The sequence below is a fragment of the Pongo abelii genome, chromosome 18, assembly GCF_028885655.2.
Source record: "Pongo abelii isolate AG06213 chromosome 18, NHGRI_mPonAbe1-v2.0_pri, whole genome shotgun sequence".
Classification (NCBI taxonomy): Eukaryota; Metazoa; Chordata; class Mammalia; order Primates; family Hominidae; genus Pongo; species Pongo abelii.
Window position 1 is genome coordinate 75,383,619 of NC_072003.2, and position 72,089 is coordinate 75,455,707.

Genomic DNA, 72,089 nt, shown 5'->3' on the forward strand with positions numbered 1-72,089 from the left:
TCCACCACTTCCCTCCATGGCTTTGTATGTGTGTGTGTGTGTGTGTGTGTGTGTAAAGTAAGATTAAAAAACCTGTGTAGCCATCTAGGAGCAAGGTTTTTTTTTGTTGTTGTTGTTTGTTTGTTTCTTTTTTGAGATGGGGTCTTGCTCTGTCATTCAGGCTGGAGTTCAGTGGCATAATCATAGCTCACTGCAGCTTTGAACTCCTGTGCTCCAGTGACCTTCCTGTCTCAGGCTCCAAAGTAGCTGGGACTACAGGTGTGCACTGTTGTGCCCTGCTACTATTTATTTTTCAGGTTTTGTGGAGATGGAGTTTCACTATGTTACCCAGGCTGGTCTCAAACTCCTGACCTCAAGTGATCCTCCTGCCTCAGCCTCCCAAAGTGCTGAGATTACAGGTGTGAGCACCTGCACCTGGCAAAATCTTTTTAATTATGTTCCTAAACTTTTCCTGGACTCTCATTCATGTCTAATTCAAAAGCATGTTTAAATTATGTACCTTTCCAAAGCATTCAAATTAATTTTCTTAGAAGAAACAATTATTGTCTTTCCCTCATATTTTTTATTTTTATTATAATTGAATTAAACTTCATAGACATATTAAGCATAACTAGCTTAAAACATAAGAAACAGCCTCACGCATTCTTAGTAAGCATGCACCTGATTGGAGAAGCAGGGACAAGCGCTCTAACGAATGGTCTACAAGACATGAACATTCATGTTACAAACATTGACCAGCATGATTAGCAAAAAGAATAAACTACACTGATGAACAGAACATATTTGGCCAGGAGCAGTGGCTCATGCTCACTTACAAAGTGAGTAATCCCCTAATCCCCTCACTTTGGGAGGCTGAGGTGGGTGGATAGCTTGAGGCCAGGAGTTTGAGACCAGCCTAGCCATTATAGCAAAACCCATCTACTAAAAATACAAAAAATTAGCTGGACATGGTGGCTTATGCCTGTAATCCCAACTACTCAGAGGGCTGAGGCAGGAGAATCACTTGAACGCTGGTGGTGGAGGTTGCAGTGAGGCGAGATCACAACTAGAAAAGCCAAGTAAATATACCCATAGATAGCATGTGGCTGTACGCAACATATCTTCCTTTCCTTAACTGAGATGCAAGAAGTGTCTATATATTTTTTAAAAAAATTTAGAATAAATTCCCTTTACTCTCAGCTTAAAGTATTGGGAGAATGAGTATGTCAAACAGAAATGGAAGAAATTTTAAAAACCATGAAGCATTTTTCAGTTTAAGAGAGAAAAATAACATCTAATCAAGAATTACAAATCCTGGAAGTATTTAGACTTTTAGACAGAGATTTGGGGGTTTCTATAGTCTGAAGACCAAATTGGCAGTTATGAAATGTTGCAGAGCTCTGTGATAGTGAAATTGACATAGAATTTATCAATTTACTGCTGCTAAGATAGAACAGCCCACCTCTTCACCTTGGAATGGTAATGAAAAATTCTCATCTCATTCTTTCATACCTGTATTCTTCACTCACAGTGGTTTGTAATGAGGTATAACTTGGCTGAAAATCTTTATCATCTTCTGATTTTGAGGGCCTGGGATCTGATCCAAGTCTTTGCCATATTGCCATTTTCTTTTCCATTTGCTTTCTAGCCTCTCTGTTTAATTCTTAGAATACTTTTTATCATAATCTGTCAAACTCCATCTTTAAAATGTGGAAGTCCAGGATAGACATTACAAATCTGGGCTTGTTTTCCTTCTATCGATTTTTAGTCACGTCTGTCTGTTTTTTATTTTTATTTATTTTTTATTTTTTAAATTATACTTTAAGTTTTAGGGTACATGTGCACAATGTGCAGGTTTGTTACATATGTATACATGTGCCATGTTGGTGTGCTGCACCCATTAACTCGTCATTTAACATTAGGTATATCTCCTAATGCTATCCCTCCCCCCTCCCCCTACCCCACAACAGGCCCCAGTGTGTGATGTTCCCCTTCCTGTGTCCATGTGTTCTCATTGTTCAATTCCCACCTATGAGTGAGAACACGTGGTGTTTGGTTTTTTGTCCTTGCGATAGTTTGCTGAGAATGATGGTTTCCAGCTTCATCCATGTCCCTACAAAGGACATAAACTCATCATTTTTTATGGCTGCATAGTATTCCATGGTGTATATGTGCCACATTTTCTTAATCCAGTCTATCATTGTTGGATATTTGGGTTGGTTCCAAGTCTTTGCTATTGTGAATAGTGCCGCCATAAACATATGTGTGCATGTGTCTTTATAGCAGCATGATTTATAATCCTTTGGGTATATACCCAGTAATGGGATGGCTGGGTCAAATGCTATTTCTAGTTCTAGATCCCTGAGGAATCGCCACACTGACTTCCACAATGGTTGAACTAGTTTACAGACCCACCAACAGTGTAAAAGTGTTCCTATTTCTCCACATCCTCTCCAGCACCTGTTGTTTCCTGACTTTTTAATGATTGCCATTCTAACTGGTGTGAGATGGTATCTCATTGTGGTTTTGATTTGCATTTCTCTGATGGCCAGTGATGATGAGCATTTATTCATGTGTCTGTTGGCTGCATAAATGTCTTCTTTTGAGAAGTGTCTGCTCACATCCTTCGCCCACTTGTTGATGGGGTTGTTTTTTTCTTGTAAATGTGTTTGACTTCATTGTAGATTCTGGATATTAGCCCTTTGTCAGATGGGTAGATTGCAAAAATTTTCTGCCATTCTGTAGGTTTCCTGTTCACTCTGATGGTAGTTTCTTTTGCTGTGCAGAAGCTCTTTAGTTTAATTAGATCCCATTTGTCAATTTTTGTTTTTGTTGCCATTGCTTTTGGTGTTTTAGACATGAAGTCCTTGCCCATGCCTATGTCCTGAATGGTAATGCCTAGGTTTTCTTCTAGGGTTTTTACGGTTTTAGGTCTAACGTTTAAGTCTTTAATCCATCTTGAATTGATTTTTGTATAAGGTGTAGGGAAGGGATCCAGTTTCAGCTTTCTCCATATGGCTAGCCAGTTTTCCCAGCACCATTTATTAAATAGGGAATCCTTTCCCCATTGCTTGTTTTTGTCAGGTTTGTCAAAGATCAGATGGTTGTAGATATGTGGCATTATTTCTGAGGGCTCTGTTCTGTTCCATTGGTCTATATCTCTGTTTTGGTATACTGTAGCCTTGTAGTATAGTTGGAAGTCAGGTAGCATGATGGCTCCAGCTTTGTTCTTTTGGCTTAGGATTGACTTGGCGATGCGGGCTCTTTTTTGGTTCCATATGAACTTTAAAGTAGTTTTTTCCAATTCTGTGAAGAAAGTCATTGGTGGCTTGATGGAGATGGCATTGAATCTATAAATTACCTTGGGCAGTATGGCCACGTTCATGATATTGATTCTTCCTACCCATGAGCATGGAATGTTCTTCCATTTGTTTGTATCCTCTTTTATTTCATTGAGCAGTGGTTTGTAGTTCTCCTTGAAGGGGTCCTTCACGTCCCTTGTAAGTTGGATTCCTAGGTATTTTATTCTCTTTGAAGCAATTGTGAATGAGAGTTCACTCATGATTTGGTTCTCTGTTTGTCTGTCATTGGTGTATAAGAATGCTTGTGATTTTTGCACATTGATTTTGTATCCTGAGACTTTGCTGAAGTTGCCTATCAGCTTAAGGAGACTTTGGGCTGAGACGATGGGGTTTTCTAGATATACAATCATGTCATCTGCGAACAGGGACAATTTGACTTCCTCTTTTCCTAATTGAACACCCTTTATTTCGTTCTCCTGCCTGATTGCCCTGGCCAGAACTTCCAACACTATGTTGAATAGGAGTGGTGAGAGAGGGCATCCCTGTCTTGTGCCAGTTTTCAAAGGGAATGCTTCCAGTTTTTGCCCATTCAGTATGATATTGGCTGTGGGTTTGTCATAAATAGCTCTTATTATTTTCAGATACGTCCCATCAGTACCTAACTTATTGAGAGTTTTTAGCATGAAGGGTTGTTGAATTTTGTCAAAGGCGTTTTCTGCATCTATTGAGATAATCATGTGCTTTTTGTCATTGATTCTGTTTATATGCTGGATTACGTTTATTGATTTGCATATGTTGAACCAGACTTGCATCCCAGGGATGAAGCCTACTTGATCATGGTGGATAAGCTTTTTGATGTGCTGCTGGATTCAGTTTGCCAGTATTTTATTGAGGATTTTTGCACCGATATTCATCAGGGATATTGGTCTAAAATTCTCTTTTTTTTGTTGTGTCTCTGCCAGGCTTTGGTATCAGGATGATGCTGGCCTCATAAAATGAGTTAGGGAGGATTCCCTCTTTTTCTATTGATTGGAATAGTTTCAGAAGGAATGATACCAGCTCCTCCTTGTACCTCTGGTAGAATTCGGCTGTGAATCCGTCTGGTCCTGCACTTTTTTTGGTTGGTAAGCTATTAATTATTGCCTCAATTTCAGAGCCTGTTATTGATCTATTCAGAGATTCAACTTCTTCCTGGTTTAGTCTTGGGAGCGTGTATGTGTCGAGGAATTTATCCATTTCTAGATTTTCTAGTTTATTTGCATAGAGGTGTTTGTAGTATTCTCTGATGATAGTTTGTATTTCTGTGGGATCGGTGGTGATATCCCCTTTATCATTTTTTATTGCGTCGATTTGATTCTTCTCTCTTTTCTTCTTTATTAGTCTTGCTAGCAGTCTAACAATTTTGTTGATCTTTTCAAAAAACCAGCTCCTGGATTCATTGATTTTTTGAGGGGTTTTTTGTGTCTCTATTTCCTTCAGTTCTGCTCTGATCTTAGTTATTTCTTGCCTTCTGCTAGCTTTTGAATGTGTTTGCCCTTGCTTCTCTAGTTCTTTTAATTGTGATGTTAGGGTATCAATTTTAGATCTTTCCTGCTTTCTCTTGTGGGCATTTAGTGCTATAAATTTCCCTCTACACACTGCTTTGAATGTGTCCCAGAGATTCTGGTATGTTGTGTCTTTGTTCTCGTTGGTTTCAAAGAACATCTTTATTTCTGCCTTCATTTCGTTGTGTACCCAGTAGTCATTCAGGAGCAGGTTGTTAAGTTTCCATGTAGTTGAGCAGTTTTGAGTGAGTTTCTTAATCCTGAGTTCTAGTTTGATTGCACTGTGGTCTGAGAGACAGTTTGTTATAATTTCTGTTCTTTTACATTTGCTGAGGAGTGCTTTACTTCCAACTATGTGGTCAATTTTGGAATAGGTGTGGTGCTGAGAAGAATGTATGTTCTGTTGATTTGGGGTGGAGAGTTCTGTAGATGTCTATTAGGTCCGCTTGATGCAGAGCTGAGATGAATTCCTGGATATCCTTGTTAACTTTCTGTCTCGTTGATCTGTCTAATGTTGACATTGGGGTGTTAAAGTCTCCCATTATTATTGTGTGGGGATCTAAGTCTCTTTGTAGGTCCCTAAGGACTTGCTTTATGAATCTGGGTGCTCCTGTATTGGGTACATATATATTTAGGGTAGTTAGCTCTTCTTGTTGAATCGATCCCTTTACCATTATATAATGGCCTTCTTTGTCTCTTTTGATCTTTGTTGGTTTAAAGTCTGTTTTATCAGAGACTAGAATTGCAACCCCTGCCTTTTTTTGTTTTCCGTTTGCTTGGCAGATCTTCCTGCATCCCTTTATTTTGAGCCTATGTGTGTCTCTGCACGTGAGATGGGTTTCCTGAATACAGCACACTGATGGGTCTTGACTCTATCCAATTTGCCAGTGTGTGTCTTTTAATTGGAGCATTTAGCCCATTTACGTTTAAGGTTAATATTGTTATGTGTGAATTTGATCCTGTCATTATGATGTTAGCTGTTTATTTTGCTCGTTAGTTGATGCAGTTTCTTCCTAGCCTTGATGGTCTTTACAATTTGGCATGTTTTTGCAGTGGCTGGTAGCAGTTGTTCCTTTCCATGTTTAGTGCTTCCTTCAGGAGCTCTCTTAGGACAGGACTGGTGGTGACAGAATCTCTCAGCATTTGCTTGTCTGTATTTTATTTCTCCTTCACTTATGAAGCTTAGTTTGGCTGGATATGAAATTCTGAGTTGAAAATTCTTTTCTTTAAGAATGTTGAATATTGGCCCCCACTCTCTTCTGGCTTGTAGAGTTTCTGCAGAGAGGTCAGCTGTTAGTCTGATGGGCTTCCCTTTGTGGGTAACCCGACCTTTCTCTCTGGCTGCCCTTAACATTTTTTCTATGTATGGAATCAATGACTTTAGCTTACAGTCTATGAAATTATCTCACTTACGTTATTCAGTTCTAGTTTCTTTTTCTCCAAGTCCTCTTTTTTTTTCCCTTGGAAGAGTTGAATTGCATATTCACTTGCATATGTGAGAAAATTGAGAATTCTAACTTTTATGTCATTCTTTCAGGTTATTCTTGAGGTGAGTTATGTGGCCTTCAACCTGCTCATACAAAGTTATAGCACAGAAACAATGTCTATGAATTCTTGGAAGAAAGCAAGCAATCAGTGCCTCCAGTTACCCTGTCATCCTTAAACACACGTTTGGTATTTCAGCTGAAAAGCAAACTTTGTAAGACATAATTTTAGCATCTCAGCCGTTGATGGGAGAATATGTTTTGTAAGCCCGCCTACTAAAACAGGATCTTCTTTCTAGATTCTCATTCAATAAATTGCTGAACAAGTGAAATGCATACTCTTCCGCTTTTCCAGACTTGCTTCCTCAAGCAGTCATATTGTGCCATTAGCAAATTGTTTCTGGTTTCTGCATCTGTCATTTAGGTAGCTCATGAGCCTGCTGTTTGGTCAGACTTGATAAGGAAATCTTGTCTGTGCTGTGTGTGGCATTGGTCAGGATGGCTTGTGTGGGGGCAGATTCTACTTTTAGGATGGTTCACTCAAACTGGGGCCTTTGCTGCCCTCTGAGTTGGCTTCTTTCATGGGTTTGGTAATGGCTGCCCCACTTGCTTTACAGCATGGTGTTTGGAATCCAAGAGTGAGTGTCCAAAGGAAACAGAAAGTAGAACCTACCAGTTCCCTAAGACAGGGGCTGGATACTGGCATAGCCTGTTTTCCTTCTTCTGCTATTGGTAAAGCACAGAGTCCAAATTCAAGGGCAAGGTATATGGAACTTACTTCTTAATGATGGAGGTGACAAAGGAATTTGAGGCCATGTTTTAAAAATATCATATAGATTATTTTAAAATACATTTGAATTTAAATTATAATTTCCTCTGAATCTATAGTTTAAACAGGAAGTTCTTATGTTAAGAGGGAGTTTTCTAGTTTTATTTATTTTTGACTGAGTTCTAGCCTAATTACTCATGGTACAGGATTATATACTATGTATCATCAGTTCTCAGAGTGTTTAGGCATTGTTTTATATCTCAAGATACGATTTTTAAAATGAATCTTTTGGGAAATGGGAAAAGATAGATATATTTCAAAGTTTAGAGGTATCATATTCAGTATGTAAAAGTTACGTCAATTTATCTTATTTTTTCTTCTTACTGTTGTTCAATTCTTTGATGTCATTACCAATTTTTGTTTGCTTTTTAAAACAGACACTAGGATCAATTAAAATATCGCATGTTAATGATAGATTTTTTTTTCCTTTTAGTTATATAATTTTGCAAGTTACCTTTTTCTTTACATGTTATTTACATACAAATTTAGAATTATTCCATCTTTCTTGTGAACTAAACTTTTTACCAACATGAAGTGTTCTTCTCTACCTCAAGTTATATTAAAGCATTTTCCAGCTTCCTATTATTTAATGTATTTATAATGTAAATTTTTCTGTTGTTTTACTTTCTGTGTTCTTATATTTAAGCTGTGTCTCTTTCAAATAGATGTGGTTGGAATTTGTTCTGTCATTCAGTCTGGCAGTCCACATACTTAATGCTATTATTATTATTTGAATTTTTAAGTTTAAATTACTATTTAATTTTCTATCCCTTCCCTTTTCTTCTTCTTCCCATACTGTAAGTTAAAATGTATATTTTATTATGCTTTTCCTTTCTATAATTTTATGTTACACATTCCTTGAAAATAATTTTAGTGATTTCCCTGAAGATGCAGGTCATGCCACATATATAACTGACTTATTAAAGTTAACACAGATAAAGCTTTTCTTACTTTCCAGAGAAAACAATATTCTTAGAATATACTAACTTGTTATGTTATTGTTTTCAGGTATTGTAATTCTTCACGTTATATATTTTAAACTTCATAATGCTTTATTGTTAATATTTTAAACAGTCTACATTCATTTAGATTCACCCAATATTTTGTGTTTTCACTTAGAATAGAATTCCTTCTTGGCATTTATTTTCTTACACCATTTTGTAGATTTAATTTTATGTCTTCTTGCCATCATAATTTCTGTTGAGAAGTCTATTGCCAGACTTATTCCTGGTTCCTTGAAGTTACTGTGTTTTATTCCCTCTGGATACTTTAAAGTTTTTCCTTTTTAGGGACATGGATGAAGCTGGAAACTATCATTTTCAGCAAACTAACACAAGAACAGAAAACCAAACACCACATGTTCTCACTCATAAGTGGGAGCTGAACAATGAGAACACATGGACACAGGGAGGGGAACATCACACAGCGGGGCCTGTCGGGGTCTGGGGGCTGGGGCAGGGGGATAGCATTAGGAGAAATACCTAATGTAGATGACAGGTTGATGGGTGCAGCAAACCATCATGGCACGTGTATACCTCTGTGTACTATGTAACAAAACTGCATGTTCTGCACATGCACCCCAGAACTTAAAGTGTAATTAAAAAAAAGAAAAAAGTTTTCTGTTTTTACTTGGTTTTCAAAAGTTAAAATATGGCCTGCCTATAATTCCTTTTGAATCCATCTTTTCTTTCCTTTAGCTTCTTGAATTTGTGGTTTGATGTCCTTTGTCACTTTTGGAAAATTCTCAGCCAGTATCTTTTTTTCTGCTTCTTCTTTCTATTCTCACCTTCAGTTCTCCAATAACGTATCAGCTTCTTTCATCCCATGAGCCTTAGTTTTTTCTCTTTTTTCTTCTATTAATTAGTTTGGCCATTTCCTTCTTTCCTGTATTACAGGTAATTAATTTTCTCTTTGGCCATGTATGATCTGATGTTAAACACATTCGTTATTTTTATTTTCAATTATTGATTTTTTTCCATTGAATACATTCCATTTGCATCTTTTTATGGCTTACTGTTCTATGATAACGTTCTCAATCTGACATCTGTATCCTTACGAAGAATTATTTTAAAGTTCGTGATAATTGTGTTACCTGATTTTTGGATCTGTTATGTTCTCTCTTGTTTCCTCGATTTTGTCATTTAATAACATCTGCTTCTAGTGACTTTTATTTTTATTCAGTGCTGGATATTGTGAATAAGAAATTGTCAAAATTATTTGAGCCCTAGAGAAATGTACCCTTTTTCCCAGAGCGCTTTTAAGTTTGCTTTCGATGGAAAGTAGGGCCATTAGCAATCACTGGTCTTGTGAAGACTGGTGTATCCCCAGGTTACCTGTCTTCTATGGTATGGTCCTTTTGGTTTCTGAGTCATAGACTTTGTGATTTTCCAAAGCCCTTTCTACTTGACAGCAAGTTGACTTTATTTTTTGAACTCTTAAACTTGTACATCTGTCAAAAAGACTTGTCAATCTTTTCAGCCTCTCAGCCATTTCTAAAATCAGCGTCAGTTTCTATGATAAACATGGCCTTAAATGCTGAGTTCATCTCACTGAGTTTCTTATGCTGGACTTTTACTCTCTGATTTTTGTTGTTCCATAAACTCTTTGACACTTTCACACATACATTTTAAACTTGTTTTTGTTTTTTTCTTTTTCTTGTTGTTCTTAGTTAGAAAGTTGTTCTCAGAATAAGGTTGGGCATTACCAAAACCAGAATTCCTATTTTTTCTTAATTTATAAAAGAAATTCTAGAAAATTATTTCTTAAACAAATGTATACAAGTATAATTCCATTTTAAGTTCTTATTCTTTTTTTTTTCTTTGAGATGGAATTTCACTCTTTTTGCCCAGGCTGGATGCAATGGTGCGATCTCAGCTCACCGCAACCTCCGCCTCCCAGATTCAAGTGATTCTCCTGCCTCAGCCTCCCAGATAGCTGGGATTACAGGCATGTGCCACGATGCCTGGCTAATTTTGTATTTTTAGTAGAGATGGGGTTTCACCATGTTGGTCAGGCTGGTCTGGAACTCCTGACCTCAGGTGATCCACCTGCCTCAGCCTCCCAAAGTGCTGGGATTACAGGTGTGAGCCACTGCTCCTGGCCTTAAGTTCTTATTCATAAATCTATGAATATTTCATCTATGAATATCTCATGAAAATTTTCATCAACTTGTCTACCTGTAACTGTTCATCAAACTTCTGACTTATGTCTACTTAATTTTATGTGCTTAAAGATTAATGATCTTTTTAAAAATATTATTAAATGTTGAACCTGAAGAAAACTTTGAATTTCAGTAAGGTTTTTCCATTTTATAGATGTGGTAATTGCAATTCAGAGCAATGGCAGCAGCAAGAATATCAGCTATGATAAATGTGCAACTCAGGATTATACCTGTCTGTATACTGCATGGTATTATTTGATTGTTTAGTTCAAGAACCATACTTATTCTGTATACGTGTATTATCTGGTATAAGTGCATGTCTCAAGGACGCTTTAGTTCTAAGATCAATAGGACTATATGAGGGTTTTATCACCAGTGTCTGACAAATGTCCCCAGTAGATTGTTTGATGATTTATCTGCACACAAATTATAGATCCTTGCCATGCAGAAGGAAATGGTTCCCCTTGTTAAAGCAAAACCTATCTGGTTAACCATTGCATGCACTCAGACCAATACTGAATGATAACATCAAAGAAATTTTATTATTTGCCTGTCACAAGAATCAGAATAAATGGTGAGTTAGAAGGTATTACTAGATAGTCTAATTTTTTACATTTAATAGTTTAACACATCTCACTCAGATTTGCCTAAAGGACTATAAAATAAGAATTTCTGAAAAATCATGTCACCTTAGTCATGGAATATAAAAATAAAGATAAGTGAAATCTCTATTATAGATAATGCAACATGTAGGCATCATATCAAGAGAAATTATTTTTGAAATGAAGTCCTAGTTCTAGTCTCCAGACATGCTATTGTCATCTTCCAACATGATAAAAATCTAATATATTTTCCTCTTTTCTACAGCTTACTATCACATACTATCTGTTAAATTTTATAAAATTCTGTGCCATATTTTAAACATACATCAAGTTTATCAACTTTATTCGTATAAATATGCATTACTAAGAATGTTTACTATTTTTATTTCAAAATAACCTTATTCCGAGATAGGAAACACAGTTTTGTTTATCTTTAACCAAACTAATTTACACTTTAATTCTACTCTATTGAATGTGGTATAGTAATTCTAATTCAATTTAATGTTTCAGTATCAAGTATTCTACATAATTTTTTGGTTTGTTGTATCTTGATTATTAAACATGAGTAGGTACAAAGGAAAATATTAAAATGAAGAGATTGAGAAACATATGCCCTGTAAGAATTTCTATTTTTAAAGGACAGGTTTTCAAATAAACATAGGCTGTTGGCTTATATGCATTTAACTAATTTCAGTACCCTTTGAATAAACAAAAATTGATACTAGTTTCTGAAAATATAAGAAACATATCTCATGTAGCTTGATTTTAATATTGTGTCTCGCTTTTTTCTCTGTTACTATTATGTGTTGCCTGCAATTCACAAGCTGTTATATAATGCCATATAAATTTAATATGCCCTGAAGGGAATTTGCTCTAGGGACATATTAAGAAGGCTAAATATGATTTTGAAAGTTATAAACTATGCTTTCCAATTTAGTGTTATTCAATCAGACCTAATTTATATTTCAGCATAAGCTGGAAATAAAATAGGGTTTGCCTGGTTAATGTCCAAGGGAGAGAAGAATTTCTAGCAAATTCTCTAATATATGCCTAATTGATACTTCTATTGATAAAAACCTGACAGTGTTTATTACCATCCCTGAGCAAAAAAATCCTTCTATTAGCCGTTAGTGTTTTGCAAAAATTATATATTGTATCTTGGGTCAGTAATCTTACCTCAACCAACTTTTTCTTTCCTTTGCATTATTTCCCAATATAGACTTATGATTATGTTAATAATAAAAGTTTTACTCTAAGTCTGATGTAATTTCTTTCTTTTTTTTTTTTTTTTTTTGAGATGGAGTCTTGCTCTGTCACCCAGGCTGGAGTGCAATGGCGTGATCTCAGCTCACTGCAACCTCTGCCTCCTGGGTTCAAGCAATTCTCCTGCCTCAGTCTAATTTCTAATTATTATTCCACATCTAGCCATTAGCTAGGAATTAGTCTTTAAGCACTTCTACTACATCCCTAAATAGTCCAAGGGTAAAAGTACCTGTCATGACCATTAGTATATTTAGAGAAACTATGTAGTGTAGCTTAGACTGGGAAGACAAAAATGCCTAGATTTACAAGTTACTACCTGTATGAATTTTTAAATAGAATTGCTCATTTAATTTACAAAACATACATTTTGCCCATTTTAAGTACACAATAATTTTTAATAAATTTACAGTTCTGCAAATAGCATCACGATTTCATTATTTCTGTCTCTCGAAAAAGATTCCTCATGCCTATCTGAAGTCAGTCTCCAGTTTCATTCCCAGCCCCAGGCAAACAGCAACCTGCTTTTTTTTTCTTTACAGATTTTCTTTTCTGGACATTTTATATGAGTGGAAGTATATAATGTGTGATCTTCTGATCTTCTGTGTCTAGCTTTTTTCACTTAGCATAATATTTTTGAAGTTTATGTTTTGCATGCAGGAGTAGTTAATTAATTGTTATTGCTGAATAGTACTCTACTGCATGAATGTACCACATTTTATTTATCCATTCATTAGTAAACGGGCATGTGGTTTTTTTTTCCAGTTTTTGACTATGATGAACAATGCTGCTAGAAACATTCAATTACAAATCTTTGTATAGACATATGCTTTCATTTGTCTTGAATAGATACCTAGAAGTGATATTGATAGATTATATGATTAATTTATATTTAAATTTTTAAGAAATCACCAAACTGTTTTCCGAAGCAGTAGTATCATTTTAATTACCCCACAAGAAATGTGTATTTCCATTTTCTCCACAATCTTTTAGAAAACTTGTTATTGTCTGCTTTCTTTGTTATAGCCATTCTTGTCAGTATGATGTGGTATTACATTGTGGTATCAACTTACATTTCCCTAATGACTAATGATGTTGACTGTCTTTTATGTGCTTATTAAACATTCACATATCTTTTTTGGTAAATATCTAATCTATACTTTTGCCCATTTTAATTAGATTATTTTCTTCTTAGTTTTAAGAATTCTTTATAGTTTATCGGTATGAGTCCTTTATGAGATGATTTGCAAATAATTTCTCCTAGTCTGAAGCTGGTCTTTTTTTTTTTTTTCTTAATGGTGTCTTTTAAAACACAAACGTTTTTAATTTTGGCAAAGTCCAACTTACTCATTTAAAAAAATTATAGACAGTGCTTTTGTCTTTGTGTCTAAGAAAGTTTTATACAACTGAAATGATAGATATTTTCTCCTATCTTTTCTTCTATGTTTTATTTAAAAACTTTGTAGTCTTAGCTCTTTCCTTTTAGGCTGTGATCCATTTTGGGTTAATTTGTGTGTATGATGTTGGAGTGAACAGCCCTGCCTCCTTCATATTAGGGGGAAAATTCAATCTTAGCACTTTGGGAGGCCGAGGCAGGTGGATTACCTGAGGTCAGGAGTTTGAGACCAACCTGGCCAACATGGTGAAGCATTGTCTCTACTAAAAATACAAAAATTAGTTGGGCGTGGTGGCGGGCACCTGTAATCCCAGCTACTGGAAAGGCTGAGACAGGAGAATCGCTTGAACCCGGGGAGTGGAGGTTGCAGTGAGCCGAGATCACGCCACTGTACTCCAGCCTGGGCAACAGAGTGAGAGACTCTGTCTCGGGAAAAAAAAAAAAAAAAAAAAAAAGTACGGTGTCAGCTGCAGGTTTTTCATAGATTCCCTTTACCAGGTTGTTGAGGAAATTATCTTCTATTCAGAATTTGTCAAGAGTTTTCATTATAAATAGCTGTTGGATTTTGTCAAATTTTTTTTCTGCATCTATTGAAGTGATCAGGTTTTTTTTTGTTCTTTACTTGATTAATATGGTGCATTACAGTAATTGGTTTTCAGATATAAAACCAACCCTTCATTTCTAGAATAAATCCAACTTTATCATCATGTGCAATTCTTTTTTATATGTTGTTGATTCCGTTTGCTATTATTTTGTTGAGGTATTTTACATGTATATTTATTAGGAATATTTGTATGTAGTTTCCATTTTTGTGATGTCTTTGTGTGCTTTGGTATCAGGGTAATACTGCCTTCATAAAATGGGTTGGGAAGTGTTCTTTTCTTCAGTTTTAGAATATTTTATAAAGAATTGCTATTCTTTTTTTAAATGCTTGATTGAATTAAACAGTGAAGCCATCTGTTCCTAAATTTTTCTTTGTTGGAAGATATTTTAATTATTAATTTGATTTCTGTAGTTATTATAGATATATTCACATTTTCTATTTCTTCCTGAGTCAATTTTAATAATTTATTCATTTTACTTTAAGTTTCTTGAAGTTTGTTCATTTCATCTAAGTTGCCTAATTTGTTTCCATAAAGCTGTTCATAATATTTCTTATAAATCCTTTCAATTTCTGTAGGATAATTGGTGAAGCTCCCACTTTGATTTCTAACTTTGGCAATTTCTGTGCTTCTTCTGTTTTTCTTACTTTTAGTCTTTCTTGATAAAGATTTGTCAATACTGCTAATCTTTTCAAAAGCTCAACTTTTTAAAATTTATTTTTAAATTAACAAGTAAAAATTGCAATATTTATGGTGTACAATGTAATGCCTTAATATATATACACATTGTGAAATGGCTAAATCAAGTCATTTAATATACGTATTACCTTACTCACATACTTATCGTTTTTTTGTGTATGGTGAGAACACTTAAAACCTATTGTCTTAGAAATTTTCAAGTATACAATATTTTGTTAGTAACTATAGTCATGATGATGTACAATAGATTTCTTCAACTTGTTTCTCCTAACTGAAATTTTGTATTATTTAGCCAAAATATCCCATGTCCCCCCAACTGCTAGCCTGTAGCAACCAACATTTTACTCTCCATTTTTATGAGTTTGACTTGTTCAGATTCCACCTATGAGTGAAGTCATGTGGCATTTGTCTTTCTGTGCCTGGCTTATTTCACTTAGCATAATGTCCTCCAGGTTCATCTACGTTATTGCAATAGACAAAATTCCCTTCCTTCTATGGATGAATAGTATTCCTTTATACATGCATGCATACACACACACACCCACAACCCCCCGCCCCCACACACACATCTCATTTTAAAATTCCATTCATCTGTTGGTGGATACTTTAAGTTGATTCCATATCTTGACTATTGTGAATAATCCTGTAAAGAACATGGGAGTGAAGACATCTCTTTGACATAGTGATTTCAGTTACATTTAATATATACCCAGAAGTAAGACAGCTGGATCATATGGTTCTGTTTTCAACTTTTTTTGGGAAATCTCTGTACTGTTTTTCTTTTAATTGCTGTACTAATATATATTCCCACCAATAGTGTACAAATGTTGCCTTTTGTCCACATCTTTGCCAACACTTGTTATTTTTCATCTCTTTGGTAACAGCCATTCTAACAGATTTGATCCCTCACTGGAATTTTGGTTTGCATTTCCCTGATGATTGGTGATGTTCAGAATTTTTTATATACCTGTCAGCCATTTTTATGTAGTCTTTTGAGAAATGTGTAGTCATATCCCTTGCCCTTAAAAAATCAGGTTGTCTTGTTTTCTATTGAGTTATTTGAGTTCCTTATCTATTTTGAAAGTTAATTCTTTTTGCTAACTTTGGGCTTAGTTTGTTCCTCTTTTTCTAGTTCCTTATGGTGTAAAGTTAGGTTGTTTACTTGAGTTTTTTTTTTTTTCCTTAGCGTAGGCATTTATCACAATAAACGTCCATCTTAGAACTGCTGTTGCTATATCCCATAATTTCTAGTATGTTGTGTTCCCATTTTTGTCTGTCTCAGAATATTTTAAAACTTCCCCTTAAATTTCTTCCTCTGACCCATCAGTTGTTTAAAAGCATCTTGTTTGATTTCCATATATTTGTAAATTTTTCAAAATTCCTCCTGTTATTGTTTTCTAGTTCCATACTATTGTGCAGGAAATACATTTGATATGATTTCAATCTTATTAAATTTGTTGAGACTTGTTTTGCGGCCTAAAATATTACTTATCCTGGAGAAAGTTCTACGTGCCCTTGAGGAGAACGTGTATTCTGCTGTTGGATGGAATGTTCTAGATATGTCTGTCAGGACCATTTGGCCTAAAGTGTAGCTTAAGTTGAGGTTTTCTTATTGATTTTCTGTCTGGATGATCTGTCCATTGCTGAAAATGGGGTATGGAGGTCTTCTACCATTACTGTATTACAGTCTATCTCTCCCTTCAGATCTATTACTATTTGCCTTACATATTTGGGCATTCTGATATTGGGTGCATATATATTTATAATTGTTATATCCCCTTGATGTATTGATACCTTTAACATTTTATAATCAATATAATGTCTTTGTCTCTTTCACAGTTTTTGACTTAAAGCCCATTTTATCTGACGTAAGTATAATTACATTTGTTCTCTTTAGGTTTTAGTTTGCATAAAATATCTTTCTCTATCCTTTCACTTCCAGTCTGTGTGTCCAGCAGTTAAGGTGAGTCTCTTGTAGGCAGAAAATATTTGGATCTTGTTTTTTTTAATCTATTCAGCCACTCTGCCCTTTGATTAGAGAATTTAATTCATTTACATTCAAGGTAATTATTGATCAGTAAGGACTCACTATTGCCAATTTGGTAATTGTTTCCTGTTTGTTTTATAGATTTTTTGTTCCTTTCTCTTTTGCTATCTTTCCTTACAATTAGGTGATTTTCTTTAACGGTATTCTTTGATTCCTTACTTTTCTCATTTGTGTATCTGCTATAGGTTTTTGCCTTGTGGTTACCATGAGGATTACATAAAACACTGTGTAGTTATAACTGGTTATTTTAGGGTGATAACTTAATGATCAGATAAAAAAATCTCAATACTTTTACTCTACCACTCTCCAAACAATTTATATATTTGATATCACAATTTATATCTTTTTATATTGCATACCCCTGAACAAATTATTGCAGTTATTATTTCAATAGTTTTTATTTTAACCTTCAAACTAAAGATGTAAGTGATTTATATACCACCATTACAGTATTAGAATATTCTGAATTTGACTTTGTAATTATTTTTACCAGTGAGTTTTATACTTTTATGTTTTAATGTTACTAATTAGCATCCTTTTCTTTCAGCTTGAAAAACCTTTTTTGGAATTTCTTGTAAGACAGGTCTTTTGGGAATGAATTCTCTCAGCCTTTATTTGGCTGGGAAAATCTTTATTTCTCCTTCATTTCTGAAGGAAAGCTTTGCTGGGCACAGTATTCTTAGTTGGCAGTTTTTTTTTCTTCAGCACTTTAAATATATCACCCACTCTTCCCTGGTCTGTTTTCAGTAGACTTCTGCTGAGATATCCACTGCTAGTCATATTGACACTCCTTTATATGTAACTTGCTTCTTTTCTCATGTTTCAGGATCCTCTTATTGTCTTTGATTTTATATAGTTTGATTATAACATGTCTTGGTGCAGTCTTGTTTGGATTGGATCTAATTGGAGATCTTTGACCTTCCTGCCCATGGATATTTATATCTTTTCTCCAGGTTTGGAAAGTTTTCTAATATTATTTCTTTAAGCAAGCTTTCTACTTCTTTTTTTCTCTTTGCTTTCTTGAAATATTGTGACCCCAAATTTGTTCTTTTGATGCTGTTGCATAAGATCTCATAAGCTTCTTAATTCCTTTTCTTTTTTCTCCTCTGATTGTGTACCTTCAAATAACCTGTTTTTCAAGTTCACAGATTCTTCCTGCTTCATTAATTTTGCTATTGATGTGCTCTATTTCATTTTTATTTTGTTCATTGTATTTTTCATCTCCAAATTTTCTGTTTAGCTGTTTAAAATTATTTCAATCTCTCTGTTAAATTTCTTGTTTTGGCCATTTCTTATTTTCTACATTTTGCTGAATTGTTTCTCTATTTTCTTGACATTCCCTGAACTTCCTTAAAGAAGCCATTTAAATTCTTTGTCAGGCAGTTCATACATCTCCATTTCTTTAAGGTTGATCACTGGCACTTTATTTTGTCAGTTTGGTAATGTCATATTTCCCTCATCATACTTCATCCTTGTGGCTATGTGTCAATGTCAGCACATATGAAGAGGTAGATACTTATTCTGGTTTTTGAAGACTTACTTTTTCTGGGAAAGCACTTCAATAATCAGCCTATTTCAAGATTCTGGCAGGGCATCTGCCATGGTCCATGGGCAGACTTGCTGCTGGAGCCCTTGGGCTGGCTGTCTTGGTGCCTGAATTCACTCGGATGGTTGATTGGGTCTGCTAGGGTGACCCTATAGCTTGTATTCCTGGGGACAGGCCTAAAGCCCATGTTCTCAGGGCCAGTCTTGTGCTGGGGTGAATCTGAAGCCTGGTGCCACTGGAGCTGGCATGAAGCCTGGGACTACTGAGACTAGCCTGAAGCTCAGAACCACTGTGGTCAGCCTGCTACTGAGGGCTGTTCATAGTCTAGGGCAACTGAAGTCAGCCTCGTAGTGGTGTAGACCACCATGAGTCCACTGCACAGGCCTGAAGTCTGGCACTGGGGCTGATCTGGAGCCTCAGTTCATGGGTACCAGCCTGTATTCTGGGGCTATGGGGGTCTATCTGGTGCCAGCTTTTACTGTGGTGGGCCCGGTGTTGGAGTCTAAGACAAAATCCTGGCTCACTTCCCTCTCTTTCTCTCATGCAGAGGTTATCTCTCTCTATACTGTACTGCCTTGGGTTGGGAAAAAGGCAGCATAGGTAATGGAAACCGTCATTTCTTCCCTCTTCAATGCATCTTTTCTTATTTCTGTGCTATTCCCAGGTTCTGTGATCTCTTACCTCATTATCTGGTTCCCTTAGCTTTTGTGAAGTGTTTTTGTGTGTAAATAGTTGTCAAAATTGATGTTTCTGTCAGGGGATGATTGCTGGAGAGTCCTATTCTGCCATCTTGCTCTGTCCCTTTCTTAAGTCTATATTCTAATATATAATTGTTCAAAGGAAAATAATTGCAATCACTATTTAATATTAGTCAATGTGCATTGCAAATCTTAGGATATACTAAAGATATTTTTGTTTATAATATTTACCATCTCATTTTCCATTAGCTAACTCATAAAAATGAGCACAATGAGGTGATGAAAAAATATTTTCATGAAATAAGAATCACTGTGGTTTCCTTCAGAGTTAATGTGCAGTTTGGATCAGTCTTTTTCAAATTCAAGTGCATGATGAATTACATTAATTGCATTTTCATGAAGATACCTATGTTCAGAAAGATGGCGTCACAGGAGCTATAAAGCTCTGTACTTCAATGGCTTTGAAAAAAATAAAATACAATTATTTGGAAACTGATGCGTTGAGAAGCTTAGAATATATTTGGTTCTAAAGGCCTTAACCCACTCTAATTCTTCATCAAGGAAAATCAATCATAGGATGAGAACGTGAATTAGATATCCCTAAATGTCATAACATTTATATATTGGATTTTATTTTTACTTCATTAAGAAACCAAATAAGACTGTAATTAAAGAAAACGATAGCATATGGCAGAGAGACTGTTTATGGTTTTCCCAACTTTATACACCATTAGAAATTCTATGCTGTGAAGGACAAGCCAAGCGAAATATAAGCATAATTGATTAGAAACTTACTCCACTTTTAAATCATAGGGAAATCTACTTTTATTTAATTTGAAATCTGTTACACAACTCTGTTTGAAATTGAATGCTCTAAAATTTCCCATGAAATTTGAAAGGGGATGAAAATGAATGAGGGAGCAAGGGCTTGAAAAGTCCCCTAACAATATTATTTAATTTTAGAGACTTCCTTAGAGTAGATTTATCTTGAAATTATGCTTTTGTAACTTCAGTAATAGTAAGTTAATCCCTCTGTTCAAGGGAATGATTCAATAAAAGCTGTTTGAATGCCTACTGTGTGCCAGGTGTTGTGTAATATTCTGAGAAAATAAAAAGCAAGGATGTTGATTTGTGTCCTCACAGAGTAGGCTGGGAAATAAACAAGTTAATATTTACATTGTGTGACAAATTCTATCTGGTCAGAGAAAAGTGATTGAGGGACAGACCAACATATTATCTTAAGAGTCACTCTGGATCATTCACAAATTTTCGGGACTCAACTTTCCTTTTCCTTCTCACATCCCAGTTTTCTGGTTTCCCTATATAGCTACAGTTTTCCTTATAAGTATTCATGTGTTTTATAAGTCTGGACATACATATTTCTCCATGGAGTCCATGTTAATTTTTATATAGGTCAGTATTCTGTGACGTTTCATTCTAATAGAGGACTGAGTCATCTTTAAATTTTTAACATTCCCTGTTTTCACTCAGGATTGAACCAGAACCACATATTTATATTTTTGTATGTTTGGTGTGGTGTATTGTGATGGTAATTGTGGGACGGTGTGCTATGTGGTATGATGCGATGTGGTACATGATATATTGGAAGTGGCATTGTATAGCATGTTCTGTTGTGTGGGTAGTGTAATACGTTCTGTTGGGGATAGGGTATGGGGTGTGTGGTGGGGTGTGGTATAGTGTGCATTATGCACTGTGGTGCAGTATGTTGTGATGGGCATGGTGGACGTGGGTGTTGTGTGTGCTGTTGGGATGTGGTATTTGGCAATGCATGTAAAACAGTTGGAGTGGTAAATGTGGTGTATACATGGTGTATTTGGAGATGCACGATGCAGTGTATTTGAGATGGTAGGTCTAGGAGTGTGGAGTTTGATATAATACAGTGCTATATTTTATTATACAATATTCAAGTTCCATGTTTCTGAAGTCCAGCAAACAGAAGAAAGCATAAATTCCTGCAAATTAACAAGAAACACAGGTTTCACTTGAATAGTATTTTCTATGTAAAGTTGCTAAGTTTCAATATATCTTTCCAATGCTCAATGCAATCTGCATATTGAAGGCTTGTTAGACTCATGGCAGGGGACTGGGTATTCCCAAAATGAATAAGACAAATTAAATAAGTATCCTCTAGGACCTCTGATTTAGCAAGATTATAAATGTGCTGCTAATGTGCAACTTTTATTATCTTGACAACAAACATGAGGTTTCCATTTTGGGAAGGAAACATTTTAGAGAAAATACCGTGATTGGCAGCTTGAGCTGGGAGGTACAGTCACCAGGACATGAGTGTCCACAACACCTCAATCACATGGGGAGCTACTCAGTATGAGGAAATCAGATGACTTTTTATTGTTTTCTTTCCAATTCTAAATAACAGAAAAACTGTAACTGAGAGAGACGTGGAAAAAAAAAAGACCCAGTGAGATCATATTGTGTGAGGGCTGGTGGTAGTGGTAGTGAGAAGCTAACTAAAATCTTAAGAGGTTCTTCATGTTTAGAAACAAATGGTGTACATTTTTGTCGCATGAAAACACCTTCCATTTGTATATTTAAAACTTTACCCCTGTCTTTAAAGTAGCCGTTGGATTTGGTAACCTCAGAATGATGTGTGGAAAGGCACTGGCAGAAGGTGATGTGATAGAAAGTAGAATCCAGAAAAGCTCAAAAGAGCCTTTGAGGGGACCCAAGAAGGAAGCCCTTAGTGACTGTGCAGACATTGGAGAAGGTTCTCTACTACCCCAGGATACAGTTTTAGGGACACACACTAATCTTAAGGGACAGGAGAGAGTCAGCTGAACTCTAAGTTACAATTATGAGGTCTAGTCTTCTAAGTATAAGGGAGGAAGAAACAAATTGATGTGGGAGAGTGGAATTTGTCATTTTAGTTGAGGCACAAAGGATGAGAGACACCATGAGGGAGCTGTCATTGACAAGAAAAACTGGGTGTCTCATTGACATAAAGAAAAAATGAAATTGAAAAAAACTTGTATTATTTTCTTACATAGTAAGCTGGATATGGGACAAGAGAGAGCTAAAACTTCTCTTCTTATATAAAGCCATTGCTCCAACATGACTCTTCTGCTTACTGTGGCATGAATACGTCTCTCTTTCTCCAGTCACCTCTTCTTCCCTCTTGTTATGCCTTTTCTGTTCTTCCTCTGTGTCCTCTGGCTGACCAGCATCTCCTCTGCCCCTAAAATTCCACAGGACAGATTGTCAGCAGTTACTGGAAAAGAACATGGATTTTAGAGTTAAGGACAAACACATGATTCTCACTGTGATTGGTGGATCCCAGGGCAGTCCCCATGATTCCTGCCCCCTTGTGTTCACACCTGTATAATCATCCCCTTAAGCATGGGTGGAATCTGTGACTTACTTCTGACCAATAGGATATGGAAAAGATGAAAGGATATTTTTGCAGATGTCATTAAAGCCTCACATCAGTTTCTTTTGAGTTAATAAAAAGGGAAATGTTCTTCAGTGGGCCTGACTTAATCAGATGAAGGCCTTCAAAGGGGAAACTGAGTTCTCTGTAGGAACAGAAACGTCAGCACTGGTTTTGAAGAATTAAACTGCCATTTTGTGATAGAGTCTATGGAGAGGGCTATGTAACAAGAAACCATGGTGACTTCAAGAAGCTGAGAAGTACCCTTACTTGACACAGAAAAAACAGATTGCATTGAATCTATAGATTGTTTTGAGTAGGATATGGAGAAAAGGGAACCCTTGTGCACCACTGGTGAGAACATAAATTAATACAGCCATTATATTAAACAGTATGGAGACTCTTTTAAAAGTTAAAAACATAATTACCATATGATCCAACAAACCCACTTCTGTGTATACACCCAGAAGAAACAAAATCAGCATTTGAAAGAGATAGTTGCACTCCCATGTTCATTGCAGCATTATTCACAATAGCCAAGACATTGAGACAATGTAGGTGTCTGTCAGCGGATGACTGGATAAAGAAAATATCACACACATACACTGGAATATTATTCAGCCACAAAAAGAAGGAAATCCTGTCATTTGTGACAACATGGATGAATCTAAAGGGCATTTTGCTCAGTAAAATAAGTCAAACAGAGAAAGATAAATACCATAAGATTTCTCTTATATGTGGGGTTCAAAAAAGTCAAACTCATAGAAACAGAGAGTAGAACGGTGGTTGTCAGGGACTGAGGGGTTGGGGGAAGTGGGAAGGTGTTGGTCAAATACTACAGGTTTTCAGTTAGAAGGTAAATTCTGAGATCTAATGTACAGTTTAGTGACTATGATTAATAATACTATATTGTATACTTGAAATGTGCTAAGAGAATGGATCTTAAATTTTCTCATCACACACATGTAACTATGTAAAGTGATGGATGTGTTAACTAACTTGATGGTGGTACTCATTTCACAATATATACATATATATCAAGGCATCATGTACGCCTTAAATATATACAATTTTATTTGTCAATTAGGCTTCAATAAAATTGGAAAAAATAAAAAATTTAACAACAACAACAACAACAACAAAAAAGAAAGAAAACAGAAACCCCAGTCCTATCACTGCAAGGAGATGAATTACATCAATATCCTGAGAGGTCTTGGAAACAGATCTTTCCACATTTGAGCCTCTGATGAGACCATAGCCCTGGATGATACCTGGATTTTAGCTGGTGTGATCCTGAAGTAAAGAACCCAGGTAAACTGTGATTGGACTTTTAACCTACAAAAACTATCAGCCAATAACGGAGTTTAGTTTTAAGCTGCTAAGTGTGTGGTAGTGTGTTATGCAACACAGAAAACTAACATACTAATTTTAGGGAAAAAGCAAAAGTGGACTGAATTATGAACCACAAAGATCTCAGTTGCCTGAAATAATAGACTGATGCTTGAGGTGATAGAAATGCCTTCTGGTAGTCAGAAACTCAGGGGTGGGATCTTGTATCCAACATATACTGCTGGATGACCTCGAGGAAGTATTTATTTAATTTTTTAGGCTTTGTGTTTTATTTGTTGTGAAGTAGGGACATGAATGATAACTGTCAGTCTGCTTGAGCTGCCATAACAAAATATCATAGGCTAGTTGACTTAAACAACAGAAATGTATTTTCTCACAGTTCTGGAGGCTAAAAGTCCACAATCAAGATTCTGGCTGATTTGGTCTCCTGTGAGGGCTTCTTCCGGGCTTGCAGATGTTCATCATTTCACTATATTCTCATGTGGCCTTTCCTCTGTCCATGCAGGTGGAGGGAGAGAAATGGCTCTCTGGTCTCTTCTTATAAGGACACTCATCCCATCAGATCAGAGCCTCACCCATATGATCTCATTTAACCTTAATGGCTTCCTTACTCCAAGTACATCCACACTCAGGGTTGGGGCTTCAGCCCTATGGTTTTGGGAGCACCCATACATTTTGTTTCTAACAGTACCCGTCCTCATAGAGTTTCATGTGCCCCGTAAATGATCTATAATACATATATCTATAGCATATAAAGAATACCTTGCAAAATAAGGAAAATGATGACCAAATCAATAGAAGATTTGTCAGAGGGATCCTTAAAATTAGCTGAAAAGATCGTTGATGTCCTTAATAATAAATGTTGATGAAAACAATGACCTTTTTGCCTATCAAATTTGCAAAGATTAAAGTAATCCAAGATTCTCAGTGATGACAAAATGTGGGAAACAAATATTCTCAAACATGTTGCTGATTTGACAATTTCTCAAAATTTAAAATGCACATACAATGTAAGCATTTAAGAAGATATCTATTAGAATACAGTTAGTGGTAGCAATATGTTAGACTCATCTAAATGTTCCATTAAGAGGACAGTAGTTAAATAAATTACTATTGATATCGGTAGCAGTTTGGAAAAAAGCAGATTGATCTATTTGTATTGATTTTTAAATAAGGCCATTATATAGTATTAAGTGAAAAGAGTTGGAAGTCATTTCTTGTAGTGCATTACTATGATATCTTATTTAAAATTGTACTTACATTGTGTATAAATGTATCACTGACAACAGTAATGATATCTGGTTACTGAGATTTTGGGATGATTATTTTTTGAATTGTTTTCCTTTTTTTAAATTATATTTTAAGTCCTGGGGTACATGTGCAGAATGTGCAGTTTTGTTACCTAGGTATACACGTGCCATGGCCGTTGGCTGCACCCATCAACCCATCATCTACATTAGGTATTTCTCCTAATTATCTCCCTCCCCTAGCCCCCCACCCCTTGACAGGCCCTGGTGCATGATGTTCCCCTCCCTGTGTTGATGTGTTCTCACTGTTCAACTCCCTTTTATGAGTGAGAACATGCAGTATTTGGTTTTCTGTTCCTGTGTTAGTTTGCTGAGAATGATGGTTTCCAGCTTCATCCATGTCTCTGCAAAGGACATGAACTCATCTTTTTTATGGCTGCATAATATTCCATAGTGTTTATGTGCCACATTTTCTTTATCCAGTCTATCATCGATGGTCAAGTAAAGTTTTTTTTTTTTTTAAAAAGTAGACTGACTCATTTTTCATAAGAACTTCTAAATAATTAACAAGCAAATATCCCTTTTTAAGACACAATCCTAGAGATTTTTATTTTGTTTTTAGCCAAATAAAAATTATTTACCCTTATGACTGTGCTGAAGCTTGCCAATATTACTGTATTAGATTATTCTACTTCTCTATTCTTCACTTGGATGAAATCCCTCCCTCCCTCCCTCCCCCCTCCCCACTCCCTCCCTCCCTCCATTCCTCCCTTCCTTTCTTCCTTCCTCTTTCCTTCCTTCCGAGATGGGGTATTAATATTATTAAGTTGTCTAAGCTACATTCAAACTCCTAGGCTCAAGTGATTCTCCCATCTTGGCCTCCCAAGTAGCCGTGACTACAGGCACGAGCCACTGCACCTGGCCTATTTCTTCACTTTTAACAATTTCTGTTAAATAATTCATTTGAATCGGTTTGATGAGTTATATTTTATGGTTCTGCCTCTCTACAAAAGAGAAATACAAACTTTACACATGGTTGCTTTGCTGAAATTAAAGGAACCAGTCACTTTTTGAAAGTGGCAAAAAAAAAAGAAGAAAATATTCTTTTGGTAATTTTGTACATGATTCTGTTACAGAGCTGCCATTCCCTCATGCACAGATGAGATCTGTCTGTTTGATTATGCATATATGACCTGAATAACATCCCCACTCTCATCTCACCCATTTTTCTTTTATCAGTGCTTCTCTCTATTACTTCATTAAGAAACAAATTATACCATGATTATATTTAATGAACATGTCTAAGTCACTGTGTATGCAGTCACTGTGAATTTTATACCCAATCCATCTTTTCTTTTTTATTCATTTTTCTCTAAAGTCTGTATGTTTTTATAGGATATAATCATTACTTAAATTATATTGCTGCAAAATAATGTGTTTATCTAACTCAAAAGGGAAATCCTATAAAGGCCATATGTTACTGGCCCTAAGCCAGCATGATTTATGATAAGACAGTGCTGTTTAAATGGTTATGAAAATAGTTTGGGAAAACAACTCAATCCAGTACTTTTAAACCTCAGTACCAAGGATGAAACAAACTCTTTTCTGAGTCATGCTGGTTATAGCACTCTCTCATACCTTCCTTCTTCTTGGTAGTGAAATGTTCTTGGTTCTGTCTGGCTCTTGGTGCCTGTTCAGGTTCTACAGCAGACTCAGGGCAAACGACCTGCAACTTCAGTTTGAGATGCACTAGCTCTGTCCAAACGTCTTGGCAAATGGAAATATATACAATATTCGAGACAATTGCCTACATAACTAAGGAACCAACACATGTTTTCCTTAAAAATATCAACACTCAGGCTTAGCGCGGTGGTTCATGCCTGTAATCCCAGCACTTTGGGAGGTCGAGGCAGGCGGATCATGAGGTCAGGAGATCAAGACCATCCTGGCCAACATGGTGAAACTCTGTCTCCACTAAAAATACAAAAATTAGCTGGGTGTGGTGGCACATGCCTGCAGTCCCAGCTACTCAGAGGCTGAGGCAGGAGAGTCGCTTCAACCCAGGAGGTGGAGGTTGCAGTGAGCTGAGATTGCGCCGCTGCACTCCAACCTGGCTACAGAGCAAGACTCTGTCTCTAAATAAATAAATAAATAAGTAAATAAATAAATGAAAGAAACACTCTGATGCCTGCATTAACCAAATTGACCTTTTTTTTTTTTTTTTTTTTTTTTGCTGTCTGAGAAAGCAACTTATGTAAGACATAGTTAAGGAAAAAAGACATTTGGAGGTGGAATTTAATCTTATGGCTACAATCAGTATTTATTTCTCCCACTTTCTTTCACATTATTAGTTACGTTTTCAATTGGTAAATCATTTGAGGCTCCTTAAAAATAAGCCCTGGTGGAATTTTTAGTAAGTTACCAATGTTCTGTTCTAATCATGGGCCTCAATAATGAGGAAGATCATCTGCTATTTCTTGTGTTTTTTGTCTTGAATGTAATCCACATTGCTATTTACCTTTACAAAGTAGCCTGAGACACAAACCCTTCACTAAAATTGTTGAGATAAAGGAAGTTACTTTGCTCTAAGTTTCCACACAATTAAAAAAATCATTGCCTTTTTTCCCCCTCAGCAGTAAGACTAAACTTTGAAAATCAGTCTCCTTCTTCTAATAGCACCTAAGTCAACATAACAGTACATATTGTTGAGATTTAGTCTAGCTGTATAGAAATTGAAGTTGCCCTTAATTTGGATCTATTATTCTACCTCCAGTAATCTCTTATAATGATAACTCTGCTCTGAGTGTGCCAATATTTATCAAATCCTTTCAGGGATGGGTTGTTTCACCTTGCTCACTGTTTTTCTGTAAACTAAATGACATGGTGTGGCAATAAACCACTCCATAAGAATATCAATGTGTAAAGCTGATGAACTAGTAATAATAGCAAAAACAAAGAATTATATATTAATAAGACTATGGTGGACAATTTTTGAGGTCCAAGAAATGTATTTTGTGTTTGCTAAACATAATCCCATTGATGATGCATTTTAGTATCCTAGCATCAGGATACTAAAATTCAATATTCATTTACCCATCTATTTTTAAGTTTTTTCCCAGATTTCCTGAGGCATGCTTGACAATTACAAAGTGAAGATACTTAAAATATACATGATGTTTTGATATATGGATACATTGTGAAATAATTACTGCAATCAAGCTGATTAACATATTTACCACCTTACATAGTTACCATTTGTGTGTGTGTGTGTGTGTGTGTGTGTGTGGTGAGAACATTTAAGATCTACTCTTACTCTCTTATTTTGAGTATACAATACAGTTTATTACATGTAGTCACTATGCTGTACATTAGATCTCTGGAACTTATTTCTTCTTTAAAACTGAAATTTTAGACCTCTGTTTGTACCACCCTCCATACTGTGTTAACTGCCATAGTACTCTCTGCTTCTATGAGTTCACTTTAAAAAAATTATAAAGTTTAAAATTTTTAAATATTTCATAAGATTATTTAATATCATGGAAAGATGTTCACAACATATTATTATGTGAGTAATTAAGATTAACAAAACATATATATGACAAAATAACTTTCTTTGTTTAGATAAAATCCACCATTTCAACCATTTTAAAGTGTACAATTCAATAGTATTTAGTACATTCACAATATTGTGCAACCTACACCACCATCTGGTTCCTATTTTTATCATTTCAAAAGGAAACCCTGCACCATTTAAGCAATTATTACTTCTCATTCCCACCTCCCCACAGTCCTGGCAACTGCCAATGCTTTCCGTCTCTATAGATTTGCCTATTCTGGGTATTTCATATAAATGAATCATACACTTTGAACCTTATGTGTCTGACTTCTTTCACACAGTATAATGTATTTGAGTTTCATCCATGTCATAGTATATATTAGTACTTGAGGATTTTTAGATTCCACATATGAGTGAGATCATGCAATATTTGTCTTTCTGTGCCTGGCTTACTTCACCCAACATAATGTCCTCCAGATTCATACATGATGTTGCAAATGACAGAATTTTCTTCTTTATTAAGGCTGATTAATATACCATTATATGTATACATCACAATTTCTTTATCCATTTATCCATACATGGGCATTTAGAGTATCCTCATGTCTTGGCTATTGTGAATAACGTTGCAGTGAACATAGGAATAGAGATAACTCTTTGACATACCAAATTTATTTCCTTTGCATATATACCCAGGAGTGGGATTGCTGGGTCATATGACAGTTCTATTTTTAAAATTTTGACACACATCCATGCTGTCTTCTCTAATGTCTGTATCAATTGACATTCCCACTAGCAGTGTAAAAGGGCTCCTTTCCCTCCACACTGGTTATCTTTTCAGTAATAGCCATTCTAAAAGGTGTGAGATGATATCTTATTGTGGTTTTAATTTGCATTTTTCTAATGATTAGTGATGTTGAACAATTTTTCAGATGCTTGTTGATCACTTGTATGTGTTCTTTTGAGAAATAGCCATTCCCAAATCCTTTGTTCGTTTTTTAATCTGGCTATTTGTTTTCTTGCTATTGAGTTGTTTGAGTTTCTTATATGTTTTGGGTATTAACTCTTCATCAGATCCCTGACTTGTAAATATTCTCATACATTCTGTAAGTTGTCTCTTACTCTGTTGATTGTTTCCTTTGCTCTGCAGAAGCTTTTAAATTTGATACAGTTTTATCTACTTTTGCTTTTGTTTCCGGTGCTTTGGGGTCATATACATAAAGTCTCTTCCAAGACCAATGTCATGAGCTTTTCATCTCTGTTTTCTCCTACTAGAGAGAATGTCAAGTCTCACATTTAAATATTTAATATATTTTGAGTTGATTTTATATATTGTAGGGGATAATGGTACGATTTCATTCTTTTGCATGTAGATATTCAGTTTTCCCACCATTCACTGAAGAGACAATCCTTTTCTCATTGTGTAGTTTTGGCACCTTTGTCCAAGATAAATTGACCACAAATGTGTAAATTAAATTTATTTCTGGACTCTCTATTCTGATCCATTGGTCTATATGTCTGTATTTATGCCAGTACCATACTATTTTGATTACTACAGTTTTGTACTATATTTTGAAGTCAGGCAGCATGATGTACCAGCAACTTCGTTCTTCTTCATAAAGATTTCTTTGGCTATTCAGGGTCTTTTATGATTATACATGAATTTTTTTTCTATTTCTGTGAATAATGCCATTGGAATTTTGATAGAGATTGCATCAAATCTGTAGATTGCTTTGGGCAGTATGAAAATGTTAACAATATCAATTATTTTGGTTCATAAACATGGGATAGCTTTTTGTTTATCTGTGTTTTCTTCAAATTTATTAATCAATATTTCCTAATTTTTAGTGTATAGGTATTTTACCTCCTTGGTTAAATTTATTCATAAACATTTTATTTTTATTTCCTTTCTTCCCTCAAGTTTATTAAGGTGTAATTGAAAAAAATTGTATATATTTACAGTGTACATGATATTTTGGTATATGTACACATTGTAAAATGATTAAATCAATCTAATTAACTTACCTATCACCTCATATTATTTTAGTGTTGAGAACATTGAAGACTTAATCTCCTAGCATTTTAAAATCATGTATTGCCTTATTATTAACTATAGTTACCATACTGGTACAATAGATCTACAGAATTTTTCCATCCTGTCTAACTGAAACTGTACTCTTTAACTAACATCTCCCCATTTTCTTTTCCTTCTCTCTCCCCAGCCCCTGGCAACTACCATTCTACTTTCTGTTTCTATTGGTTCAACTTTTTTAGATTCCACAAGTGTGAGATAATGGTCCATTTTCACTCTTTTGCATGTAGATTCCATAAGTGTGAGATAATGGTCCAATTTCACTCTTTTGCATGTAGATATTCAGGCTAACCCTAACCCTAACCCTAACCCTGACCTTAATTCTAACTCTAACCCTAACCCATGCAGTATTTCTCTTCCTGTGACTGGCTTATTTCACTTAGCATATGCCGTCCAGGTTCATACACATTATCATAAATGACAGGATCTTTTCTTAAAAAGCTGAATAGTATCCCTGTGTGTGTGTGTGTATGTGTGTCTATGTGTGTATGTATAACATTTTCTTTGTTCATTCATCTGTTGATGAGCACTTAGGCTCATTTCACATCTTGGCTATTATGAATTATGCTGCAATAAACGTGGGAGTGCAGACATCTCCTTGGCATACTGATTTCAGTTTCTTTGAATATATACCCAGAAATGGGATTGCTGAATCATATGGTATTTCTATTTTTAATTTTTTGAGGGAACCCCTATATTGTTTTTCATAATAGATGTACTAATTTACATTTCTCTCAATGGTTTACCAGGGTTCCCTTTTTCCACATCCTTGCCAACAATTATAATCTTTTGTCTTTTTGATAATAGACATTACTTCTACCGATTTGTTGAATTAAATATTTCTTGGTCATTTATTATATGTCAGGAATCATGCTCAGTCAAATAGACACATACATATGTAGGAGAACCATAATTGTCCACAGGAGCTCAAAGCACTGTGGGAAATCAACATGGAATCTGTAGGCTTTAATGAAGCCTGGCAAGGACAGCCATAGAAATGTGCATGGGGTATTAGTGGAGCGCTAAGAGAAAGCATGACTCAACCTGGGGTTGGTCTGAGATGCTTCCCCAGAGAATCGACAAATAATCTGCGTCTTATAGGCTTAGTAAGAGAGAGTCAGCGAAAGGGATAGGGAGACTTCTTAGCCAAGGAAGCCAAAGGAGAACAATAGCCTTGGGCTAGGGATGAGCAGAAAGGGAAATAGATAACCAGTCGGGTCTCCTATAACAGGTAGTGGGAGGCAGGGAAGAGGATGGCAGTGAAGTAGAGGAACGTGGGACCTTGAGCATTAAGTCAATGTTAGTGTCTTATCAGTGTGTATAGGAAGGAATTTTTCCCTAATAGGATGCATTACTCTTTCTAAAAATAGCTTTTTGAGTTATAATTACTCCTGATAATTCTCTTTAGCTAAAAATACCATATTTTGACACTAATACTCTAGTTACTTGCTTTTGAAAATATGCCTTTTTTCAGGAGAATATTCAGCCTGTGCAAGATATAAGCTCAGTTAATTCAAATTTTAAATTCTGCATAAGTGCTGGTCCACTACACTCCCTCTGGGTCACTTGGTATCACAGTAAGACTTACGAGTAGCTTTTGCAAGCAACCTACAAAGAATTTTATTTTTCTCTCTTTCTCTGTCCCCCTCCTTCTCCTTCTCAGACACACACGCACACACACACCCCTAGGTCCCATATGATTTCTGCTAACATGCTACACTCATTTCTGCTGTTAATGGTGCTATGATATTTGCTGTCCATGGTGCTGTGCAGTTGATCGCTCATCCCTAGCAGTGCAGACTCCTATTCTTAGCAGGGCTAGGCACACCACTTGCAGCATTCTACCTTGCACGGCTCTTGTTTCCCTTCAGCACTTCCCACCCTCAGTCATACTTTGTGACATCAGAGAGGTTCTCCATCATTTTTCTCTTGGCTTATCTAATGAAGATTCCACCCACATCCATTCACCTTTCTCCTCATACACCCCTTTCAAGCTCTACTTCTTTGACAGTTTCTATGCTCCATCATTCATGTGCAACAAAGCCTAGAGGAGAAGTTACTGTCATCTCCTATTTCCAGAAATACCTTCAAATTCCAGTGTAATTTCCTTAAGTGTTTTTTGGTCCGTTTTGAGTGAGAAGGTACTTCCCATATGGTTCTTGTTCTCTTCTCAAAGGCTAGTTTGCAAACCCTGCTCTGTCAGCTCTCTTCCTCTCCCCGTGGGTAGCTTTGGGATGTGGTGGCAGTGGTGGTGGGAGGAGGGCAACCCGTGAAAGCACATTTGACTGGAGTTGATAAACTTTTTTTTTTTTTTGAGTCAGGTTCTCTCTCAGTCACCCAGGCTGGAGTGCAGAGGCATGATCTTGGCTCATTGCAGCCTCCACTTCCCAGATTCAAGAAGTTCTCCTGCTTCAGCCTCCCGAATAGCTGGGATTACAGGTGCACACCACCACACCTAGCTAATTATTGTATTTTTAGTAGAGACGGGGTTTCACCACGTTGGTCAGGCTGGTCTCAAACTCCTGGCCTCAAGTGATCTGCCCACCTCAGCCTCCCAAAGTGCTGGGATTACAGAAGTCGATCAATTTTTAATGTCCAAGCTGTTATTTCTTCTTTAAACTAGGGTGGCATATCTGGAATTCGGAAGTGGGATTTTCAAACTCAGAAGCTAAAGGCCTCTGCATAATAATCCATCTCGTTTCTGCTTAGGGTGAGAAAGGGGCCAAAAGCTCATCAGTGAATATTCAAGTATCCAAAAGGATAAGTTTTGATGATACTTCCCACCACCATCACATCATTAATAACAAGTATATAAAAAGGTATTAATAATATATAATTCAAAGTATTCAAAGTGACTTGGCCTTTCTCCATTCTAAAGGAGGATTTAAGGATACAATATCTTATTTAGCACAAATAAGAAAACTCCAATAAACTTTCATAGTGAATGATAGTGGTGGGCAAGAAAATGTTTGAGAAGGAGGTATTGACTGTCAGTCCTCAAAGTTCTTGAGAACATAAAGCTAATAAGGAAGTTATTATGATAGACCAAATGAGGGATAATGAACCAGAACAATGATAGAGATATTGAGAATGGATTAGAATAAAAACCATCTTGTTATTAGAATTTGTAGATGTTTTGTACTGGCGAGAGAACACTGATTTCAACAATGATGTATGGGTTTCTAACTGGATGTAGCAGTGATCCTATGAACTAAGATAGGAACAAATAACACTGAAGAGGATTTTGGAAGGTTAGATGTTGAGTTTAGTTGACTCAAGTCTAATCAACTATAGAGGCTTTAGACATAGTTTAAAATACCTTTTTAGAGTTCAGAAAAAATTTCAGATAGATATATACATTTTCTGATTATAGAATACTGTTGAAAAGATTTATATAAAAAGTGAAAATTGGGTAGAATTGAGATGAAAATAGGAGAAAGGAACATCTTTAGGAAAAGAAGAGCGTTGGGGAAGCTGCAAGAAGGAAGTCTGAAAATGAGGTGGAAGAGGATTGGAAAGACAGAAGGCAGGTGATGTTCAAGGAAGGAATAGTGTGGTGTTTGGCTGCTGAATGGACAAATAGAATAAGGAGGAAGAAGAGGAAAAAGTAATTTCTTAAACTTTTATTTTAGGTTCAGGGGTACAAGTGCAGGTTTGTTATATAGGTAAACTCATGTGCAGGTTTGTTACTTAGGTAAACTCATGTGCAGGTTTGTTACATAGGTAAACTCATGTCACAGAGGTTTGTTGTACACATTATTTTATCATCCAGGTATTAAGTCTAGTACCCATTGGTTATTTTTTCTGATCCTCTCTCTCCTGCCACCCTCCACCCTCTGGTAGGCCCCTGGGTCTGTTGTTCCCCTCTATGTGTCCATGTGTTTTCATCATTTAGCTCGCACTTACAAGTGAGGACATGTAGTATTTGGTTTTCTGTTCCTGTGTTAGTTTGCTAAGGATAATAACATTCAGCTCCTCCCATGGTTCTGCAAAGGACATGATCTCATTATTTTGTACAGCTGCATAGTATTCCATGGTGTATAAATACCACACTTTCTTTATATGGTATACCCTTGATGGGCATTTAGGTTGATTCTATGTTTTTGCTATTATTAATAGTGCTGCAATGAACAGATGCATGCCTGTGTCTTTATGATAGAATGATTTATATTCCTTTGGTTATATTCCCAGTAATAGATTTTCTGGGTTAAATGGTACTTCTGTTTTTTGGTCTTTGAGGAATCACCACGTTGCTTTCCACAATTGTTGAACTGATTTACACTACCTCCAACAGCATATAAGCATTCCTTGGAAAAAGTGATTTATATGGGGAGGTGTTATTTTACCCAAGAGAAGTTATAGTAGAATGATGAGAATCATACATAAATAAAAATTCAGCTTGTGGTAATGTAGAGGAATGAATGATGGTGTAGTAGTTAGAAGCAGTATATAATATTTAAGGCATCTGATGGTGGATTGAAATACCGAGATAGCTTGAGGAAAGATTGTGATGTGTGCATAATTTAAAGGGTTGTTTTAGTTTTGTTTTGTTTGGATCAGAAATCAAGTCAACGTTCAAAAATATTATTATCTTGTACTTATATAATATAAACATAGTCATATCCCATGTTCTTCAGATATTTAAAATTCTTCACATACCTTTGGTAAACTTCAGGAGCACAGCTTGTGTATTGAAGGGGAATGATTTCATGACTGCTGGGTGCTCAGTGAAGCGGCTTCCTTCAAGAGGCAAAGCGTCTCCTTCCGGCAGAGCTTACAGACTTAGTTAAAAATAGACCTCTTCGGTTCCTGGGAAAATGCTTATAGAGAGATGTGTATAAGAGAATTTTGAAAATGTTCTATTGAAGATATTTAGTTAAGAACATGTCAAACTCTTGAAAATTCAATGTAAATATCCATTTTTTTTCCACTCATGTGAGAGACAAGAAATGGGTGAAATGGAAATAGAACGTATTACTCTGGCTCGTTTTTTTTTTCTTTTACTATATTAACTTTCATTCCCAGTCCTTTCTGGTAAAAGCATGATTTTTAAAATTACCTTTCCAGTACAAAAATCACTTTGTAAATAAGATCAGAACATTCAGTCCACAGAGGAAAGCATGAAGAAAATGAAGCAATTGTATCTTCTTATTCTTCTTGGCATTGAAGATCCCAGTGATTTAATAACCCTCTAAGTACATTTAGGTTTATTGCATATCAAAGCCAAATAATATTGTTTGCCAATTGTTACTTTAAAAAGGAATCTTGTATTCAGTTAGAAATGAAGTAATTTCTTTCTTTGAATGAGTAGAATTAAGTTGGAGATGATTTTGATGTTATTGAGGGGGCCTTAATCACACTGTCTATTTAAGCTGTATATACAGATCATTTCATGAGAATGCCTAAGGGATGTCTTTCCAACCTTCATTACTAAATATTTGGGAGAATATTAGATCTTAATAGCAAGGCATGTAGATCCATTTTTACTAGCATTTTTTAAAATCTGGGATTTAATTTCAGGATTTAATCTATTTTTTTTCTTGAATTGTTCATTTCTTTGCACAGTGATGAAGTGTGGGCCATCTCTTTTAAGGAAACTTCTTAATTCTTCAGTACTGTGTGGCTACGTAAACCTACATTCAGATAAAAATTAAAAAGGAGTTGCAGTTAACAGAGGATTTCTCTCACCACACTGTTTTTATTGAAGATAAAATTTAAGCTAGAATATAGAAGAAAACATAGTCCAGATGCAAAGATATTTAGAAAAGATAATAAGTAAAGATAATAATAATCACTGGGACTTACAGAGCTCGTACCATCTGTCAGGCATTGCTCAAATGATGTGCATTTATTTTATTATTTTTTTCTCTCAGGAATTATATAAGATAAACACTAGTGTTATCCCCAAAGGCACAGAGAAGTTATGTAACTTAAATAAAGTCACATAACTGGTGAGAATTGAGTTCAGAATCAACACTCAAGCAGTCTCAGTTCAGAGCTATAGCTGATTCTCAAAAATACCCCTCGAAAAATGTATTTCACTGGTCAACAACTGTTAGCACCAAGAATTTATTTTTAAATGTAATGAAGAATTTTGGAAATCCACACAAATGAAGAAATAGCTAATAACTTACTAGCTGTAATATTTTACATAAATCCATCTCACAAATTTATTTTAGTAGACTCAGTTCATAATGTAAACTTTAAGATATGTTTTCCTTGTGTTTTCTTGACTATTCTAAGTATTCTTTCTTTATCCTAATTCAAATCATTAATAAAAATGTTGAATTGGACTGGGCTAGACGGAGTCCCCTATCATAAATTATAAATGTCACTCATGGTGGAAATCAATCCACCAGTTTGGATAAATGATAGAAAAACTAAAATTGAAAGTCATTAAAGAGTATGAAGTCCGCATTTCACCATTTTACCCGTTTAAAATGAAAGGTTTTGTCAAATGTCTTGGTGAAATTCAAATACCCATATGTTTCAGGAGTGAACTTTTCAAAGGACCAGTGCAGCACTTCTGCTAACCACTATAATTTCTGATATCCCATTTCTGCAATTAGAGGATGTTTAAAAGTGTAAAAAATTAATGCACCACAGAAGCAAAGATTTTTTGGAAGGTTATTCTTTTCCTCTGAGGGCAGGAAAAGAGGGGTGACCCTACTCCTGACTTTCTGCAAGAACTACAATAAACCAAGGGAAATGGTTTCTTTTCACTACGCAGAAAGACTGTCAGTCAGGGGCAAAGTTCAGATGATCAGGCTTTTAAGAAGTGCACAAACTGTAATTTGGATGCTATCAGAAAACAAAATAGTAAATTTCGTGTTGGAGAGAGCTCAGCACAGAAAACCAGTGAAGGCATCCAGTGTCCCCTATATACATTATTCATAGTAGATTTCGGGAGCTGAGCAAAGAAGCAAGAGAAATAAAGTCCGTGGAAGAGTATGTAGGAAAATGTGGGCAAGGGGAGTTGCAGAAGAGAGAGAGTTCCAAATGAATACAAGCTAAAGTACCAGGGTGAGCTCTTGTATAATGGCGTATGGAGTCAGCCAAGATGGCAACAGAGTATAAGAATGCTGACCCAGGTAAATTGAGCTAAGAGATTCTTCCAGCTGCTAAAATGAATTTCCACCATCATCATATGCCTGTGAATTGTTGCCTACGTTTCATTTAATTACTCAGTGCATTTGTTTAGAAGTTTACCTGGAGAGTCATTAAATAATTCTTTTAAAAAATGATCTTTGTTTAGAATTCTGGTTGAATTTTCTGATTGAATTATTTGGTAGAAACAAACAAACAAACAAAAAAAACCTGAATAGTGGAAAACCCTAAGTATAGTGAGTGTTTCTTGTTCCTAGACCGATGTCCAAGCCCAGATGATAGTCAAGAACTGAATCTCTCTGGCCTCATACTTATGGTGGGAAGAGATAACGGCAGAGCATATAATCTGTGCTCATAAAAGGAATAACTAGTGAGATATAGGAGATTATTTTATTTTCTGTTATTAAGATTTCTCATGCATGTATTTTTCCTGTTTTTTAATCACCTTGGTGTCTCAAACCAAAAAACCTAGAAGTAACAAGTTTTTGCACACATCTGTGCACATACATGCAAGATTATTTTGGATATTTGTAATACATATAATCCAAGAGACAAGATTGAAAGTATTTAACTGACTGATGGAAAATAGTAAAAATATTTTGAAAAATTTTCCAAATGCTTTTCAGAATATTATTCTTTGAATGACATACTATACAAATTTCCTTTTCATTACCAGCATAAAGCTCTAATGTCCATTAGAGAAAGAGAGAACAGTCTTTTAGTGACAATATGCTAAAGTGACTGTTACTTGACAATGGTACTTCATATTTAATAATGTCCTCATTTTCTGAGATACATTTTATTAAGATGTCAATGAGTTTTCTATAAGTCAAATTAATTCATTTTACTAATGTGATATAATGTGAGCAAATAAATTAGCATACTATATAAGATTTATTTTACATTAATACTGGTTCAAAATTATACCTTTTGGCTACATGAAATTTCTTACAAATACTTAGTTTGTTGCAAGTCATAACACAAAAGTTATTTGCAATGTTTAATTGCCCATTTTTTCTTATGCTGATCTTACATTTGTTTATAATAGGTACAGCCAAGTTAAATAGCAGAAACAAATATTTAGCACCAAAAGACTCTTTCTGTAAAAGACACTATGGTCTGTTTATGATTCTTCATTTTACAGTTCTGTGTGAGATTTATTATTTATATTTCACAAATGAAACAAGAAAAATCCAAATAGATAGCTTATTTTATCTGTTCCAGGACCCAATATGCTAGTATTCTTGAGGCAGGAAACTTATACTACAAATTTTGCAGATTACAATCAGCTTAAAAATGAGCACTGGGGAGGCAGGGCATGGCAGCTTATGCCCGTAATCCCAGCACTTTGGGAGGCCGAGGTGGGCAGATCACCTGAGGTCAGGAGTTCGAGACCAGCCTGGGCAACCTGGCGAAACCCTGTCTCTATTAAAAATACAGAAAAATTAGCCGGGTGTGGTGGCATGCGCCTGTGGTCCTGGCTACTCGGGAGGCTGAGGCAGGAGATTCGCTTGAACTCAGGAGGCAGAGGTTGCAGTGAGCCAAGATCTTGCCACTGCACTCCAGCTCCAGCCTGGGTGACAGAAAGAGACTCCGCAAAAAAAAAAAAAAAAAAAAAAAAAAAAAAAAAAAAAAAAAAAAGGAATGGGGAAGCCTTTAAGGGGAAAAGAATCTGAGAATCTGCACATGCATAACATCCTTCCTGCAGGGTCTTGGGTATCAAGTAGAGGAGAGGGGACCATTGGGTTGATCGTAGGGGGAGTGGGGATTCTCAAATTCTTTTCATATATCTGTGCCTCAGAGGATATTGCTGTTGTTGCATTGTTTACTTGAAACACTAATTGGAGGAGTCCTCTTCCATTGCTCAACTCTGTACCAACTTGAGTCACTATTTAGTGTCTTGGTACTTGAGGATGCAAGTACTTTGGAATTAATCCACCTGGATTTAATGAGCCAGGTGTGTGACCTTAGATAAACAGGTAAATCTGTTCTTCCCCTAGTGAGTGTGACTATAACATTCACTTCTAATTTATTGTCATTAGATAATTATACAGAGTACTTAGCACATATTAGAAACAGCAAATTTCAGTTCTATTCAAAGCTGGACATCCACAGTGATTACTGCAATTTTTTTCTACCCTACTAATTGTGTTGTGTCTTTTTTTTTTTTTTTTTGAAATCAGTGTGCTTTCTAAGTTTGGTACAATAGAGGGAAACAAGGCTGAACTATTGTCAAAGAATTTTATGTTTTCCTTATTTTATGCAATCATTTGGCATAGAGAGTCAAAGATGACTAACTTCATAGTAAGATGCTAATTGAGATATGTTCTTTCTTTCTTTCTTTTTTTTATTTTTATTTTTATCTTTGAGACGGAGTCTCGCTCTGTCACCCAGGCTGGAGTGCAGTGGCATGATCTTGGCTCACTGCAAGCTCCGCCTCCCAGGTTCACACCATTCTTCTGCCTCAGCCTCTTGAGTAGCTCGGAACTACAGGTGCTCACCACCACGCCCGGCTAATTTTTTGTGTTTTTAGTAGAGATGGGGTTTCACCGTGTTAGCCAGGATGGTCTCGATCTCCTGACCTCGTGATCCACCCGCCTTGGCCTCCCAAAGTGCTGAGATTACAGGCTTGAGCCACTGCGCCCAGCCAAGATATGTTCTTGATCTAGTCAGATTATTGTCATGTCAAAGATTTTAATTAATACACATAATATTCTATCATGTATTATAGAGAAAATATTATTTTCTATCATGAAAAAATAAAGTCAGCATGTGCAAGACTATAAATTTGGATAAAAACAGCTGCCATCGTTATTTTTCTATTTGTTGTTACGTGGGTAGCTGGGGCATAGAGTTTAATAATGCTATTCACAACATCAAGAGTAAACTTTTCTTTCCCCATTGCTTGTTTTTCTCAGATTTGTCAAAGAGGTTTGTCAAAGATCAGATAGTTGTAGATATGCAGCGTTATTTCTGAGGGCTCTGTTCTGTACCATTGATCGATATCTCTGTTTTGGTACCAGTACCATGCTGTTTTGGTTACTGTAGCCTTGCAGTATAGTTTGAAGTCAGGTAGCGTGATGCCTCCAGCTTTGTTCTTTTGGCTTAGGTTTGACTTGGCGATGCAGGCTGTTTTTTGGTTCCATATGAAATTTAAAGTAGTTTTTTCCAATTCTGTGAAGAAAGTCATTGGTAGCTTGATGGGCACACCAGCATGGTACATGTATACATATGTAACTAACCTGCACATTGTGCACATGTACCCTAAAACTTAAAGTGTAATAATAATAAAATGAAAAAATAAAATAAAATAAAAAATAAAAAAGAGTAAACTTTTGAATTTGAATTGCGATTTTGAGCATATTTTAATAAATAAAAATTTCAAAACAGGTTGGAGTCAATATCTCAGAATCTGTCATGATAGTAATCATCATGCACTATCCATCAATTTCTCCTTAAGAACAGTAATAATTGTCTTTTTTTCTTCTTTTGGATACAGAGTCTCACTCTGTCACCTAGGCTGGGGTGCTGTGGCGTGATCTCAGCTCACTGCAACCTCCTCCCCCGCAGTTCAAGCTATTCTCCTGCCTCAGCCTCCTGAGTAGCTGGGATTACAGGTGCGTGTCACCACCCCTGGCTAATTTTTGTAGTTTTAGTAGAGACAGGGTTTCACCATGTCAGTCAGGCTGGTCTTGAACTCCTGACCTCGTGATCCTCCCGCCTTGGACTCCCAAAGTGCTGGGATTACAGGTGTGAGCCACTGAGCCCGGCCAAGAACAGTAGTAATTGAATATAAAAACTCTACATTGGTACATTTCAGTAATGAACTCTGAGTTTTTGATGTGGACAATCCATATTCTCGGTGCTGGCTACAGTTGTATTTTGCCACAATTGCTGACTCTAAAGTTCATCTGATGTGATAGTTGAAATTCTGCAGGTCAGGTGGGTGGACAAATCACTGTGAGCAAGTCATGAACAGATGAATCTCTGGAACTATGTTGGGTTTTATCTTTGGAAATTTTTGGTTCCATACTACTTTGAAACTTATTTTTAAAACTTCTAGATTTATGATAATAGGAGAGAAAGAAAATTGTAATTTTGTGTCTTCCTTCTACTATTTTTGTAGTTTGTGCCTAAAATTACCTGTTAGATGACATAAAGGATTATATTCGTTTTATCCATTTATTAATACATCACATTCATATTTTAACCTATTCTCAGGGCCCACACTGTTTACTAGAATGCTATTAAAGATCAGAGTGTATGAATCTCTCCTTGATAGTAATTTATGGTCTAGAGATAACATGAAAAATGTAACAAGCTGACAAAATAAAATAGTGTAACAATACATGCAAAGTGGAATGAGACTATAGATTAATGGAACTACATTTTCTTTTTAAAAATTTTTTCCCTTCCAACTTTTATTTTAGGTTCAAGAAGTACATGTGCAGGTTTGTTACATGAGTAAATTGTATGTCACGGGGGTTTGGTGTACAGATAATTTTGTCAACCAGGTAATCAACATAATACCTGATAGGTTGTTTTTCAATCCTCTCTCTCCTCCCGCCGTCTGCTCTCAAGTAGGTCCTGGTGTCTGTTGTTCCCTTCTTTGTGTCCATTTGTACTCAGTGTTTAGCTCCCACTTATTAGTGAGAACATGTAGTATTTGGTTTTCTGTTCCTGCATTAATTTGGTTAGGATAGTGGCCTCCAGCTCCATCCATGTTGCTGCAAAGGACACAATTTCATTCTTTTTTAAGGCTGCATAGTATTCCATGGTGTGTGTGTACCACATTTTCTTTATGCAGTCAAAAACTACTTATGGGCATCTAGGTTGACTCCATGTGTCTACTATTGTGAATAGTGCTGCAATGAACATATGTGTGCATGTCTTTCTATATATGCATTCAATATACTGTTAATCAGCTTAACAGTGAGAAGAAGCATTGGTTAGGGTATCTGGAAATGATGGACCTTTCATTACACTTTGGAGGGGTGCTGTTGCTCTAGAAGATACTTTTATGGACGTGGAGGTTGGTGCTATGACTCCCCACAGGAAGATGTCTTACTGAGGAGAATTGGGTCTCAACAGGGCTGCTACATTGCACAAAACCAGAAGCTCAACTGAACCATTAAAATGGCATGGCATGGAAGAATACCTGAATTCAGAAATATGACCAAAAGTGGTGTGAAATAAAATCAATAAAATCCATCAAGACATCACAAAGCATGTATTCTGGGCTATGAAGCCAGACATTTCCCCTCAGTTGCAGAGAAATTAAACTGAGCCACTTACAATATGAGCAAAGCTAGCAATTCACACATATGCTGTGAAATAATGGCTGGGAGTTCCTTTTTGGTATTCAACTGCCTTCCACTGTATCCTAGATATAATAGACTGAAGAAGAAAGAAGGAAACATATTTTTGAGCACTTTTGAAGAGTAAGTTTTGTGCAAGACCCCTTATATTGGTCTTCATGGCTGCTGTATGAATCCTCACTGTTCGTATTTACAGTTAAGGTAAGTGAGGCTCAGAGACACTGAGTAATTGTGACACTTCAGAGTCAGAGGCAGAATTCACAGCCAGGACTCTTTAATTTACTGTCCTGCGCTCATCTCAAAATACCGTGTTTCTCAAGAAGCAAACACTCCCCTACATCTCAGCAGAAAGCAGCCAAGCTACAATATAACTAAAAATGACTTGTGAACTTAACTACATTAAGATATGAAATATGCTCTTTTAAGTAACAAATAATTCCTGGTAAACCTCCAACATTCCTGACCTTGTTCTCCTAATCCTGTTTCTCAGATGATCCCCGTCTTGATTCAACTCTGACATGCTGGTATGCCTTGTGGCTCTGTCCTAGACCTTTCAGAACATTTTCTACACACTCTTCCTTAGCACTCTCATCCCTTCCACGGATACACTTAAATTAGGTTAGTGCGAAAGTAATGGCGGCTTTGCCATTAAAAGTAATGGAAAAAATGCAATTATATTAGGTTGGTACAAAACTAAGAGACTTACTATTTGGTTGGTGCAAATGCAATTACTTTTGCGCCAACTTAATAGTAACTCTCTCAACCAAACTCTGCCTAACCAATGTGCTGACTTCACTGATATTCACTATTCCTTGGTAAAATATATTCATTGATTCCCATAGCATGTTGAGCCACTGTGCCTGGTTGCCTGCATTTTTCACTTTTCCTTCTTCCAGTAGAGCTGTGTGCTTATCTTTGTCAGTGGTTTTTGTTCCCAAACCTGTTTAGGCCAATTGGACATGTTATTATATTGTGTATTTTCATTCTGTATTTTGCTAATTGAAAATAAATTCACCTGTAATCCCAGAACTTTGGGAGGCCAAGGTGGGCGAGGCCAGGAGTTTGAGACCAGCCTGGCCAATATGGTGAGATCCTGTCTCTGCTAAAAATGCAAAAATTAGCTGGGCTTGGTAGCAGGCACATGTATCCCCAGCTACTCGGGAGGCTGAGGCAGGAGAATCACTTGAACCTGGGCAGCAGAGGTTGCAGTGAGCTGAGATCGTGCTACTGTACTCCAGGCTGGGAGACAGAAAACAAGACTCCATCTCAAAAATAAATAAATAAATAAAATAAAAAAGAAAAGAAATTCATGTAAAGACAGTTGTTTCTATGAAACCAAGTGGAATGGATTCGAAAAATTTGATAGGGAAAGTCACTTAAAAATTTTGCTGTTGATTTTTTTCTCTTTTTTAGAGACGGGTCTTAGTCTGTTACACAGGCTGGAGTGCAGCGGTGTGATCAGAGCTTACTGCAACCTTCAACTCCTGGGCTCAAGTGATCCTCCCATCTCTGCCTCCCCAGTAGCTGGGACTACAGGTGCTGGAACTACTAGCACCACACCCAGCTAATTGTATAAATTTTGTACAGACAGAGCCTCACTATGTTGCTCAGGCTGGTCTTGCTGTTGATTTAAAGATATAAAAAAGTAAGGAAGAAAAATAATCTACAATTCTGCATGAATATATTTTTCACAAGTGTTTTTATGTTCTCATTTTACTTAAAAAAAAAAAAAGCCAGAAACAATGGAATAATGTATTGGGAATAAACTCCACACAAGAAAGATAATGGAAAACAAGTAAACCTATTTTGAAAGACTGAAAAATCTTTTGGTTTTTTTAAGTTAGGATAAAATATTTAAAGCATACGACTATTTCATGCTTTTACCTTCGGCTAACTTTTTTAGTTAAAAAAAAAAAACAGGAAAACTGGGGAAAGTTAATGAGCAAAATATTTACAAAGGGTGAGGAGGGCTTGGAGAAACCAACAAAGAATAATGCAGTGCCACAGATCTATTGACAATGAGGGAGCCTCTGTCTCCCTTACACTTAAGGAAACCCACGGAATGAAGCCATATGGAAAGGAGACATGGCCTTTTGTGATGGACAGCTGAAGCGACCCAACCAGAAAGAACCCAAAAATTAAGCCACCAACTTCCTCTTCTCCTGCCTCTGACTCCTGCTAATGCCTGCTGCTGCAGAGATTAACAGGAGATATGTAGCATAATCCATCACTTCTGTCGTTTATATCCACTCCTGATTTTTATATGGGTGGGAAATTTATGCACTCAATGTGATGAATTCCCAAGACTGATTAGATAATGTAACATTTTTAGGGAAATATCAATTAGAACATATTCCCATCTGTAATTCTAAAATATTAGCAACACCGTTGTGTGCTCTCTGTTCCTTAGAGCATTTGATAAAGGGACTGTTCACAGAAGTGTTGACAGGACTTCATGGCACCAAGAAAGGATATAGGGCTTTACTCTTTCTTGCCTCTCTAGGCTTCACTCTTCCTTTTTTTTTTTTTTTTTTGAGACAGAGTCTCACTCTGTCTCACTCTTTCTCCCAGGCTGTAGTTCAGCGGCGCTATCTTGGCTCACTGCAACATCCACCTCCCAGGTTTAAGTGATTCTCCTGCCTCAGCCTCCCGAGTAGCTGGGACTACAGGCGTATGCCACCACGCCTAGTTAATTTTTGTATTTTTAGTAGAGACGAGGTTTCACCATATTGGCCAGGCTGGTCTCTAACTCCTGACCTCAGGTGATCCACCCGCCTTGGCCTCCCAAAGTGCTGGGATTACAGGTGTGAGCCATCTTGCCCTACCGGCTTTATTCTTCTGAAAGAGCATGGAGGGGTGGGGCAGCTGCTTCCAAGAGAGAGTTGCTATATGGAAAGAGCTACTTCCTTTCTTTGCTCCCAGTTTTTCACGTGACAGAAGCCCATCTCTTAATCAAAAGAGGAGTGGAGGAGGAGGACAAACCTTTTCCTTTTGTCTTTATCCATAGAAATAGATTGGTATTCTTTTGTGTGCATACGTGTGTGTGTGTGTGTGTCTGTAGGTGTATATATGTATATATACAGTCAGGTGCTGCATAATGACATTTGGGCCAACGATGGACCACATATATAATGGTGGTTCCATAAGATTATAATGGAGCTGAAAAAATCCTATCGCCTAGTGACATCATAGCTGTTGTGATGTTGTAGCACACTTTATTTTTAATAAATTTATTTTAGCCTAAATGTACAGCATTGATGAAGTCTACAGTAGTGTATGGTAATGTCCTAGGCATTCACCTTTACTCAGAGAAACTTCCAATCATGCAAGCTCAATTCATGGCAACAATTCTATAGAGATGTACCATTTAAAAAATCCGTATTTTTACTGTGTTTTGATATGTTTAGATACGCAGATACTTATCATTGTGTTACAATTGCCAGCAGTATTCAGTACAGTGGCATGCTGTACAGATTTGCAGCCTGGGAACAATGGTTTATATCATATAGCCTAGGGGTGTAGTAGGTGATACTGTGCTTGTGTAAGTATACCCTATGATGTTGGCATGACAGAATTGCCTAACGATGCATTTCTCAGAACATATCCCTGTCGTTAAGTGACACCTGACTGCATTTTCAAAAACTAACATTTTCAGCTCTCCCTATAAACACCAACATAAAAATAAAAAATGTATGCATTTGTCAAGAAACACTGAGACATTCAGAAGTGGCTAAATTAATGAAATTATCATTTGCATATAGAAAATAATACAAGTTGATTATTGGTACATGCTAAGAAATCTGTAAGAAGATATTTCATAGCATACCTGGAATATTATGAAAAATTTTATATTTTTTCATAGATAATTACAATCAATTTATGATTCTCTATTTCTATATAAAGACTTGTCTTTGAATTGTGTTCTACATGTACACACAGAAAAAAATACCCATTGTGTATTTCAACCATTTATAATTGTTCATCAATAATATTAAGTAGAATGGCATGAATTATTTGTCATTGGCATTAGCCTGTAGTTTTCTAACTATGAAGATTATTTTTAATTAAATCATACTATCAGATGTTTTAATGAGAATCACTCCTGTGAAGCTCTTTGCCAGAAACACACACACCTAAACACACACTTTTTAACTGTATGGATTATTCAATTTAAGTTGACATGAAAATTTACTTTGCAAATTTGCTAATGAAAGACAATCTTTGAGATAAGCAAAACAAGGCATTGACTACAATTTGACCAAACCAGCCTTTTTCAAAACTGTGAGATCAATCAGTTCCTTGCAAATCATCAGTAAATCTGATGTATAGCATTACATTTTTATTTTTACAGATTTTAATTTCTTGGTTTAATTACTCTGCATTCCTCTGGTTAGAAAAACAACCTGATGAGTTATTTTTATTTATAGCGTTTCCATTCAATGTGCTTATGATTATATTTCAGTGCACTGGAAATTTGCAATCATCTATTTCAGTGACTTTAAAGTTTTTTTTTTTTTTGAAGTTAAGCTTTTGATAAAGGTTAAAGAACTCTTTTTAAAGATAAAATACTATTTGCTAAGATGACCAGTAAGGAAATTTGCAAATATGTATATTACAAAATCATTACAAAGAGATGACATTATAATTTGTATTTGGCAAAATCATTCAGTTTTAGAATCATTAGACCTTTATTGAGTATTTCTATAGAAAGACCTGTGTGCCACAGTTTTTCACAAGACACCTTCAATTAGTGCTCAGAAATGTATAAATTTGATGTTAATAATACAAAAAAATCTACTGTTATTTAGTAGGCACCTTGTGAGCAATGTAACCTTTGGGCTATATCAACGTACATTTCAGATTCTTTAGCTTGGCTTAAAAGACCTCTCATGGCCTCCTCCTCCAGTCCTACTCTGATCACTCGTCTTTGACAGCTGTCCTGATCTTATCTGAATTTCTCTAAATGCCTTGCTCTCTTTGCTGGTCTTCTTCCATGCTTGTTCTTCTCCCTATCTTGACCTCCATTCCTGTCCCTACATTGTCACCTTTTCATTGAACCAAGTCCAGATAATCTTTCAGGCACCAGTCTAAATGTCATCTTATGCATTTAATGATGCCCAGCAACTGTTTATTAAATGCGTTATCTAGTCCCACTTGACTAGGGTAGGCTATTTTGCTACATATATGTTCTTTTTTTTTGAGACGGAGACTTGCTCTGTCTCCCAGGCTGAAGTTCAATGGTGTGATCTTGGCTCACTGCAAGCTCCGCCTCCCGAGTTCATGCCATTCTCCCGCCTCGGCCTCCCGAGTAGCTGGGACTACAGGCACCCACCACCATGCCCAGCTAATTTTTAGTAGAGACGGGGTTTCACTGTGTTAGCCAGGATGGTCTCGATCTCCTGACCTCTTGATCCACCCGCCTCGGCCTCCTAAAGTGCTGGGATTACAGGCATGAGCCACTGTGCCCAGCCTACATATATGTTCCTATTGCCCCTTCAAATGCTATGACAGCGCTCATCAACTATTACTGTAATTTCTTTTTAAATTTTTTAAAATTGACTTTTATTCCAATTTATTTTTTACTTTTTTACTTTCAGTTCTGGGATACATGCGCAGAACGTGCAGGGTTGTTACATATGTATACATGTGCTATGGTGGTTTACTGCACCTATCATCCCGTCACCTAGGTTTTAAGGCCCGCATGCATTAGCTAGTTGTCCTGATGCTCTCCCTCCCCTCCCTGCCACCACCCGACAGGCCCCAGTGTGTGTTGTTCCCCTCCCTGTGTCCATGTGTTCTTATTGTTCAATTTCCACTTATGAGAACATGTGGTGTTTGGTTTTCTGTTCCTGTGTTAATTTACTGAGGATGATGGCTTCCAGCTTCATCCTTGTCCCTGCAAAGGACATGATCTCATTCCTTTTTGTGGCTACATAGTACCACATATGATATACACATAGTATATATCATACACATAGAGTGGTGTGTGTGTGCACCACATTTTCTTTATCCAGTCTATCATCAATGGGCATTTCGGTTGGTTCCATGTCTTTGCTATTGCGAATAGTGTTGCAATAAACATACGAGTGCATGTATCTTTATAACACAATGATTTATATTCCTTTGGGTATATACCCAGTAATGAGATTGCTGGGCCAAATGGTGTTTCTGGTTCTAGATCCTTGAGGAATTGTCACAATGTCTTCCATAATAGTTGAACTAATTTACATTCCCACCAACAGTGTAAAAGCATTCCTATTTCTCTACAACCTCACCAGCATCTGTTGTTTCTTGGCTTTTTAATAATTATTACTGTCATTTCTAATTTAATGCACCTGTCTCCCTTGCAGGATATTTAGCTCAGAGGAGGCAAAGCAATGACTATCATGTTTCTCCTTTAAATTCTGCCACCTGTCACCAAGACTTCCCTGTAATAGATGCTCATAAACATTCGGGTAAATGAATCATTTAACAAATCAGACTTATTATGGGTCACAAAATATTTTAATGCCTCATGTAGAAGAGGTAAGGAATGTAAGTGGGGCAGAGCCCTCAGCATGTTACAAATAACACAGCATGTTGGAACATTAGATCCAGTGGACCATTTCAGAGGGTGGAGATGGTCAGAGGTTGTGAAGAAGTTGTGTTCTATGTAATGTGAAACTGATGTGGCCACTGGACTCTTCAGCAGGACAGACCTTAGCATTTTACCTTTCTAGAGCATGCATATGCCGCATTGCTTCAAAGCTGATGTATCAAGTAGTTTCCATGTTGAAAGAACTCCTAACAAAGCATTAGCAGTCTGTATACGCAGTTCACAGTGAAGCAACTCAGGGGCTGCTGAAGATACTCAGCTTGGTTCACACAGTTGATCTTTCTGCCTGGAAGTCATGCCCGACAGTGTTCAGAGTTTATATTTTTTATACTAATGAAATCAAGAATTGTAAAGAGCCCTAAGGTCAGAAGTGACCCATGCAATGATGGGAATGTAGCAGTGAAATATATATATATACGAATGAAGTAATTGCCAATTTGGTAACTATAATTTCCCACTTGGTTTAAATGAGATTTTCCTTGCTCACAGTCAGCATGTGAACCAGTGCCCCTGCAGGGGCACTGCCAGGCTCAGAGCTGTGCTGTCTGACTGGCGTTTGCATTCTTAAATATTCCTTTTCATTCCTGCTGTCCCCGTACTCCTCATGCCAGACACTTTCATCTTTAAATCCAGTTGTTTTTGTCAATATTATTTGAATGACAAATCATATCCTGTAGATTGTCAAATGCATTTATTTACAACAGGCTCTGTAAAAGGTCTCTGAAGTCTGGGGTTGGAAGAGCAACAGCTAACAACTTGACGGCAGAATAGTTAATCAAATTAAATTGGGGTTTCTAAGCCTTAATATAGGACCCCATCAGGTAATGCTGAGCAAGGCTTCGCCTTCTGCAGAGGTTGTAGACAGTGAGCCTGTCACATGACTGCTTTGCCCGCAAGGAGCTCAGGCCAAGAACTTTGCCTGCCGTTTTCATTTCCTTATGAAAATCAGCTACTGATGCTTTGAAGAACAGAATACCAATTAGACCATTTGGGGCATGAAGGTAATTTAGTGGGTTAAGAAACAAAAATACTATCATCAATTCTGTTGCTTACAGCAAATCAGCAGGTGGTCCAGAGAATGAGAGAGGCGATGTACATTCATGAGCCCAGTTTCTCAAGGTGCAACAGGAAAACATGTTCATCATTGAAAGCAGGCATAGCTTTTGGACATGTTAGCACTTATTTTTTTTTTAAGTGTGGAAACAACTCTTAACTTTCCTCTGAATCAGAGCTGAAGCTGGGTAATAATTTTCCTCCCTGGTTCAGGTTACCTTTTAACTCCCAATTCAAAACTGTATTACATTGACTAGAAAGTACATATATCAAACCAAACAATTATGCGTATACATTTTTTTCTGACAGGAATAAAGCCATTTTATATTTTATGAATGATAATTCAAAGAGGTTCACAGATGATTTGATCACTTTATCCAACTTACATAAATGCAATATAAAGATGGATTTATGTTGCCAAATTGGACAGGGTAAATTTTTGAGTTTTCTTAAAGCGTTCTGCAAATTGTTGTTTTCTTACTGTCCACCCCAGTTTTCTCAACACAGGGTCTCTACTGGATTTATTATCTCTGAGTGGGAAACTGATGGAAAGACCCAAATAAAGAACTCAGTGTAAAACGTGGGAATCAGTGAACAGAAACAGGCTTCAAAGTGACTTGCCTTATCAGAAGCCAAAAATGATTAAATCTATAAGAGTTAAAATCATGTGATGCTGGCATAAATAGATCAATGAAACAATTTACATAGTCATTAAAGAGACTCTAATGTGATACATATAATTAAAATGAAAAGGAATGGATTATTTAAAAAATTATTGGGATAATTAAGCTGAATGCGGTGGCTCATTCTTTAGTCCCTGCCACTCCAGGGGGCTGAGGCAGGCAGATTGCTTGAGATCCCTTCAGGGCTTCAGTGCACTATGATTGCGCTTGTGAGTAGCCACTGCATTTCAACCTGGGCAACATAGTGAGGACGTGTCTCTTAAAAAAAAAAAATTTATCATGTAAGCTAGTTAGACCTTATAGGGGATCTTTTTTTTTTCTTTTCTTTTTTTATTATTATTATACTTTAAGTTTTAGGGTACATGTGCACCATGTGCAGGTTAGTTACATATGTATACATGTGCCATGCTGGTGTGCTGCACCCATTAACTCGTCATTTAGCATTAGGTATATCTCCTAATGCTATCCCTCCCCCCTCCCCCTACCCCACAACAGACCCCAGAGTGGGATGTTCCCCTTCCTGTGTCCAGGTGTTCTCATTGTTCAATTCCCACCTATGAGTGAGAATATGCGGTGTTTGGTTTTTTTTGTTCTTGCGATAGTTTACTGAGAATGATGATTTCCAATTTCATCCATGTCCCTACAAAGGACATGAACTCATCATTTTTTATGGCTGCATAGTATTCCATGGTGTATATGTGCCACATTTTCTTAATCCAGTCTATCATTGTTGGACATTTGGGTTGGTTCCAAGTCTTTGCTATTGTGAATAGTGCCACAATAAACATACGTGTGCATGTATCTTTATAGCAGCATGATTTATAGCCCTTTGGGTATATACCCAGTAATGGGATGGCTGGGTCAAATGCTATTTCTAGTTCTAGATCCCTGAGGAATCACCACACTGACTTCCACAAGGGTTGAACTAGTTTACAGTCCCACCAACAGTGTAAAAGTGTTCCTATTTCTCCACATCCTCTCCAGCACCTGTTGTTTCCTGACTTTTTAATGATTGCCATTCTAACTGGTGTGAGATGGTATCTCATTGTTGTTTTGATTTGCATTTCTCTGATGGCCAGTGATGATGAGCATTTTTTCATGTGTCTGTTGGCTGCATAAATGTCTTCTTTTGAGAAGTGTCAGTTCATATCCTTTGCCCACTTTTTGATGGGGTTGTTTGTTTTTTTCTTGTAAATTTGTTGGAGTTCATTGTAGATTCTGGATATTAGCCCTTTGTCAGATGAGTAGGTCGTGAAAGTTTTCTCCCATATAGGGGATCTTAACCTTGCTTGATTTATAAACACAATCAAAACTTAATTTGAGCTATTTATTGTGCATGCATATTGTCCTAATCCCTTTGTGCTGCTCTAACAGAATACCTGAGACTGGGTAACTTATAGAGAACTACTGGGGGAACCCAGTCCCAATATTTCGGCGTAGGTTCTTTCTATTTTCCATAAGTGTTGGCCGGCTGAGAAATAAAGAGAAAGAGTACAAAGAGAGGAATTTTACAGCTGGGCCTCTGGGGGTGACATCACATATTGGTAGGACCATGATGCCTACCTGAGCTGCAAAACCAGCAAGTTTTTATTGAGGATTTTAAAAGGGGGTGGTATACGAACAGGGTGTAGGTCACAAAGATCACATGCTTCAAAAGGCAAAAGGCAGAACAAAGATAACATGCTTTTGAGGAAATAGGACAAGGGTAAAATCAGAACTACTGATAAGGGTCTATGTTCAGCTGTGCACGTATTGTCTTGATAAACATCTTAAACAACAGAAAACAGAGTTTGAGAGCAGAGAACCGATTTGGCCACAAATTTACAAGGGTGGAGTTTTTTCCCCACCCTAATAAGCCTGAGGGTACTGCAGGAGACCAGGGTGTATCTCAGTCCTTATCTCAACCACATAGGACAGATACTCCCAGAGCGGCCGTTTATAGACTGCCCCCCAGGAATGCATTCCTTCCTCAGGGTATTAATTATTAATATTCCTTGCTAGGAAAAGAATTTAGCGATATCTTCCCTACTTGCATGCCTGTTTATAGGCTGTCTGCAAGAAGAAAAATATGGCTCTTTTTGCCCTACCCTGCAGGCAGTCAGACCTTGTGGTTGTCTTCCCTTGTTCCTTAAAAATGGCTGTTATTCTGTTCTTTTTCAAGGTGTACTGATTTCACATTGTTCAAACACACATGTTTTTCAATCAATTTGTAGAGTTAACACAATTATCACAGTGGTCCCAAGGTGACATACATCCTCAGCTTACGAAGATAACAGGATTAAGAGATTAAAGTAAAGATAGGCATAAGAAATTATAAAAGTATTATTTGGGAACTGATAAATGTCCATGAAGTCTTCACAATTTTTGTTCTTCTGCCGTGGCTCTAGCCGGTCCCTCCATTCGGGGTCCCTGACTTCCCGCAACAGAGAACAAAAATTTATTTCTCATAGTTCTGAGGCTGGGAAGTGTAAGATCAAGGTGCCAGCATCTGGTATCTGGTGAGGGTCTTCTTGCTATGTCCTCATGGCAAAAGAATGGAAGAGGGTGAACTCACTCCTGCAAGTCCTATTCATTTATTTATTTATTTAATTTTTGAGACAGGATGTCGCTCTGTCACCCAGGCTGAAGTGTAATGGCATGATCTCAGCTCACTGCAACCTCTGCCTCCCAGGTTCAAGCAATTCTCCTGCCTCAGCCTCCTGAGTAGCATGGGACTACAGGTGTGCACCACCAGCCCAGGTAATTTTTGTATTTTTAGTAGAGATGGGGTTTCACCATGTTGCCCAGGTTGGTCTGGAACTCCTGACCTCAGGTGATCCACCCGCCTCAGCGTCCCAAAATGCTGGGATTACAGGCATGAGCCACCAAGCCCAGCCTTCAAAAGCCCTTTTTATAGAGGCATTAATTCATTCATGAAGGCAGAGCCCTCATGACGTAAGCACCTCCCATTACTCCCCACCTCCCAACACTGTGGCATTAAGGATTAAATTTTCAACATATGAATTTTGGGGGACACATTCAGACCATAGCACATATATTAAAGAAAAACATAACTTAATTGCAACCTATCAGAAGTGACCAATAAGCTTACATAACTAGAGACCTTCCAATGGTTAGACCAAATAAGGCAACTGTATAACTGTAACCAATCAAATATTTTCTTTGCTTTACTTCCTTGTTAATCCTATAAGGTCCTTTCTCTTGTGTTTTCCTGATGGAGATTGTGAAAGACTTCTGATTTGGTGCTGCCTGACTTGTGAATTAATGTTTGCTCAAGGCAACTCTTTAGAGTTTTGTTGTGCCTCAGTTTACCTTTTTAACAAAACACACATATACATACATACACGCACACACATCTTAGAATTTTTATCAAACCACACATGAACAAATTTTGAACTGTTTTAAAATTTGTACTGAAATACTCGATATCACAATAAAATCTACAAATGTATTAGACTCCTAAATAAAGAAGGTGTTTCTGATTTCTCCAGAAGAAATAGTCTTCAGAAGAAATAATATAGTAAACCCTAGTATACTAAGTCACACACAATATATCTTCTGTATATCAAAAGCACTACAAAAAAGTATAAAGATCCATGACAAACTAAAAGAAATTACAATATTTATGAGAAAATAATAGTTAATAGATATTTAAAATATACATGTCATACAAATCTTAAGAAAGAACATAAAAACAAAATAAAATTGGAAAAAGATATGGACAGGTATTTTAAAGGAAAATGAAATACCGATTATGACTAAACTTAGGATAAATTCACTAGTAATTTTTTAAAAATCAATTAAATACCAGGCTATAGTGAGCACTCAAAATATGCCAATTGACTGAGTGTATGATGAGACAGAGAGGGGAGGAGCATGCTTACTAAAAGGGCTCTAGTCTTGTGAGCTCACCTGGTTTGGTTGGGTTACTGGCCAGGTCCAGGATTGTTTTGCCTGCACAAGGTAAATCAATCATTTTGACATGGGTTTTGCAAAAGAGAAAAGATTTGCAAGGCCACTGAGTGAGGAGGTGGAAGAACAATTTTCACATCCTCCTCCCTGAAGATAAGGCTTATCATGGGTTAGGGAAGTGGGGTGGTTTAAGGAGTGGGGAAATGCTATTGGCAGTGGAGAAAAATGGGAAAAATCAAGTAACAAGTTAGTTCTGGGCAAGCACAGTCAGGGTTCATGGTATTTCATAGGACATATGTACAGAAAGTGGCGACGCCAGCTCACTATAGCCTGGTATTTAATTGATTTTTTAAAAATTACTGGTGAATTTATCTTAAGTTTAGTAGCAATCGGTATTTCAATTTCCCTTAAAATAACCACGTACATATTTTTTTTAAATTATGTTTTGTTTTTGTGTTCTTTCTCAAGATTTGTATGACATGTATATTTTAAATATCTCTCTATTAACTATTATGCTGTCATAAATGTGGTAAAGTTTTTTTTAGTTTGTCATTGATCTTTATACTTTTTCATAGTGTCTTTGATATATGGAAGGTATATTGTGTGTGGCTTAAATGGTGATCTGAGGGTGGAGTTTTTGGCCTTCTGAAGTCAAAGGTCATTTCTTTGGCATTTGTACAGGTCCAGTTGAAGGGTCCATGGTCTCAGCTGGTTTGAGCTGGACAGGGGCTGGTCCGAGTTCCTGAAAAACAACTGAAGTGACCATTACCGTGGTGACCTATGAATGTTATCTATAACGTAGCCAGGGAAGGTTAAGTTTTAGTGTTCATCATTGCAGCCTTCAGTGACCATGGCCTTCAGCTTCATGGAAAAAGGAAAAAAAATATAGCAAAAAGCAAGTGACCAGAAGCAAGCAGGGCAGGCAGACCTGATCAAATTAACCTCTCCGTTTCAGTTGTGCCCATCTATGGATGGCCAGAGCTCCTGCTGGCTGCCATTCTATTTGGCAGTTTCCCCAGGTTTCAGACAACCACTTGGCCTTTTGTCCCTCTGGAAAAGAGATGGTGTAGTTTTTTCGTGCTGCTGGCCTCAGAACTCTGCACCATGCCCTGTCAGTGTGCTTGACAGTTACCTGCAGATTTGTACAGAGTGCCTCAATTGCCCTATCAAGTTTGGCATCCGTTCCCCGTGAAAATATATCAGGCTAAATAAGAAACCTTAAAAAATTTTTTTCTTATGGAAACTTGACATTATGCTATGAAAATTATACATTGGCCAGCCCTAAAATAAAAATAAAATTCCACCTTTTTAATATATGTTTAATTTTTTTCACTAACACTGACAAAACAAACGGAAACATAAGCTAAGAAATTGAACTTTGCAACAATGACAGAGAAGAGCACCATTGAACTAGGAATATTGTAGAAACACTGATGAACCCTAACCCTGACCCTAACCCTAAGCCCATGCATTATGTGCTATTTTCTCTCAGTGAATGGAACTGTTTCTCAAAGAGAGATCTCTGTAAGCAAGTGTTTAGAACAAGTTTCTGAGGGATATTTCTTACTGAACAAGAAAAATATTGCTGGCATATATCACTTGAGGAAAATTCTCCCTGAAAAAAATTATAAAACAGAAAACTATATAATGACCATTAAGATGAAATACATATATTAATAGAAGCACTCTGGGGACTGTTGTGGGATGGGGGGAGGGGGGAGGGAGAGCATTGGGAGATATACCTAATGCTAGATGATGAGTTAGTGGGTGCAGCGCACCAGCATGGCACATGTATACATATGTAACTAACCTGCACATTGCGCACATGTACCCTAAAACCTAAAGTATAATAATAATAAATAAATAAATAAAAAGAAATATAAACAAAAAAATAAAGTATAGACATGCTTAGGATTCAGGTTAGTGGATTTGATGGTGAAGTTGGATTACAAAAAAATGGAATCTATGAAAACTATTGAATATGTAAGCATTTTTTGTCACCAAAATAAAATATATAGGCTCTAAAAAAAAAAAAAAGAATATGAGAAACAACCTTGATTCATAAATTCAGAAACTAAGAATAGAAATAAACAACAAAACCAAACCCAGGAATAAAGACAAAGACAGTTGACTGAACAAAAAAGAAACAGACAAAATGATGTCAGAAATTAATAACAATTTATACAATATCCAAAGGAGGATAAATTGAATTTTAATTATGAGTATTGACAAAAGGCAGAATAGCAGTCTTTAGCAGGATAGCATAAAAATGGGACTTTAAAAAAGAAGTGAAAAGGTAAAAATGGAAAGTAGTAGAAATAAGAGACAGAAAAAGGAAGAATAACATTCATAGTAATTTACTTCCTGAAGAACAACAAAAAAAAGTAGAAAAGAAATATTTAAATTTATAATCTAACAAAACTTTCCACATACATGGATTAATGTGTTGCATATATGTGTTCATATATGTGTGTATACATGTATACACATATGTATTATATATACACAAATATACACATGTATTATGTACATATTACATAATATACGTATTATGTACATATACATATTATGTACATATACACACATATGTATTATGTATTGCATGTATTACATATATACATGTGTGTATATTTGTATACATGTATACACACTTACATGCATATGTAATACACATGTGTATTACATATATATGTATACATATATACATAATACATGTTTTGTGTATATATGTGTATTATGTATATACACACACAGACATATCTACACACATACATTTACCTGCATGCACAGACACACACATATCTTCTAAAGTCAATAACATCTTATTTAATGAGTAGTGATGTTTCCAAGAATTAGGGTAGTATGCCAACAACATCTGCTTCTATTCAGCACATTAATGCGAGTATTAATCAATGCAATTAATCAAGAGAAATGGCTGAGGCATAAGAATAGGTAAAGAAGTAAAACTACCTTTATTTGTAGCTGACAGGAACATATACCTGGAAAACTCTTAAAAATCAATGATGAAACTAACTTTTAAAACTCAGTAAGTTATTTAGATGTATAATTAACACACAATTAATAGGATTATTTAAAGAAAAGTTTAAAACATTTCTGAAAAACACTAAAGTAGACTTAAACAAATGGAAAGATATTTCTTGTTTTTAGATGGGGCAATCCAACGTCATAAAGATGTTAGTACTGCCTAAGTTTTTCTCTAAATTTTAACTCATACCTTCCAAAAAATAGCAACTATTTTTAATGGAATTAGACTAGGTCATACTAAAGTTCATGTGGAAAAAAATAACTGTAAGAATAGCAATAAAAATAATGAAAACAGAAAGTAGGCGGGAACAAGCTTTTCCAGACATTACTATAAATTCTCTATACCTCAAGTAATTTGGCACTGGTGCATGGAATGACAAATGAAATTGTGAAATAGAATAGAGAGCCAAGAAGCAAACTCAGATACATATGGAAATTTAGTATATGATAAAGGCTGCAGATGAACTTATAATAAATGGTGCTTGAAAACTTAGTAGGCAGTTACAAACAGATAGAATTAATTCCATAATTAATAGTGAAATGCAGTATTCCCCAAAAATATAAATCAAAATAGCAAAAGGAACAAATGATAATGTCACATAGCATATAATTTAGTATACAATAGCATGAAAGAAAGAGAATGCTGTTGCTTACTTAAAGAAAGTCAGAAAGTAAACTTTGCTATGTAATATTATAGGCACAAATCTGTGAAGAAAAACAAAATTGCTAGAGAGATAGTTAAATTTATCATCATTAAAAACTGATAAAACAGATAGTTAAAAATAACCAAGGATAAAGATATTTTGAGCATTATTAATACCCTATATTTAATAGATAAGCATAGAACTTTGCATCTACACTGTGTTGGGCGCTACCTACACTTATAGAAAAAGTGAAATAACTTTCCATTTTCATTAAGATTTAAGGTGCCATTTGGTAGAAATGACACATATAACTTATGAAGTATGTGTACAAACACACATATTTATATATTTCATGCATATTATGCATATAAAAATGAAAGCATATTCTAAAATATGTCAAATATGTCAAAATTGAATACAGTCAATGTTATATAAAATCCCTGTATTATTCATGTTCCTGTTAAAAGTATGATAAAATACATTTTAATAAACAAGAATATAAGTGACTTTAAATTTCTTTTGGAGGATATTATTTTTAGAGCTATGATTAAATAATTTTCACGAGATAAATGTTAAGATGCATTATATTTATGACTGAATAAATATATATATTTGTGATTATAAATCCATTCAACTTAAATGTAAGTATTAAAAATGTAATAAATACATAAGGAAATATGTAAAAATTACCTGTAGTTCTTCTAAAAAGAGATAACCACTTTGCTATTTTGTGGAAATCTCTTCAAGTTACTTAATCTATTATTTGAGCACTATGTGATTGTGCTAATTGCTGTATAATTTTCTATTGTACTAAAATACTTAATATTTTATTGATGGACATTTGAGAGGCTCACATTTTTTATTTTTCTTAAAAAATTATAAACAAGCTGATACACTTCTATAATTTTCTAATAATTACCAATAACACATTTTAAAATGTGTATTTCCCTTCTCAAAGTGTTTAAAAATATTTTATGTGAAATTCTGTAACTGAACATAGATACTGATAAATTAAGAGGGTTCTTTTCATGACAAGGATGATAGATAATAGTTTATTGGGTTTTTTTAGAGAGTTTAGTAAGTGGAATTGATAGAGACAATATATACTTTCTATAAAAAATTGCATATCAAAAATTAGAAGAATAGAGCTGACCAATGGAACATTTTTAAAGCATGTTGGTACCAATAACATATCACAACAGGTGGTGAATTGGATATTGGTCAACTGCATGAGTTTTGTCCAAGCTGGGGCACTTCTGAGAGTTGAAATAGTTCAACATTAATATTTATGTTCAGGGGATGGCAGATAACCTGGACTGTTCTTCCCAAACTGAGACATGTGGTCAGTATAATACTATATTTCTATAATACCGTATTTCAGGGTGTATTAGTCTATTCTCATGCTGCTAATAAAGACATACCTGAGACTGGGTAATGTATAAAGAAAAGAGGTTTAATTGACTCACAGTTCCACGTGGCTGAGGAGGCCTCACAATCATGGCAGAAAGTGAAAGAGGAGCAGGGTCACGTGTTACATGGTGGTAGGCAAGAGAGTGTGTGCAGGGAAACTTGCCTTTATAAAACCATCAGATCTCATGAGACTTGTTCACTATCATAAGAACAGTATGGGGGGAACTGTCCCCATGATTCAGTTGTCTTCCCCTGGCCCTGCCCTTTACACATAGGGATTATTACAATTTAGAGTGAGATTTGGTGGGAGACATGGACAAACCATATCACAGTGATTTTGATTTAGATTAATGCACATTTAATCCATAAATAAAAGATCACAATGCCTTTGAATTTAGATAAAGCTAGGAAAAAAGGAAGAAAGAAAATATATTTAATTCGCACCCTTTGAGCTTATATGGAGCTAGTAGTACATTAAAATAATGCAAATGAACTGAATATTTGTGTCTTCCCCAAATTTATATGTTGAAACCCTAATCTCGGTGTGATGGTACTTGGAGGTAGAGCATTTGAGAGGTAATTAGGTAATGAGGGTGGAGTCCTCATGAATGAGATTAGTGCCGTTGTAAGGAGAAGTCAGAGAGCTAGCTCATTCTCTTTCTGAGGATATGTGAAGATACAAAAAGAAGTTGGCAGTCAACAATGTGAAAAAGGGCCCTTACCAGAACCTGGCCATGCTTGCACCCTGATATTGAACTTCCAGCCTCTAGAACTATGAGAAATAAATGTCTACAGTTTATACACCACCCAGTCTATGGTACTTTGTTACAGCAGCCCAAAAGACTAAGATTTTCTGAGTTACTTTTGTACTTAATTTATTGGTTAACATAAGTGGTCAAATTATATGATTAAACTTTATTTTGCAATTGATTCTACTATATTTCAATTATAATTTATTTTTCAATTTTAAAAAATGATGTAAACTAGAAATGTAATTACCATTTGGACTTTTTGTTATTTGGGGGGCATGCAAATTGTTGAGAAAGTGAGATCTCACCCAAGTTGGAAACAGTACATCTAGCATCCAGATATTAGCATTTAAACACAATTCCAACAAAATGAGAACAAGTGCACCAGGAAGAATGAGCCGTGCAATGTGTTTTTGTATCAGAAAACAAAACATTCCTTAAAAAATTTATAGAACGTATCAAAAGACTGAGAAGACAGTTTAACAAGACGTATAGCCCTACATACCACTGTTAATTTAGATGGTGGCTTTATCTTTGTAAATATGAAACGTTAGCTGATGTAATAAGCAGTTTGTTTAATATCCTTACAGACTCTTGGTGTTTAAAATTATTTTGAAATAAAAAGTTATAATAATCTGGGTTTTTAAATTTTTAATTCCTGTGAACTAATTTATGTGTTTTACAAGGTGAGGTGCAGGAATAAAGGAGGCACAGTTTTTAGGTTTACCAGAATAAAATATATTTGCAAACTGTTTTCCAAATCAAATAACCATGTTAGGTAATAATTACTATGTCTATTACACTGACGGTCAATAGAACTAATTAATTTGTCTAAGGTATTGCAGCTTAGCAAGATCCCTGTGGTACAATCCCAAAGGTAGTTTTCTCAATATAATATATCAAATGTCAAATATTTTTCCATGAGTTGATTTTTCACTCACTATTTTACCTATCAATATAATCCATAGATAATTATTAAAATAATTGTTAGGAAATGTGTCAATTACATTAAATATTAAAATATTAAAGCTATATTTCATGTTAAAGTGAGTTTCTAAATCTGTATATAATAATTAATTTAAAAACTTTTTCACCTAATTCTTGAGAATAATACTCAGAAACTCTATATAAACAGAACAGAAATCAAGCAAAATTACCAAATAAAACTTTCACAATTTCTTCTCACTGGCTAAATTAATATTAAATAAAATCTAAATAAAATGGACTATTAAGAATTCATGTACATAATCTATATTTAAGAATTAATTAGTATGAATATTTCATTCCTTATAAATTATGTTAAATAATCATTTTGTTCTCAGAGAGTACACTACCGGCTGCTTCAACCCTTAAATGCTCATTTACAACTCTAAAAGACAGATATTTGCCTGTGGTGAAAAACTCAATCTGCTAATTACGACCATTAATTTAGGTGGTGGCTTTGCCTTTGTAAATATGAAATATTAGCAGATGTGATCAACAATGTATTTTAAATCTAAAAAGCTCCCAAAATATATAAGTGCTTTTTACATTTTATTTAAATGTGTCTATATATCAAAATATTCATTTGTATACATTTGTGAACAAATACATACTTTCTCAATGTATTTTCTTTCTATATAGATACTTATACATACACATTCTCTCTCCCATAGAGTAATGTAGTAATTTTCTTTCAAAATATTTTCACAGGCTTAAAAATGGATACATTTAACTTACCCATAAAAATGCAGTTAAACTTCAAACTTAGAATTAAGAATCAATTGATTCTTAGATGAACAAAAGAAAATTTTACTAGAAATTCTAGATCTTGCTTTTCTTAGGAAGACCGTATGGCAAACTCTAAGGTGGCACCCCTAATCTCTTCCCCTGATGGTCATTGCTTTGTGTGGCCCCCTCCCGTTGAGTGTGAGTTAGGACCTGTGACTTGCTTCCAAGCCATGGAAATGGCAAAGGTGGTGGATGTGATGTCAGGATGACATCACATTATATAAAACACTCTACTGTTAGCAAACTTGCTCTGGAGACTCTCCTTGCTGTCTTGATGAAGTGAGTCACCGTGTTAGTAAAGTCCAATGGCAAAGAACTGTGGGCAGCCTGGTGGCCTCTGGTAACTCTAGGCAGCCCCTAGGAGATGAAGGAAGCCTTCAGCTGGTAGAAAGCAAGAAGCCCAGGTCTTTGGTTCTACAGACACTAGGAAATTAATTCTGCCTTATGATCTGAGTAAGAGTAGAAGTTGATTCTTTCCCATTCTAACCTCCAGATGAGAACACAGCCCAGCTTCCACCTTGATTTTAGCTTTGTGAAACCCTAAGTGGGAGAGTAGCCAGCTAAGCTTATCCACAGAAACCATGAAATAATAAGTGTGTGTTTTTTTAACTGCTAATTTTACGGTAGTTTGTTACCCAGCAATAGAAAACGAATATGGATAACCTTCTTTTATTTTCTGGGTTCCCTAACATGATTTGAAATTGGAGAATGTTAACATGGCTAAAAAAAGAAAATAAGGCAGGGTTTAGCTGCAAACTATCAATCTGAAAACTTATTGGAATTTTAAAATATTAAATACAATTAGAGAGCTTTCTTTTCATTAGATTTCTGCTAAAAGATTAGGCAAAAACTAAGTAGACATAGCTCTTTTAAATAATTCCAAAGAGGGTTTAAATTCTTAATAATTTTTGAAAAATTATTAAATTACTTTTCATGCTTATTTGATAGCATATTGGACAGTCACTGATATGGCTTTATGCAGAAATAAATGAATATAGTTTAGTATCCATGAACTGCAGACAAATAGATTGATATATATTATTGAAAAATATAACAGTTATGGGCCGGGCATGGTGGCTCACACCTGTAATCCCAGCACTTTGGGAGGCCGAGGTGGGTGGATCACAAGGTCAAGAGATCGAGACCATCCGGCCAACATGGTGAAACCCCATCTCTACTAAAAATACAAAATAAAAAATAGCTGGTCTTGGTGGCGCATGCCTGTAGTCCCAGCTACTTGGGAGGCTGAGGCAGGAGAATGGCTTGAACCCAGGAGGTGGAGGTTGCAGTAAGCCAAGATCGCACCACTGCACTCCAGCCTGGGTGACAGAGCAAGACTCCATCTCAAATAAATAAATAAATAAATAAATAAATAAATAAAGGTTATGTCAACAAGACATGCACTTATATTTCACAATTTCCAACAGAAATAATGAGAAAAGACATCAGTAATATAACCTTAATTTTTAAGCTATTTTTCAGCCTGTTTCTATTCAAAAGTAAATAAGAGTTTAATCCAATTAGTCTTGAAAAGATTAGAAAGAGAGGTGAACATTTACAGAAAACTTACCTGATACATTTGGAATAATACCTTTCTACGAACAATTTCAAATTCTACTTAGGAAAACAGAAATTTTAACTGGTTCTATACACATGACCAATGCTATTCTTAAATATTCCATCCTTCTATCCCCAGAAAACATCAAATATTCTTAAAAATATAAATGTTTTAGAAAATAGTAACTTACATAAGAAAATATAAAGTACCATAGTAAAATGTCCAAAAGAAACGTAAATTTCATATCCATTCATTTATTCCTTGATTCATTTGTTTAAAAACACACATTGAGTTTCTGTGTATTGATCAGTCTGATGCACAGCAGTTAGATATTGTATCATACTTCATTGATTCAATAATGAGGTTGGGCCATTAAAATGCTGTTTTTACCATTTTATAACAGTTTTATCTGGTTTTAAAGTGCCCTTTATTAGTAAAAGGCCCACTGCGTTGCATTCTGTTCACCAGTTTATCCCCATTCTTCCCATTGTGTTCTTGCCATTTTCTTTTGTCCTCTTTTCCATCTTCCCACCCTCCACAACTGCTATTTAATCTGGGTCAGTTTAAAATTTCTAAAAATTTTCTTTTTTTTAAAAAATTATAACTTTTAATTTTAGGTACAGAGGGTACATGTATAGATTTATTGTATGATGCCAAGGTTTGGAGTACGATGGAGCCTGTCACCAACGCGGTGAGCATAGGACCAGATAGGTAGTTTTTTGACCCCCTTCCTTAACCCTCTATGAGTCCACAGTCCCTGTTGTTCCTATGTTTATTTGTGCTCAATGTTTAACTCTCAGTTATAAGTGAGAACATGTGGTATTTGGCTTTCTGTTCCTGAGTTAATTTGCTTAGGATTATGACCTTCAGCTGCATCCATACTGCTGGAAAGGACACAATTTCATTCTTTTTTATGGCTGTGTGGTATTCCATGGTGTATAAGTATCACATTTTCTTTATCCAATCCACCATTGATCAGCACCTCAGTTGATTCCATGTCTTTACTATTGTCAATAGCGCAGTGATGAGCATGCGAGTGCTGATGTCTTTTGGGCAGAAAATTTATTTTCTTACAGATATATGCTCAGTAATCAGATTGCTGGATCAAATAAAAACTTTCTATTTTAAATTTAAAAAATAAAATATTTGGGGATTTTTTTCAATGAATGATGTAATACATTTTTACAAACAAAAAATAATTTCTCTATAAGCAGAAGCCTCCAGGCTGTGGTTGGTTTTATGAAACCATTTAATTAGTGACCATTTCAAGATACTACATAGTCCCTGTTAAGTTGCAGGAAGGGCCACAGCTCCTCATTGTTCATCATTTTGCCAAAGGTGTGGTTTACGTTCTCATGCCCCTCCCTCCAAAATGCTTCATCGTATATACAGATGCGCCTCGATTTACAATGGAGTTACACTGTGATAAACTCATCATGTTGAAAGTATCATAAGTTGAAGGTGTGTTTTTAATTTTTAACTTATGATGGGTTTATTCAGATGTAACAGCATTGTAAGTTGAGACGTGTAGTGAATGTTCATTGCTTTTGCATCATCATAAAGTTGAAACATAGTAAGTTGAACCATCATAAGTCAGGGACTGTCTGTAACTAATTTTGTCCATATGGCATGATAATTTTATTTGGTACCTTTTATATATGATAGTAATTTATTTTTAAAAGATGATCATAAAAAATAAATGAGTGATTTTCAATTTGTCAAAATCAATTCTTTCACATTTTTCTATTTGGAGTATTTTAAGGTGAATACAAATCACTGATAAAAATAAATGTATGTCTTTGTTTAATGGCTAATTTTCTATGTAAGTTGCTTTTATAAATAGAGATGTTTTCATTTATTTCTCAGACAACTTTCAGCAGGTTCTGCTATCACAAATGTTAATAGAAGTATACTTCAGAGATACTGTGGTTTTGGTTTTAGACCATCACAATAAAGCAAATATCACAATAAAGTCAGTCAGACACAATTTTTTTTGTTTCCCAGTGCATATAAAAGTTATATTTATGCTATACTGTAGTCTATTCACTTTCTTTGCTCATCCATAAGAAACTCCTCATCCATTCAAAGTTTATCATGAGATTGTAGCAATATAGTCACATCTTCAGGCTCCACTTCTAAATCTAGCTCTCTTGCTATTTCCACAACATCTGTTGCTCCTTTCTCTGCTGAAGTCTTGAACCCCTCAAAGTCATTCATGAGGGTTGGAACAAATGTCTTCTCAACTCCTGTAAATGTTGATATTTTGATCTTCTCCTGGAATTGTAAATATTCTTAATGGCATCTAGAATGATGGCTCCTTTCCAGAAGTTTTTCAATTCACCTTTTTAAGATCTTTCAGAGTAAACATTATCTACAGCACTATGGCCTTACAAGTGTTAAATAATAAGACTTGTAAATAATAATAATTTTAACTTACACATCTTGAAAAATACAAGTCTTAAATAATAATTTTAAACAATAAGACTTGCAAATCAAAATTACTCCTTGATACATGGGTGCAGAACAGATCTTGTGTTAACAGGCACAAAAACAACATTAATCTTGTACATCTCCATCAAAGCTCTTGGGTGACTTGGTGTACTGTCAATGAACAGTAACATTTTGAAAGAAATCCTTTTTCCTGAGCAATAGATCTCAACAGTGGGCTTAAAATATTCAGTAACCCATGGTGTAAACAGATGTAAGGTCATCCAGGCTTTGTTTTTCCATTTATAGAACACAGACAGAGTGGATTTAATATCATTCTTAAGGGCCTTAGGATTTTCAGAATGGTCAATGAGCGCTGGCTTCAACTTTAAATCAACAGTTGTATTAGTCCTTAACAAGATAGTCAGTCTGCCCTTTGAAGCTTCAAAGCCAGACATTGACTTTTCCTTTCTAGCTATGAAAGTCCTAGATGGCATCATCTTCCAATAGAAGGCTGTTTCCTCTACAGTGAATATCTGTTGTTTAGTGTAGCTACTTTTAACAATTATCTTAGCTAGATTTTCTGGATAACTTGCTGCAGCTTCTACAATAGCACTTGCTGCTTCACCTTGCACTTTTATGTTGTGAAGATGGCTTCTTTCCTTAGACCTCATGAAGCAACCTCTGCTAGTTTCCAACTTTTCTGCTGCAGCTTCCTCATCTCTCTCAGCCTTCATAGAATTGAAGAGAGTTGAGACCTTGCTCTGGATTAGGCTTTGGTTTAAGGGAATGTTGTGGTTATTTGATCTTCTATCCAGACTACTCAAACTTTTTCCACATCAGCAATAAAGCTGTTTTGCTTTCTTATCATTCATGTATTCACTGAAATAACACTTTTGATTTCCTTCAAGAACTTTTCCTTTGCATTCTCAAGTTGGCCAACTGTTTGGTATGAGAGGCCTATCTTTCAGCCTATGATGGCATTTGACATGCTGTCCTCACTAAGCTTAATCATTTCTAGCTTTTGATTTGAAGTTAGAGATGTGCGACTCTTCCTTTCACCTGAACACTTAGATATCATTGTAGGGTTGTTAACTGACTAATTTTAATAGTGTTGTATCTCAGGGAATAGGGAGGCCCAAGGAGAAAAAGAGAGATGGAGGAACAAAAGGTCAGTGGAGCAATCAGGATACAACATTGATTGATTAAGTTTGCTGTCTTATATGGGCATAGTACATGGTGCCCCCAATTACAATAGTAACATCAAAGATCACTGATAAGAGATCACAATAACAGATATAGTAATCATGAAAAAGTCTGAGATATTGTAAAATATTGGCAAAATGTGACACAGGAACACAAAGTTTACAATAGTGTTGGGAAAATGGCACCAATAGACTGACTTGACCCAGGATTGTCATGTACCTTCAATTTGTAAAAAGTGCAATATCTACAAAGCACAATAAAGCAAAATACAATAAAATGAAGTATGGCTGTATGAATGTTTTTTATGTTGACACTAGCTAGCTGAGGTTCTTCAAAACACAGGCAAGGACCCCCTAGTTATAAATATAGAAAATATTTTTGACTTGTTTAAATGTCTCATGCATGATAGGCACACTTTTTAGTTACAAAGAAATTCCTTCCTGTAGTGTATTGTAACTATTTAGGAAATGTAAGTGTTGCTTAGGAATAATATATTCTTTTTGATATTTATTCACAAGCTAGTTATGTGATCTTCGTGCAAAATCTACTCTATAAAAATAATTATTCCTTAAAATGTGTTCTTAGAAAATATAACTATTATGTATAATCACACTCTTTAACTTTTAAACTTTTTTCTAGACATGTTAGCAACTTCACAAGAGGAGATTCTGATAACCATTTGTGTTTATCTTTTACAAATGCAATGATTAATTAGGCATCTTTAAAAGTCTTATTATTTCTGCATTCATTTCACAACTTCATCCAGGGAGCTATTGAGTTATTCTAAGGGATCCTCAGTGTTTTCAAATGATGTACCTTCCCCAAAGGAGCCCTAAGATATTGCAGTGTGACTATTTTTTCCTCTGTAATGTTGGAAAAAGACCACATTTGTTTAAAATATCTCAGCTACTGAGAGGTTGTCTTAATAGTTCATCAAATATCTTCCTCTGATTGACAGCACTGTGGCAATAATTAACTTCTTCAACTGTGAAGGTCATTGGCTCACAGAGGTTTATGGGCTAACCTGGTTAAGGGGCAGCAGCTTGCTCCTAGATCTTATAAAATTAATAATAATTAGTAGAAACCGAAGGGTTCTGAGTAGACCCTCAGGACACTGACAATATTAATAGTCTGTGTAAATACTGGTGACCCTGTTTTCTCCCCAACTGTGTGCGAGAATTAGTGGGTACTCTATATTAGACACATTAATGCTTCTATGTCGTTTTCTATGATGGATATTGATGATGGAAAATCATGTCTCAAAAACCTCTTTAGGATATATGGCTATAATTTGTCTGCACTACTCTTGGAAAAGTAGTGGAAATAGTATTCCTTTATAACTCTAAGGAAAGGAAGAGTACACTATAATTAGTTTATACTGACCCTTACAAAGAAGTTACATTCAAAATGTTTTACAAAAGTTGAATCTTAGACTCAGTGAAATAAGTTCCATTTCAGTTACTTTCCTTTTTAGTGGTCTTGCACATCTTTTTCACATCTCAATTTTTAATAGAGTATTTTTAAAAATGGCCATATGTTCCTTTAGGTCCCATATATTTTCCAATAGAGAAAAGACAAAGGAATAGCCTCACAGAGACTTTCTGTGGATTCAGTAAACCTGTCATAATCAGGATAGGAGAACATGATATTGAGGTACATCGTGTCAACCAAACACTTGTGTGGATATAACCCAAACTTATTCAAATAAGACATCTAAACCCTTAAATCTATAGAATGCAGATGCTTGTAGATAGCTAAAACTCATGAGATTAAAGTAGATTTTACTAATGATCTACCCTGTGGATTCAGTGGGCACTGCATATCAAACCTTCAATTCAAATTGAGTTTATAAATAAAATAACATTTAGAAAGAGTTATTTTCCTCTTTTATAAAGTCAGCAAATTCAGAGACTTTAAAAATAAATGTAACTTTATCAATGATGAATAATTTATAAAATCTAGAATTTTATTTATTTTTAATATTATATATGCTTGCTTTAATTGACTCAAATACAGGCATTTAATACTATTATCATAATAGACTTTTGTTTATATGCAATTAGAAAATGCACTGTTGAGAAAATCACAAGATTCAAATTGTAACTTCAGCATACATTTAATAACATTGTGGTTAAATCACATAACATTATTTTAAAATAATAAGAAATCCCTATTTACTTTAACAAAAGAATATATACAAAATACTTTATGTAATCCTAAAAATTAAGTTTGAAATTTAGCCTAATTTGCAAAGCACAAAAATATACCATATATTTTCATTGTCATAAAGTTTTAAAATTTGATACAAAATTCCTAGGTATTATCTCAATAAAAAGTATTACATTTAAATATTACCCTCCCAAATATTTAATGATTTGGGTGTAAAATCTCTTGCACAAATGGAAATCTGGATCTCAATTTGAGAAATTTGAGAGAAGAAGAATATTGTTCATCTTTTGAAATATTCATTGTAAATAGCATACATGCATTTTAAGGAATATTACCTATGTGATTTACTATTTTCTTCAAAAAAAAATGCAAATTCCTTCAAATTGCAAAACAATTAAATCAGTTTATAACAAACTGATATTTTCAAGATTGATAAATTCAAAGACCAAGAAGCCAAGCAAAGGATTAATTAGTATTTTTAATTAAAGAAAAATATGTAAAGCGATTCTATTCAAACAAGATATTTTATGTACCAATGTCCACCAAATGTAAAAATGCCTTATATCTGAGGAACTACCATGATATAAAAGATAATTTTCTACATTTTTGCCTTCATGTTTTCCAACCGTATTATTTGTGGGATGATTTCTGAGAAAATGGAAATATGCATCTCCATCCAACGCTGATGTGAGTGTAATTGATGTGATCATTCTGCAAGGGCATCCTATGCCATATGGTGAAAACTTACAATGGTTATGTCTTTTGATTCAAAAACTATGTGGAACACACAGTTACACACACAGTTATCTTTGTGTGTGGAGAAATTGCTCATAATATCTTTTAACCTTTTTTGCTCACCTGTATTTCCAGAATTTTCCATAATACTTGTGTATAATTTTGTAAAAAGTTACATTCTAAAATAACAACAAAAGACTGAAATTATAGATGTAAGATATAGAAAAGGAAATTTTATTTGCAAAAAATGTAGCATATTTTCTCCTTAAAATTCTGGGGGAAGAATATTCTGAGAAGATGCGAGAATCATAGTTGATTAACATGGCTAATTACCTGTATAATACAAACACAATGCCATTGATATCTGTTTATTTCATGTGTTGATTTTATGTTTTCTGCTACTAATTATTCAACATTGATTAGGTCTGTGAGAGCTTCACTGGAGACTTTTTTTCTGAACCTGTTCTTGTCATAATTTCATAGCTCATTAAATGGTCAAAGTCTTGAGATTAGAGAGGCTATGCCACAACTCTATAGTCACTTTTATCTTTTTTTTTTTTTTTGAGACAGAGTCTCACTCTGTTGCCCAGGCTGGAGTGCAGTGGCGTGATCTTGGCTCACTGCAGCCTCTGCCTCCTGAGTTCAAGCGATTCTCCCATCTCAGCCTCCCAAGTAGCTGGGATTACAGGCACATGCCACCATATCTGGCTAATTTTTGTATTTTTAATAGAGACAGGGTTTCACCATGTTGGGTAATCCCAGCACTTTGGGAGGCCAAGGCGGGTGGATCACCTGAGGTCAAGAGTTTGAGTCAATTTTATCTTTATATGTTGAGATGATCTTATACTAAATAAGATGTATTTGGCCACCACAGCTGTTCCTTCTGCCTAAAATGTTCTTTCCCCATGT